Source organism: Zosterops lateralis, assembly GCF_965231275.1.
Source record: "Zosterops lateralis genome assembly, chromosome: 11".
Taxonomy (NCBI): Eukaryota; Metazoa; Chordata; class Aves; order Passeriformes; family Zosteropidae; genus Zosterops; species Zosterops lateralis.
In genome coordinates, this window is record NC_139771.1 from 18,548,144 (window position 1) to 18,620,232 (window position 72,089).

General features: G+C 46.0%; 1 protein-coding gene across 1 annotated transcript; it reads right to left on the reverse strand.

The window, feature by feature from the left end:
• Positions 1 to 11,424: 11,424 nt before the first annotated feature.
• Positions 11,425 to 49,897, reverse strand: RYBP (RING1 and YY1 binding protein). Its single transcript, XM_083869134.1, has 5 exons — positions 49,831 to 49,897; positions 48,857 to 48,982; positions 16,155 to 16,331; positions 15,942 to 16,040; positions 11,425 to 12,019 (listed from the first exon to the last, which is right to left on the reverse strand). The coding sequence occupies exons 1-5, from the start codon at positions 49,860 to 49,862 to the stop codon at positions 11,767 to 11,769; spliced, it is 687 nt and encodes a 228-aa protein (XP_083725260.1). The 5' UTR covers positions 49,863 to 49,897; the 3' UTR covers positions 11,425 to 11,766.
• Between the last annotated feature and the right edge of the window lie 22,192 nt (positions 49,898 to 72,089).

Genomic DNA, 72,089 nt, shown 5'->3' on the forward strand with positions numbered 1-72,089 from the left:
GGCCAGGGTCACAAACTGAAATGGGGACTCACAAATCATTGTCCCTATTTGCCCCCTTGCACAATGCTCAGTCCCAGGCTGTGTTTTCCAGTTAGGATCCATCCTATCTTATCCTCTTCCCAAAGCCCTCCCCTTACCCCACAGCTCCAACAGCAATCCAGGGGTCAGTGGTGGTCAGTCCTGAGCTCTCCAGCCTTTCCATGATGCTGGAAGACTTTGAGTCTTTTACAGCTCAGTGGGGGAGAGCACAAGGTCCAAGGCATCCCCCAGACTCCTCCACTTTGGCCCTGGCAGGCCCTGGATTTCCTCTTTGACCTTATGCCAGCAGGCCTGGCTGCTCTGCGGTGGGTGAGGTAACTGCACCTAATTAAGTCCCTCTGCTCTTCTGCCTCCCATATGGGAAAGGATCAAAGCTCTCCCCACCACACTCCAAAGGAAGGGGGGCCCAGGAGGGGTGAGACAGGAGGGGTGTCCTGGGCTGGGAGGGGGATACAGCCAAGCAGAGACACCCCCTTTTCCCCTGCCAGCATCACCCTTCACCTCTGAGACATGCCCAGGCACCTCTGGCTAGAAGCAGAGTCAGGAGCCTGTGAACCCCATGGGAGTCAGGGCCAGCAGTGACACCCTTCACCCCATGGCCCATCACCCTCAGGGTGCCAGGGGCTGCAAACACCCCCAGGTGCGTCGTTACCACGTTGGTGGTACCAAAAATAGACGCCAGCTATTTCAAACAATTCTCCCTCCTTTTTACAGAAAATTGTTACACGGAGCAGAATTAAGATCTGCTATTCTTTGCTCTGCTTCCCACTTGGAAATACCTTCCAGAAATTAAGGGGGATAAAAATAGCAGCATTCAATGGGAACAGGAGCGATCTCCTCTCTTCAGAAGACGCTGCAATCACGCAGCGCCCGCGCCCGAGCCCGGAGCTGAGTGAATGCTGCTGCCAGCTGATCTCCTTCAAAGCATTGCTGAATGAGGTCTTAGCCTCGTAATTTAAGGGGATGAAGTCCTTCCTAAGGCTGTGAAGGTTTGGGCTTTCCAGATCTATTATTTTATATTAACTCCTCCTGGACAGGCTAATTAGACAAGGGAGAAAGGGCTGTTCCCTCCCTGCTCCATTATCCAGGGCCCTTCCTCCTCCTGTAAGAGATTTTATTTGTGCTGCACAGAAGATTTATCAACTGCCTTTATAGCCCTCCCTGCACTAAATCACACTCCTAATGGATAGCCTGAGGTAAGAGCACCACTGTTTATTTTATTATATTTTTTTAAATCCATGGAATAGCAAGGATATATGCACACAGAGCTGCAGGCTGAGCTCTGCCTCCCCGGACAGCAGTTTTAAGACTCCCAAGTGGAATTACTTGCACTGGCCAAAATCCTGAGAGAGCGTTTGTGAAAGCCTCAGCAGGAGCATCTCAATGTCCAAACACACATGACAAGCCAGGGATGACGGGAGCAGAGAGGCAGCTCTCCCTTCTCACCCTCTGCTTCTGTGTGTCTCCAGATCTGTGACCAGATCCCAAGTCCCTGTCCCTGCAGGAACAGATCAGATCCAGCTTTGCCAGCAACATGGAAATAATCCAGACGGAAAGATACAGTTAAAAAAATCTCTATTTACCCTACTCCAGATGTCTAGAGTATTGTTAATGGTAGATAAAGGTGAGAAAAGAGCAAAGCATCACTGGATTTTAATGCTGTTTGAGATCCACTCCACCATCCCAGCATTTGGGAATCCCAACCTCCTTCTGGCAAACCCAACATGAAGAAGAACCTGTTGAGCACCAGTGAGCCATTAACCCACTACAAATAAACTGTTTGTCTGCTGTAGGAAAAAAACATCTCCCAGTGTCCAGCAGGACAAGGCACAAACTCCCTTCCTGCACAGAGAATCACTCCCAGCCATGTGTAAAATACAGCAGTCAACACATCATCAGGAATAACTCCAGGGACTCAGTGCAGGCTCCTCCCCAAGACAAGGAAGGATGGTGGTCTGCCTTCTGGGTTCAGCCAGGACACCAGGGCTCTGAGAGCTTCACATCCTGCTCCATCCAGGTCCTGCTTCTCAGACAGTGTATGACTGTGAGGAGGAAAGGGACCACTCCAATAAAATCCTTTCAGCTCTCTGGCTGGTAGAAAGGGCAGAGTGAGCCCAGCTCAGGGGAATCACCAGCTCTACAGGAGTGAGTACTGGCTCATCACTGCTCTCAATGGAGTCACCTCCCACTTGTTTTAACTCATTGCCTTTGACCTAATCTTTTGATTGATGAGGATTTTGGATATATAAATCTGTGGGATTTATAACTTGGCACAGAAGGAAAATGATGATTGGCATCTCTAACAGAGGACTTGCAGAGGATATGTGGCTTCATTAGGACCCAAAAGAAGAGCTGGTGCTGCATGGTGCAGGGGATGAGTGTAAGGGTTCACAAAACTTCTGGTGAGGGGTTTCCAGCAGGGCCATGTCCCTAAGCCTGCTCCAGGATTGCTGGAGCAGCACAGCAGCACAGAGAAACAGAATATAGCCTGCTCTCCTGCTGCTCCTGCTGCCTGGCTCCCCCTGCCAAGGCCAGAGGGGAAGGTGGCAGGGGGATGGCAGACCCTGCAGAGGCCAAGGGGATGGGAGGGGGATGGCAACCCTGCAGAGGCCAAGGGGATGGCACAGGGGATGGAAGACCCTGCCAAAATTAGGGGGCTGGCACAGGGGATGGAAGACCCTGCAGTGGTCAGGGGGATGGCACGGGGGATGGCAGACTCTGCCAAAGCCAGGTGGATGGCACAGGGGGTGGCAGACCCTGCAGTGATCAGGAGGTTGGGAGGAGGGATGGCAGCAGGGGACAGCAGACCCTTCCAAAGCCACGGGCATGGCAGACCCTGCAAAGTCCAGGAGGATGACAGACCCTCCTGGGATGAGTGGGAAGCTGGAGGCAGCCAACACAGACAGCAGCCAGGGCTGAGTCAGAGACAGCAGCCTGCACGCAAATCCCCAAACCTGGTGCCCCTGTCAGCCTCCCTCCCGCCCCCCGCCAAGGCTTTCTCCCGCTCTGAGTGTCATCACAATTCGGGAGCTCTGCAGTCAGGGGAGGTTCCCATCACTCATTTTCCCGGTGCCATTGTAGCACAGCGACTCCCAGGTCGATCCCTGTCAGGGGCTGTCACTCAGCCATCACAGCCCGCCACAATCCCGCCCCCCAGGAATCACCGCATTCCTTTTCCAGGGAACACTTCCTCAGCTCCAGTCCGCATCCTCCTGCCTTAAATTCACACCGAAAAAACTTGGGTTGAGTAAGGAGAAAAATAGGAGCAGCTAACTGCATTTCCATCCCGTCTCCGGGCAGCAAGGCGCAGTCCTGGACAGGCAGGGATGCAGTCCCAGGCAGGGATGGAGTCCTAGGCAGGGATGCAGGCCCGGGCAGGGATGCAGTCCTGGGCAGAGATGCTGTCCCGGGCAGGCAGGGATGCAGTCCTGGACAGGCAGGGATGCAGTCCGGGACAGGCAGGGATGCAGTCCCAGGGCAGGCAGGGATGCAGTCCCAGGCAGGGATGCAGTCCGGGACAGGCAGGGATGCAGTCCCAGGGCAGGCAGGGATGCAGTCCGGGACAGGCAGGGATGCAGTCCCAGGGCAGGCAGGGATGCAGTCCCAGGGCAGGCAGGGATGCAGTCCCAGGCAGGGATGCAGTCCCGGGCAGGCAGGGATGCAGTCCGGGACAGGCAGGGATGCAGTCCCGGGCAGAGATGCAGTCCCGGGCAGGAAGGGATGCAGTCCCAGGCAGGGATGCAGTCCCAGGGCAGGCAGGGATGCAGTCCCAGGGCAGGCAGGGATGCAGTCCCGGGCAGGGATGCAGTCCCGGGCAGGAAGGGATGCAGTCCCAGGCAGGGATGCAGTCCCAGGGCAGGCAGGGATGCAGTCCCAGGGCAGGCAGGGATGCAGTCCGGGACAGGCAGAGATGCAGTCCCGGGCAGGAAGGGATGCAGTCCCGGGCAGGGATGCAGTCCCGGGCAGGGATGCAGTCCGGGACAGGCAGGGATGCAGTCCCAGGCAGGGATGCAGTCCCAGGACAGGCAGGGATGCAGTCCCGGGCAGAGATGCAGTCCCAGGGCAGGCAGGGATGCAGTCCCAGGGCAGGCAGGGATGCAGTCCCGAGCAGGGATGCAGTCCCAGGGCAGGCAGGGATGCAGTCCCGAGCAGGGATGCAGTCCCAGGGCAGGCAGGGATGCAGTCCCAGGGCAGGCAGGGATGCTGCCAGGCTTCCACAGGCTCTGCTGTCAAATCTGTTAAAGCCTGGACGCAGCCCTAACCCTCAGCCAAAGCCTCAACCTCTCTCAAAGGCTGAGCAGAGAGATTTTGAGATTTCAGAGGATTCTCCTTGCTGGGAATGAAGAAAAGGGACATGTGCTTGTGAGGAAGGTTGAAAGGCAGGATTCATTTTGCTCCTGGGCAGAGGCACCCACAGGACTTTCCCCTGGCTGCAGGGCAGCTTCTCCATCCAGCCCTGTGAAGCCTCTTCCAAAGCCAGGAGGCTCAAGGCTGATGGACATCTCTTCAAACCTTTGAAACAAATCTGGATGTACAAATAAATCAACCCACCCAGAGAGTAGCATCAGCCTGGAGCCCTGACCAGCTCCTTCTGCCACTCCATGATTTTGTCTTTCTTGGAACAGAAAGAAATGAGTTTAATGGACAGCTGCTTTTTTTCCTGCCCTTTCTTCATCTTATTTTTATAAACCCCATAGGAGAGTAAAGCATATGAACAGAGACAGCCCACTTGCTGTGGATGCCAATTTGCAGAGTAAGACAGTAATAACCACCCAAAAGGGGTGGGAGGGATTGTTGGCCCTATTTACTCTTGGCTTTTGGTGGTGATTCCTCGTGAGAGTCAGAAAAAGAGTAAATCCCTATCAGAGACAACATTCGATGAGTTGTGCTTTTAAACTTCACTGCACCTTTAACCTGCCCCATAGAATATCTCTACAACCTATGTAAAAGTACATAATCTATATTTAAGGTTATAGCTTGTATGTATTAGACAGGTATCAATTCCTGGGTGAAGGCAGAATTAAAATTTCAGTGGTTCTGCTTCTCTACTGTGAGCTTTAAGCCCTCCTAAAATACACACACAAACATGGAAAACTCCTCCTGCCAACTCCACACCAAACCTCCTGGGCAACGTGAATCAGACAGCACAGCATGAGGAGGAACAAAAATCAGCTTTATCCATTCCCATTCTATTTACCTGGGCCACTACATGCTGTTCCTACAGCATTCCAGCCTCCTCCTGCTCACTGGGATATTCTGTACCCAAATTCAGCTCCCAAACTTGTTTTTCTTCCAACACTTGAGAGAAACTTAGAGCAGCTTAAACACTTCAGATCTCCCCCGTCAAACTCTGTTCAGCTCCAGTAGCTGTGGCCAATTAAAAAGCTTCCTAAAAACCTTTTGATGTGCCGTTATCAAGTGTGTATTACACTGGGAATTCCACAGTATTTAAGGGAATATCAGCTTTGGATGCCCCTGCTTCACCTGCTGGCAGGAGGAAGGGAGGATTGCCAAGGCAGGGATGTGGAGCAGCAGGGATTCTCATGCTGGGAGTCTCTAGTTGCCACTGTACCATTTTCAGTCCTTCTCAGAATGGTTTTGGAAAAGGGGGGTGGAACAGCCTTTTAAGGATGTCAGAACACTTTTGACAACTCCTAACGCTGAAGGAAAAAAGTTGGAAAAAAAAGTTGGAAAAAAATAAGAATGTTAGAAAGTAATGAAATTCCAGTATCCTGGGAATAATAAATAGTCGTGGTAGAGAGCAATGCCTCTCTCTTTCCTCTCTTTTTTTTTTTATTTTTTTTTTTATTTTTTTTTTTTTATTGTATAGAGACAGAGGAGAACAAGGGAGTATTTGTTTCTTGATTCCTCATCTAGGAAGCACAACTGGCTCGTGCCTTCTGTGCTTCCTGCATAGCCAGGGCTGCCAGATCAGTTCCTGCTGTGTGAGGAGTGATCCCTGTCTGAGGAGCAACAGGGGACTGCAGGCTGAGCTGAGATGTGCAGCACTGGCTGCAGGGAGACAGCGTTTTTTACCATCAATACTAACTGCAGACCAGAGTTAGGCACAGAGTGCTCTTCACTGTCACAGGCTTCCATGCTCTGCCATGGGGAAGTTTTGCAAGTGGGATAATTGCAGTGGTGTGAAGTGCTTTGATTAGGAAATTCTGAAACAGCTTTTGATGTTATTGGTGATCTCTGCATGCAGGTTTTTCTCTACTGAGAATAAAAAATGAGAAAACACAGCTGAAGTTTCCAGTGTCCTCCTGTTAGATGGGTTCAGCTGGAATCAGCATCAGCTCCAACCCTGTCTGGAAAAAGGCTCCATACAAATATCAAGCAATCCATCATTGTAAGGGAAAACAGCAAACAAGCCTCTGTGTGTCTTCTGACAGCAGGAGAAAAGGCAAGCAAGATTTGGGCATGTAAATATTCAAGGAACAGCCAAGAGAAAGGCAGGCAGAAAGACCTGACATTTCCCCCTCCTTGTTACAACCACAAAAGCCACGAGGGCATCCAGGTGTTACAAAATGCAGCCAGTCTCCATCTTCCTTCCAGATCCTGCTGGTTCTGCAGATCAGTTTGTTCTGGTTTTCTTTTAATCTGATCCGTTTGTGAATCACAAATGAAGTTTCACAGCTCTCCTCTGTTTAAAGCATTATAGACTCAGGTTTACTTTTCAATAACCAAGTGGGGCTCTAGGAATCCATGCAACCTGCTGCCAGGCAAGCCACCAGCATGAATCTGAACATGTGCATCCTGGAGGGATCCACAAATCTGTGTGTGTAGCACTGCATCATCTTCATACAGTGACAGCCAGCAGCAGGGACAACTGCAGCTCCAGCATTGCAGGTGGCCCTTGGCTCACGTGGCTCCAAGGTAAGACATTTCCAGACCAGTCACCCGAAATCCCAGCAAAGAGGTGACTGGGCAGGCTTTGATGGAGGCAACACTCCATGGAAGTCTTTTGCTGGCTCCATTCAAGCATCAGGGTGATGAAGATGTGGCCTCCTCCTCCTCTCCCTGCAGCTCTCAGGCTTTGCCCTCATGGTGGCTCTGACACCTTTGGGTGGTGACAGGTTGAGGACAGGGACTGTACACTCTTCAAGGCAAGGGACTGTTCCTCTACTCAGCCCTCAGCATGCCAAGCAAGTGCTTTTCAGGTCCGTAGAACAACCACTACCTTTCCTGTTTCTTTTCATTCTTGGCACAAAGGCACCTGAATCACTTCCAACTGAGGTTAAAAGCATTCAAGCGTCTGTTTGCACATGGGGTTTCCTAAAGCGACCTCTATTTGTAACACACATTTCCCCCGGCATACCTGAAAGTATCCAAATGCCTTTTTGTTTAGGAACTGCCCTCCTATTCCCAGGGAAAAGATTTTGTCCCCTTGGCATTTTATCTGTTGCTTTGTTTTCAAATTTCAGCTTCGTATTTGAACAGTTACATCACACGTCTCCCATCTCGGGTGGCGGAGGGGAAACACGAGCTAGAAAGAGCACAGTAATTCACATCACCTCGTTTCCTAGGCAGAGGAACAAAACACTGCTTGCAAAATACCAGTATTTTTATGCAACAAAAATACAATTAGACTCTCAATTACATTTTATTAAATTTACTCCTGGGACTTGGTTAACGCAAGACAGGCGAAGGAACTCCCAAGGGCTCTCACTAAATCCTCTGCACTAAGCCTCACCACTCCTGCAGCTACAGAAAGGGGAAAAATTATTATTTCCAGGGACCAGAAACCCAAATTCTGCAGACACATCTGCCACAAAGTCTCCCCAAGTTGTGAGTCCCAGGGAACAAACTGGATTTACTAACTTGGCTGAGGTTTTCCATGGGCACAAATTGTGTTTGCAGAAGTGGGTGCTTGAGCAGTGGCTCAGGAATGAGCCAAGCACACAGAGGAGCTGCTCCAACAACAGGACTCTCCACCTTTTCTGAATACTGGCATCTCCCAAAAAAGAGAGCTTTCAGATATAATTAAATTTTACTATTTTATTTGTGAAAAAACTACAAGCAGAATTCATAAATAGACATTTCTATTTAAAGCAGGAAAATGATAAAGTGGCTTCTAATAACAGTCGTGCACATGCCAGTAACAGGAATATATTAACATCTTTTATTTGCTAGACAAAGAGCAGTGTCCAATATAAATTTCCCAAAAACATTTAAGACCTGTGAATTTCTGACCAGTTCACAAAACCACCATTGACACTTTAGCATGAAGATTAAAACAAACCTAACAGGACTGTCAGCTCTAAAGACTTTACAGAGCGGAAAAACTTTCAGAAGCGTTATACAAGCTGTCTTTCTGGGCAAATGAAAAATAGAGCTCGTATAATACATTAACATAAAAATCCACAAGATAAGATTATGTTTTGACATACTTAAACAAGCATTCTATATTTGTCTCCAACAAACAAAGCTAAGGAAATAATGTAACCATCTTTACACAGTAAATTAAGGTTACAAGTCATACACAAGAACAGAACTGCTTGCGCATTAAAAACTGTTCAGCTCCATTGTCATACTCTAAATGTTGGCTCTTAAAACCATTCGGTTACATACAAGCAAAGGTTATTATATAGTCAGCAATTCATAAATTTTCAATAATTTAAGTTTATGGTAGAGTTTAAAAAAGTAGACTGAGAATGATCTTGGTAAGGCAGGTGAAAACATCTCAGTGGAAATAAACTCACAGAAGCTGCTGCCAAATTTTGATTCTGTCCAATCTGAAGCAAAGTTCCAATTGAAATAAATAGCCTGGTGGTGTAAAAAACGCTGTCACCTTTCCTTTGCAGAACTACGTCAACTGAGCGAGTCAGGCAAGCTGTGTCGGTGTCTGTGTGTGTGTGTGTCTGTGTAAGAGTCGAGACTTTGCCATCGTAACACTGTGCTTCACTTACCTGTGTTCTGTGCCACTGAACACCGTGAATCTGGTCCTTCCCTACACTAGTGTTTGCTCTGTTTGGTTCTGGAGCACCTTCCCCACCAAGGGTGGGCTGGCCCACGGCGTGGAGGGAACTCCGCCCGCAGGAACGCCGACTTCCGAAATCAAGCGTGAAAGCAAACGCTGTCCTTCAAACCCACAACACAACAGCTACGGATGAGGCCGGGGGGGTTTCAATGCTTAGCTAGCACTTCCTAACTGACTGCAGAATTACAGGTCACTCGTTCCAAAGAAATTTTTCCCATCTGTTTATAGCAAGCTACTTCATCGAGGAGGCACGCCAAAGGGACAGATGTTACCGACTTTACCACGAGTAGCTGGGTACGGCGTTAAAGCTTTTTAACTGATCTACAGGTCTAGTTTCTCTTGAAAAAGAAGCAATTTCCTGGTACACACAATGCTATTTTTTTTTTCTTTTTTTGCTTTTTTTTTTGCACAATTTCCCAGATCCAACGAAGAAGGTGAGCACGTGGTTTGACTTGAAGCACCAGAATAAGCCCTGCTGGGGGAAGCGGGACCTGCCACTCGCTCACGCTCTTGGCTGGATCACGGCCGAGATGCACGCAAGCCTAATTCATAATGGATCATTTATAAAGCAGTGCAAAATATACAAGTTCAGGGGCATCTTCAAAAAATCTCTCTTAAAAAATTATTCCAATACATTTCAGTAAAATAAATAAATATGGCTGACCAGTTTACCCTCCCTGAGACCCTTAAAGGAATAGTAAAAACTGGAAAAGGAATGTCTTTGCAATATCCCACTAATGTTAAAATGTGGATTGAGATATTCATAGTATTTAAAACTATGTATAATAAATTGTTGTGATGCTCGTAGGAAGCATCTGTTTTCCTTTGGTTCTTTAATACTTTTAAAAATGCTTACAAAAGACAGCCTATACTGTGAATATAAGCAGAATCAAGTTGGGGTGCCCACGTTTAACATATTCAGAATAAAACCACTGCTGCCAAGGCACTGCCACTGCACATGCCTTCAAGCAGGGGCTCTACCAGATCCCTTACACATTTCTGTCGCCAGTGTGAAAGGAACCTACGTCTGCTACTCAAAACCACACAGATTTTAAAAGAAATCTTAAATCGGTTGCCTCCACAAAGAGAAATTTCTCTTGCCAAGCAAATAATTCACAATATAACAAGCAGGCACAAAGTTGTCAAAATGTGGCCCTCTTTCATCATGCCCAAAAGTTATGCATTTGATGTCAGATGAAGCCACAGCCTCTGAGCCTGAAATTACTGCAGAGCACCCTGGGGCCACTAAATAAAGATGAAAAGCCAAAGAGGATTGGGGTTGTTTTGCCTTTTAAAAAAAAGTTTGTTTCTCCTCTTCGGCTGAGTGTTTTAGCAGGATAATGCATGGAAGGTAAACTGTAAAGCAACACTAACAGGCCAGGAAAAGAAATTATAGTCTGGATAGCTTTAGAGTAAGAATGAAGGAGATGCTGGTCATGAGCATGAGCCACACATTGCTCACTCGCCAGCATGAAAACTTTTCCCTACTTTTGCTCCCACAGCAGGAGACTCGGAAGTGTCCAAACGCTGACAAGCCCATCACTGGACAGGATGCTGTTCAGAAAGCACTCTTGGGATACAGATGGACTACAAGGAAAAGAGCCACTCCAACAGCATGAATGGGACAGATGGAACAGGGCTGACAAGCACCGACCCACACGCGGCTGGAGCGAGCACCAGCTGGGTTCCTGAAATCAGGATTGCTCCCAGGCTCCCTGCTGCCTTCAACCCACAGCAACCACTCCAGTTCTAGTTACCTCGGGCACTGAGGCTGCTGGCTGGAACTCATTAACACCACCAACACACACGTGTGGGAGTGGCTGTGCATGACACAGCAATACTCACGTTACCAAACACACAGATCTGTGGTGTGACTGGTTGGGAATGCTTCTGCTCCAGCTGGGCACAGACCTGCACATCACCAACCCGAGTGACCCTAGGGGAAACACTCTCAATCCTCTCTCATCTCAGATCCCAAGCTGTACCAATCAAAACCGTGTCCAGTACACTTTAGCCATTGCTTAGGGAAGAAACAGGGAAGGAACAATAGAGAGAACAGGTCCCATACAGGTTCAAACCTTCAGGAACACTTTTCACCTAAGACCAGTTCCATTTCAGTTTCAGTATTTTCACAGAAGGGGACTGTCCCAGATCTTGAACTGTTCAATTATTTTGTTTTATCACTTCACAGTGTTTCAAGCACCAGCGTTTCCATGTATTGGTTTCAAATAACCCTTTATATATATTTATTTATATATATATTTATATATAATTTATATCAAAACTGATAGTACACAGTATAACTGGAAGAAGAACTGAACTTAAAAAGGATATGTTGAAAGAGGATGGAGTTTGTGAATGCAATAAATAAAGTCCCCTTCCCACCCCACCCGCTCCCTACCCCAAAACAAAAAGTTGTCATGTTCATGGAAAATTGTGCACAGCAGATATTATAAAAAAGTAGATTCAGGAGCACATCCAATTATAAATGATTGTTAGGAAAATCATATAAAACAATGGAATACATAAAAGTGTCAAGAGTAATCGCTAGGGTGAGAAATTCCTTGGTGGCCAGATGCCCACGGCAAGCAGAAATTATCCTGGTTGCATCAGTAAGAGGTCGATGTCCGAGAAAGTGTGTTCAAGCACAGAAGAGGCTCTCCAGGATTTGAACAGCGTGGGCAGGTGGAGTGTTTGAATTTCATACCCTGATTCATAGTTTCCACAACTCCATGTGCAATTTTTCAGAAAGATTCGTCGTTGACTGCCGACATGTCCCCCTTGGGCGTGGAGGAACGGGACGAGCCCTTGTCTGTGCTCTCAGAGCCCGAGCTGCTCTGATTCTGTTGTTCTGATCCTGCACTGGAGGTCACTGTAGAAGACGACGTGGATGAAGACCGAGTCTTTTCTTTAAAGTCTGTGATAATTACTGTGACATTTCCCACTGTGACTGCCAGCTGCTGTGCGGTACTTCTGTCCACATTTTTCAGTCTGGGTCTAAAACGAACGAGAAGACATTTATTGAAAGGATTTAAAAAAAAAAAAGGAGAAAGGGAAAGTTTATTAGGAAAAGCATTTGCAAACAAACCCAGTGTGACTCACGCTCCCTGGCCTGTGCAGATGGCAGTGGCTGGGAGGAGAACCCCGGCAGGCAGAGTGCTGCAGAGCACAGGATGAAGGTGTGACCTGCTCCCTGTGCCAGCCAGGCTCTCTGTGCCTCTGAGGGCTGCAGAGCACGCTCAGCCCCAGAGAACAACCTGTCTCACAGGGCTCTGCACAGGGAGTCTCTTGCAGGCTTCTCCCTATCCAGCCGTGCCAGAAAGGAGGACACCGCAGCAGAGCCAAGCGGACAGGAGCCAGACAGAGAGAAGGCTCTCCTCCCCAAGGGGCAGATGAAAGAGTTCTCTTATCTAAATTCACCATCTCATCATGTGCCCTGATGTTATGAGACAAGGCTGTGACTCTGCAATACAAAACCACATGAAAGCATTCGGCCACGGCTCTTTCATTCCCATGTTGGAACTCTGCAGCTGCAAACAACACAGGCACTGGGACAACTTGGCTTCTCTCTCAGCTGCTTTGAGCTTATACAAATCAGATGCCCAATCAGCCTATGGATAAAATAGCTCAAAATGTTCCCTCTGGAATCGAGGCTATTGTAAATAAAATCCAGAATGTACAATGGTATTTTTTGCAGCCAGAGCTTTTGGTTAGGGGAAAAAAAGAAGGGGAAAAAGAAATACAAACCACCCGAAAAGAACCCACTGGTATTTATTGCTCAGGATTATCTCAGTAATTTGCATGCTGTGTTATCATTCAATTAGTAATGTAGCTAATAAGGGCTGAAGCTCTAGGAAGCTGACATTCATGCACATTTCATGGGCTGGTCCAAAGCTCTGCTTCAAGAAGCCTTGGACACTCCTCCAACTACCAGCAAATTCCAAGTCAGCTGCAGCGACTGCTGTAATTTACAGCTTTTGCTCCTAATTAAGGGTCAGGCTTAAGCAGCGGAATATTCCCAATAGGGAAATTAAAAAGGAGAGTCTTTATACATCAGTGAAAAGCAGCTTGCTGAGAGCTGCCTTATTGAGAGGGATGGAGGGAAGGTTAGTTTACTTTGGGATCAAGCTCCAGCTTTTAAACCACTCTGCCTTTTCTCCTCCTCACTTGCAGCACACAAGGCTAGTGCAGTAAAACACAAAAAGAGGGAATTAAGCTCATTTTCTACCCGCCATGAATACTCAATGGCTTGCAGTGGTAAGTTAACAAGGAAAAAGTCCTTAAGCAGCAGTTATCCAAGTGGTATTCCAGAATCAGACAGAACAGGAAAATGCACTGAGGACAAATCTACAGCTTCCAAAATAGAACAATTGTATTTCTGCAACCTTCCTCACCAAAAATGAACTTACCACACCAAAAATAGTATTTTCTTATCTAACCTAGGAGGCTGCTGCAATTTTTAACCAGTACCACAGGAAAAGCATTTTTAACAGATACAAAACACAAACAAAAAAAAACAAAAAACCAAACACTGCTGCCCTGGGCTACCCATCAGTGAAACTCCTACTTGCAGCAGCCCCATCGCTCCAGGACTGGCCTTTCCAAACCCGGAGCCGCGCTCTGGATTCCCGGGGCAGGGAGCTGCACCCACGCTGCCCAGACACACTCACAGGGGCTGCCAAGCTGCACACGTAACCACGGGGAGATGAAATGATGCCACCTCATTTGTGGCTTACAAGAAAGGGCAGCTGGCTCAGCAGGTTCTGTCTGAGGTTTCTGCTGGCGCTCCGGTGCCGTCCCGGCAGATCCCCCGCGCGGCCGCCGGCGTTCCCGGAAGCGTAGTACGAAGACGTATTTTCCTCCCCAAGCCCCAAGTTCCTCTAGGAAACCCAGCTCTTCCTGTAATTTGCCTCGGTCATTTGTTTCCTCTTGTACTCAGAAAGAGCCAAAATGCTGGCCCAGATACCGGAACAGAGCCTGCTGCCTCCACCTTCTTACAGAGTTGGACGTGAGCTCCGGCTATTGCTCGTTAAAAGGCAGCTCTGAGTTTTTAAAAAGGGAAAAAATGGAACTGCCCAAGCATCTTTAAATGCCATGACAAAGTAACATGGAAAGCAGGGTTGAGGTACAGGATTTCCCCACAGTCCCACTCACAAACATTCACATTATCACTTTTAAAACTCAGCCTCCCAACCATTTCTCTGGGAGGTTTTCTGGGTTTTCCCTCTACAAAGAGCTGATTAAGCACAGATGGAAACCACCAATCTCTTCAGCACATGCATACAATTTCTGCTTCTTATAGAAGAAAGGGATTGGCTCACTCATTTAATTTTGCAAAATTAAACACCCCGATGCTTCATGTTTATAGCAAAAAAGTTTTATGGCCAAATAAGTGAAGTGTTTCAAAACATTCAATCTGAAAGTACACAGGAAGGCATGGTATAAACCAAGATATTTTGTCAGAAACAGGCACAGTATCCAAGAAATTTAAACAGGATTTCTTAAAAATCCAGAGAGCCCTAAAAGATAATTTACAAAAAAACCCAGAACAACTGTTAAGCAATCTGGGCATGAAAAAAACTTATCCTTCTGTGAAAATCAGAAAAAGACTCTTGACAGTACTCCTGAGAACAGTGAATTGTCAGAAAAGTTCCACTAAACAAAACACTTAAAGACACAGTTTAAGTAGTAAAGGAGATGAAGTCTCCTTTAAGAATACCCAGCTAGACCTGGTACTATTTAGGTTTAATTAGGCCTGGCAAAAGCTTGCCACAAAACATGGCCTAAAAGACTTTGCAGTAGACAGAGTGACTCCTTTAATGAGTAAAAACAATTATTTGATGTAATCTCTCAATTTAATATTATGTCATTAGTCAAGTACATCAAGTCTCCTACATCTTAAGTCTCAAAATAAGTACTATTTAGAGAAGAACAGGACAAGAAAAGAGTCATTGCAATAAAGTTGCCTCTCTGTAATCAAATCAAGAATAGACACTTCACTCTTTGGGGGCTGAGGAAGAGTTAACAGCAGTCCCTGCAAACAGCTCAGTCTTGTAGCACAGATTTCACACTGCCCTCATTACATTCCAGTGGGTTACTGTACAAAGGAATATTCCCTCTTTTTAAAGACTTTCATGCTATTATTTAAAAAACTTCCAAGACAGGAGTTTTCTGCAGTCACACCTTGCCAACTTGAATGCCAACAGCAGTGCCAATCATATTTCCCACGTGCTTGACAAGTGTTTGCAGCTAATACTGCCTCAGCTCATGTGGCTTCACTATAAAACACCTATTACAGCACATTTTAAAGAGAGATGCAACTTTTATACAGCCCACACGGGCAAAGCACCCAGTTGAGTTCTACCTCTTGTAGCTCTCAAGTTCAATAATACAAGAACTGTTCTGTGATGCTGAATTTTTTGATTTAAAAAGTGGAAGAACAGTATAGGCAAGACTAGGAATAAACCTCTCTCCATACGCTCATTTCAAACTTAGACAAATAACAAACCAGCCATTTGTGCTTTTTGCTGATAGCAAGATACCAGCAAATCTGTTCATGTATACTTAGTTCCTGTATACTTGAAAAATTATCTGGACAATTACAGTGACTGAATTACGGATAAGGAAGTAAAAAGTAACCTTTGTTACTGCTATCGAGTGATGATAAGAATTTGATACAATTCTTTGCTGGTTAATGTTTTTCCCCCACTGTGTACAGCCAAAAGCATTACTACTCAACTGACAATACAATTATTTTAGCAGAGAAATGAAAATGAAATGGGCAACAGAATTGGTATTTCCAAAGCCTGAATCTGTCCTCACTAGCAGAGAATTCAAGTGCTTGTGTATCAAAAAAAGAAGTGTTTGCTTTGTAACACAGTTTTCAGATACCACAGGCTCAATTTTAGTCTAGAGTTACCTTGAAGTGTGATTTGAGTCGCTGGTCTTTGTTGTAGTATTCCCAGACTGTATGCTGTTTGCTTCACTAGGAGGATCTTTCACAATATCCGACTTTGGTCTGTGAGAATTGGAGAGAAGAGGGAGATTACAATGTTGGTTTAACTGCACAATTAACCAATGCACAATGCTACTGAAATCACATCACATTTCATACTGCATCCTTCAAACTTACTTAGTCTTCTTGTTAGTGTTCTTCTTTGTAACACTTGGACTAATTTCCTTCTCTTTGTCAGGTTTTTCTTTGTCTTGTTTTTCCACTTTCTCCTTCTTCTCCTTCTTAGGTGGTGGTGGGGTTGCATATTGCTGGGCAACTTGTTGTGCCACCAACTGAGAGTTTATTCTAGGTTTTCTATAATGACAATGAAAAGAGAGATCTATAGTCAGTTTTACACAGTAAAAATAACTACACTGAGAGCAGTATGAAGATTTATTTCAGCAACCAGGGAAGAACGCTCCATTTAAAGAACCAAATGGATGTCCTTATTTGATGTGAAGTACTACTGCTGTAACCAAACAAGACAGAAACGTTAAAAGAAAGAAATACTCTGAACTGCTGCTTCATCAGGTTTTAGAATCTAACATTATTAAATATAATGCTCCCTTTCTTCATCTATATCATGAAATCACAGCCAATTCTGGGGGGGACAATCATGAAAAAGCAGCTTTCAAAAAGCTGCCAGCCATACACTGTGGCTATACTTTAAGAAAAGGAACAGAATGTGACAAAAAAAGTTTCCTGCTAAACATCAGCCTCCTTCATATCCTTCAGTTTAATTTCTCAAATAAGCTTCTGGTTCAGCAGCAGCAAACCTTGCACAAGTAACAAAGAACAAGAGAAGGTAACTGAGATGACTTTGTCCCCAGGGCTGGGCTGGCAGGAGCTCAGGAGACAAGTGGGCATTCACACTGGCACTGGAACAGCCGTGCCAGCCTCCGACACAGCGTCCTCACACCATTGTCCCAGGCCCCAGTGTGCTCACACAAAAAACACAAGCAAACTGCCTTTCAAAGGCTGCTTCCACTGCAAATTATGGCTTACACAGAGAGGAGCTTTGAAAGTAACCAATACCTTGGTTATTGATCCTCACATATTCCACTGGAATTGGTACCTTTGTCTCATTCCTCATCCGAACTCTAATGTCCTCTCTTGACAACTCAAAAACTTTTCCCCCTGGCATATCACAAAGCAATTTATAGTCTAAATACTTTGGCTATTCATGATTGATTCCATCCCTTCAACACTCCAGAAAAATCTATGCTCCTCATCACCAAACAGCTCGTGGGAGAGGAACAAAAACAGGTAATCAACTCCCTCAGTCGTCCATAATAAACCAGATACTAATTTCAACAGTTGTTCAGGCTTGTCCAGAGCTGTTAAATTGTTCATAAATACAATTCAAATTTTGCACATAGATCAGACTACAACAGATTGCCAGTGAAAGCTGCACCCAAGTAACATCAGGTCTACAAGCTGGCACACAGAACCCCAGGGCTTCGTGCTGCAGAGCTCTGTACCTGCACCCAGCTTCTGCTACAAACATCTAGAGAAGTTTCAAGCACCTACTTAGTGATATGGTATGTTAAAAGAAAGTCTAAAACATTAACTGCTCACACATAATATTTGCACTGAGAGATGACACACACAAAGGAACACCCAGAGAATTTCTACTCCCTGTCATGGGAGAATCCAAGCATCTGCTAAGCCCCTCTTGGTAGTGGTTTCCTGTATAATGGTACCAAGATGTTCATACTAAAGATATACCAAGTATTTAATTTCTCTACCATTACTATAAAGTCTATGCAACAGGTTGTAATCAGGCCCCTGACCCATCTCAACACCTGTGGCATTTGGACTTTTCACCCAAGACAGAAACTGTAACTCTGCTGATGCTACAATCTGCACACACATCTGAGTGAACAATGATCTGGTCCTCAGCCTTAAAGAATCGTGATACTGAAATGTTTTGTAGATCAGATCAAGCAGTTACCTGTTCACAGAACAGTGAAAATATTTAGCATCCTTGAAATCCAGTACACAGCAATGTCTGATTGAGAATAAACATGTAAAAAGAAGCAGTTTGGTTACATGGAAAAGATTTTCAGATTGATGCAACCACACTAAAAGCTGACAACAATAACTAGTGTCAAGCAACCTGCTCACTGCCTACTGAAAAGAAGATAAAATGTCAAGAAATCTTCAAAGAGGGCAGATACCATCTCCCTGCATGATTATACATGATTAACCTCACTGCTTGAAGCTGCCACTTCTGCCCAGACTTACAGTCATTTGCTGTTTACATAACCAGCTAAGTCAGAAACCTGAGCCATTCACAAGAAACCCCAATTCATGAATCTGAGAGTTTTTCCCACTTTGCACAACTCTGACGTGCTCCTTGTGATGTGATTTCCAAGCCTTGTGCCCAACCTGTGCAGCTGCCCAGCTGCCTTTCCTGTTGCAGGAGTGCTGCACTGACTGAACAGAGACACAGATTTTAAAATGCAAACTAAAATAAAACCCAAATCCACATAAATACGTCTCACTGTATTTCCCCAGAGAAGGCTGGAATGGCAAAAGGACCAGCCTTAAAGCACTCCTGTGGAGACACTGCCCCATGCTCTTATCTGTGCCTGTGACAGCACACTGCATTTATTAAGTTTTATCATTTTCTGGCCACTTACTGACCCAACCGGCACAACCTCTCCAAAATCCTTATTTATATATTCCCTCTTATCCAACAGGATGGTTTCCTGGTGAGGGCAAAGCCAAAACTGGAAGGGAAGAGAGCAGGAAGCAGCCAGGGACCTGTGGGAAGGAGAACCAGCCCTGCCCATGGGGAGGGAGCACGAAGCTGCTGAGACTTTGGTCAACACTGAGCATCTTTAAAGATCTGCTGCACTTTTAGAACAGATTTTTTTTTTTTTTTAAATAATGCAAATAACCCCACAGCTTTCCAGTTCCTAATCTGACTGTTTCACCCATGCCAGCAACAAGCTTAGGAAAAGGGTAAAACCCAGGTAATTTAAGTAACTGGCATAGAAATAGTAATAATAATAGGAGTAATAAAATCCTTCAAGTAAGGCCCACACTGCCACTACAGCCAGGACACACTGGTTAAAAGTCCTTTACTAAAAAGCCAAGCAAAGCAAGTTGAGCAGCACATTTTTAACCACAGCAAACTATAACCATAGGAACCACAATTGAGTAAAGCAGCTGCAGCATCCAAAACTTACTCCAAGTTTCCCTGCCTACCAAAAATGATTTATTTGGCCACCTCCAAAGCGAATGCTTCAACCCAAATACACCACTATTATATTAAAGTAGTTATCACTTAAGCAGAACAATCTGAACAGAAAGTTGCAACTACTTCCAAACTTTATTTGTAAGAATAAACAGCTACAGAAACAAGTATTAACCATTTTATATCCCAAAATCTCCTCATCAGTTTACTTTCTGCAACATTAAAGTGTTTAGGCACACAGAGACTACATCTAAGTGACAAAAATCAAATCCTAGCTCAGCCTCTTCAGGTTTTCCAACCAGCACTCATGTTTAAGGAACAACTCTGTTGTAACCTATTAGAAGGTTGGAAGTATCAAAACTACTCACAACTCTAAAGCTAAAAAGCCTCAACTTCCCAAAAAATTAGCTGAAGAGATGCAATGCTTAGTGTTAGACTTAGTTCTTGAATTTTCAATGCAAGTATCTGAAATAGATGTTTCCTCCTACTTGAAGTTCTTTATGATAGTAAAGTTATGCTCTGCTTGGGCAATTTTCCCCTAATTTAGGTGACAGCTGGAGTAAAGACGGAGTAAAGATCCAACACTGATGTGACAAACAAATGCACACCATTTTTCTTTTTACAACATGAAGAGGATTGTCTTCTCAAACTAAGAGCAACTAAATGAAATTAAACTGTGCTTTCAAAGTTATGTCCAAACAAATAAATTGTTTCACATTAATTGTAGTGAATGTAGTTTACATCCCAGGAGCAGACATTTGCACAACTCATGACCTCTGCAGCAAGGACACGCTGCTGCATGAAAAAGCTGAAATATATTTGCCTGCTCTAAGAATGGCTGTGGCACCTGGGTCTCCTCACCATCAACTCCCGTAAATGATGCACAAATTATCTTTACCTTTTAGTAACACATTTCACAGAAACACTGTGCCTGCAAATATATACTATATGCAAATATACAAATATATATACACACTCTATGCAAATATTGTACCCTCAGATTGCCATGTGAAGTGACACTGGGATGTTTCACTCACGGGAAGTAGAATAAATGCAGGACTTTTCTGAAGGGCTCACTCTTGCTGTGCTCTTTCAATAAATTAAAAATTAAAAAGCAAAGTGTAACTTTAAGGTTCTGGCAAGTAGTGTTTCACTACTTGCATTTCTGTATCTCAAAGCTTCCCTTTAAAGAATGCCTCAGAACCAAATCCAGAGCACAGACACCCAGGAATTCTTTAGGAGTGCAGCAGCACAAATCACCACGCATCCAACACAGGAGTTTCTCAGGCCTGGATTTCAAGAGGGATATAGGAGGATAAGCTTCACCTCATTTTTCATGTGACTCTAATTTCTGTATGTGTTTGGGATTTCTCTGGCCCTTCTGCCTTGAGAAAAGGGAAGGCACCTGTCTCCTGCAGACACCATAGAGCAGGGAAGTGACTGGGCTTTATCCCTACAGCAACACAGACCTAGAGGGACCCCGGCAATCCCCAGGAACGTGGATCTAATTACAACTGCTCTGACTTCCCTACGACTATGTTATCAGAAGAATGAAAGTGGCATCGAGTGGGATTTCAGAGTCAAAAGCCTCATGTAACGTGAAGTAGGGAGGATTTGGATAATTTCATGCTGTTCTGGCTTTGATGCACGGGGCGATACCGGCCGACCTCCGCGCGGCTCCGCGGTGCTTTGAGAAAACGTGTTTCATGCACTGTGCAGTGTGAAGTACATGATTATTTTAATAACCCCAGTCACACATGAATATATCTCTGTTCTAAGAAAAAACAAGACTGAAAGTATTTACAGTGTTTATAAAACAGTTAGTACCAAAACACTCACACAACAAGCATCCTTCTGAGCATGAAGCGAGATTAGAAACTAACCCATCTCCTCAAAAGAATTTTACATCCAGAAGAACCAAAGCTTTGGAGAAACTAAGCTATAATCATGATGGGGTGAGCCCCCATTCCTACATGAATATTTTCCAGCTCATTTGTGATGACCACATGGTCCCTTTTGGCAACAAGAACAAGGATGAACGGACACATTGTCCTTAGAGTAGAACTGCAAAGCAGTATGGAAGCTGTACACATTTATCTCAACTTCTCCACTTGACTCGGAAAAAAGCAACAATAACATCAGTAAAAGAAGACTAGAAGGACAAACTGCAAGAAATATGTGACTGAGCAATGTTTTGGTGGAAGAACAGATTTTTTTTTTCTTTAACACTAGCACTGTGTTTTTATTTAGAAGACAGATGTTTAAAAATACAGAAGTCCATCTAAGAACACCCACTTGTGGGCCCCAGGTGTTGGGCACAGCAACAAGTCTGAAACACTCAGAGTGCAAGTCTGAATGTTATAGAAAAAAAAAACCAACATGAAAGAAAACAACAACTTCACACAAAGAAAGCAACTATTTGTCACAAAATAAACTAAGTACATTTAGAAGTGTACAGTCACTTCCAAAATCTGTTCAGTTGTTCAATCTTCCTTGACCCTCCAGCCACTGTCTTCTACCTCCTTGGAAGAGTCAAGAACAGAAAACAGAGATAAAGAAGCCTCAGCTTTGCTGATAACTATTCCTGGTCATGACAACAAACCTTGAGCTGTTCCCATTTCAGAAGTGTGTTTTAAACTTTTTCATTTTGTGCACCAGAAGTTTTTAGACTCCAGGTCACTTCTCACAGATTGAGCAATCCTCCCCCGCCCCAACACCATCCCTTACTTATGTTTGTAAACTTTAAAAAGTTCAAAATTATCTTCAGTAGTTAATATTTGCTGCTCTCACACAAAGCTGCCAGTTCTTTTTGGATGAAAACATGCTTTTCTTCAATTTTTCCCACTTTTCTTTTTAATAAAGTAAGAATAAGACTGTTATTAAATGAAATGCAAGCTGTCACCTGCATATACAGAACAGGACAGGCATTCTTGGTTGCTGGGAAGTGTCTGATAAGTGCCACCAGAAGAGAGTTGAGACTTTGAATGATGCCTGTAAAAAGAATATTCCATTCTTGCTTTTTACAGGAGCCTCAGCATTACTTTTATTTTTTTTTATATTTGGCCATGTTTATAACCAAAGTGTATAAATAAGAGATTTATTGCCAGAATTGTCACTGCACAGATTCTGCAGCTCACATTTCTGATTTTTTTTTTAGTGAAAACATGCAAAAAGCAGTTCTAAGAGAGTCCCAGAACTGCTCTATAAACTATTCCACTACAACTGCTCAACAGCACAGTTGTTCAACAGCATAGGTTTTTCAATATGTTTCCAGTTCTTTTTTCAATATACATTGTTCCATATAACCCCAATACAAAAATCTGAAGTCAGGGCTGTAAGATGTTTTTGGAAGCAGTTTGACCAGAATTTTGCCACATCAAAACAGAGTCATCAGAGAATTCCTCAAAACACCCATTCTAATACAGTACAGAATCAGGAACTGCAAATGAAATGCAACCATGAAAGTGATTCTGGACCATTCACTTCCTATCAAATTAAGAAACCTCTTTTATGGTGCTTCTTGCACAGCTGGACTTAGGATTTGGTGGGCTGCCAGCAAGAAAGGAGCCCTGAGCCAGAGAAGGGGGCTATTTGGGATTTTATTGGAAAACTTTCAGCAGAGAAGCACCACTGTTTGCATTTTTGCAAACATTTGGCTTCTCTTTTGGTTTGTTTTGGGGTTGTTTTTCCACAGGGAAATCGACAAATCCCAGAGCAGGTTTTCTGGTTAAAAAGGGCTGAACCTGAGTGACCACAAACTTGGGTCTGTTCTACCAAGTCCCACAGGCTCTGCACCTTTTCTATGCATATCATACAAAACTCTAAAATCATTCAAAAAGAGCTATCTAAGACTGTATGGTGCATGTGTTTTGGACCACAGGTTTATCCTGATGTGTCTCCGTGGAGGATTCCTGATACCAAGCAGTTTCAAGACAGCAGCAAACAGCAGCTTCTGTACACCCTGGAGAACAGAGAGCCAAAAGCAAGAGCTAAACAGAAGTTGTTCTTCTTCAGGCTTCTTTGTTAGCAGAGTGAGGATTGAAAATAGCAGTGGTGATGAGTAACAACGCTGAGTATCAGTTATTGGAACAGAGCCTGACGTTTACTTAAGCGCTAATACCGTGAAATTTAACTTACTGTGTCTGCAGGAGGCAAAACAAAAGTCACAGTGAAGCTCTGGAAGAAGGCTGCTGCTCCTCCTTTCAGAGGAAAAGCCTGCCTGGAAGCACAGTCAGTGCTGGCAGCCTCACCTGCCTGCTCACCTGTAGCACCCATCTAAAGCAGATCATTTCATATCTAATCTGTACTAATGAGTGCCAACAAAGCCCTGAGGCTGCCCACCAGAGGCTCATCCCACAACTGCTGTCTCTGACTAGTCCAAATCCCTGGAAAACACTTGCTTGGATGCTCCCAGCCAGGTCCCAGCTCCATCCTTGGAGCTGCAGCCCCCACAGCTCCCTGTCAGCAGGAGCTCTGGGTGTGTATAAATAAATGTATTCACACACCACACCCAGCAGGACAGTGCTGAAGAGTTGTGTACACTAAATAAGGATTGTTCTGTGTTTATCTGCTGGAATTCACTTCCAATAGGAACATCTTTTAAGGACTAGAGTGGGGAAATGTGTGAAATAGCTTTTTCTGCTTTCATTAAAAAAAAAAATAACATTTCCTTAAATAAGGAGTTCAACACCCTTAATTAACTAAGAGTAAAATTAGTAAAGAATTGGCAAAACACCAAATTTGCCATGTTGTAAGACCATTTTTGTCTCATTTGATGGGGAAGCAGAACTGTCCAAGTGATCACAACTTCATTATGCTTACAAATACTATAAAAATTACTAGTCCTGATTCATGAGTATATAGAAAACATTCTTTCACTGGGAGTGCTCAAGACCAAGCTGGATGAGGCTTTAAGCAACCCTGGCCTGGTGAGACGTGTCCCTGACCATGGCAGGGGGCTGGAACAAGAGGTCCTTTAAGGTACCTTCCCACCCAAACCATTCCAGGATTCTGTGACTCTGTAAGACTAAAGTACATAGCCAGAAATACAGATTTTCAGATGATTTCTTGCTCCATTATTTTACTTAAAAAAAAAAAAAAGTTTTCTATTAAGATTTTTAATGGTTCATTTTAAAAAATCATAAATTAAGAAAATACTGCACAATACATCCCTTCTGCTTAAAACAAAACTCGCAATATGTAATAGATTAAAATGGCAACAACTCCCAGTTGCAACATCACCCTAAATTCCAGCTGAACAAAAACAACTTTACAACTCCCCTTCTTGCCCTCTACCACCAGTGTTAGTTAGGTCCAGGCTAACCAGACCTAACTAACCTAGTTAGGTGCATTCCAGAAAGAGCATTGCCTCCTATTCATTTATTGCATTTATATGGAAGAACTTCTACAGCAATAGAAAAATTGTGTGTGCAGACACAAAAACCACAACTGAAATGAGATGCAACTAGAAATGTAAAGACCATCCCGAGCTCAAACTTGAAAAGATGACCTTGAGATTCCAAAATCATTCTGCTTAGGTATGCCAATTTCCTTGGTCACCGATAATTTTAGTTCTATGTTGCAAGTGCTGCACAAGCTTAATTTCTGGAAAGTTACTGCAACTGCCCTGCTCGTGCTATTGACCCATCACAGATCCACTTGGAGCTTTGGTTTAATCCATCACTGAAAATTCCAATCGCTACTTCGTACTCCCAAAGAGGAAAATTTATCATGCAGCTGCTTCTGGTGTTTTCATCTATGGTCATACCTTACTGCAAAACACCAAATGTTCCATGATTTACAGGGACTTACAAAGTTGTTGTGGAAAATCGCTGATCTCAGCACAAAATTTACTTGTCTACAAGCACCAGAATGATAATAAAACTAAGGCCATTCTACTTGCTTGACAAAAATAAGCTGCTCTCACTAGCAAAAATCTGAAAACAGTTCATAAAGCTGGCAGCAACCAAGATGTGTATAATAAAATACGTGGATTTACAACTAAAACAATTACTTAAAATACTTCTTATTTAACTGTTTATTAAGTTATGTGTAATCCTGAGGAAAGCACACTGGCTCAAAACTTCCTGGTAACAAAGTGCAGTTGGGCAGCAGGAGGATATAAATGAGTCTGATAAAAATTTAACACGTAGATTCCTCAAAGCAACTGCTCATGGTTATTGCATTATAATTTCAAATAACAAAAATATGAGGAAAATAATAGTTTTTAGCATAAAGCTAGAAACTAGGAATATCAGGCTCAATGTTATAAAAGTAGCCAATATATGTGTTTCTGTTTCAGTCACTGAAATCCTGACCAATAATGGAAATTGTCACATATAATCCAGCTTGACATGTCCCATCTGTGAGCATCTGCCTCCAGGTTTTGGGATACTCAAGTCTCACACTTCAAAATCACAGCGGGAGAGAGACCAAACTTGGACAACAAGGAACAAAAAGGAGAGATGAAGAGAAAATATGCTCCCTATCAAAAAAAAAAAAGATATGTCAGTTAAATTCTCAAGCTGATCCCTTATCAGCAGTCCAGAATTTGGAGAGTAGTGCTTAGATACACATAATATTTATTGTTTGAGAAATGCAAGTAATTTGAATATCCAAGCAGTGGAGAGAGAGGCACAATGGCTTTTCTTAAAAACAATGGAAGAATTTCTACAAAGCAACTCCTGGGAAGTGCCCTCAAAATAGGTGGGCTACTTTATCAGAGCAAAATTCTGCTAAACTTGCCTGACACTGGAATACTGTACACTTTAAAATTAAGACTTCTCCATCATTTACCAACCAGAATAAGTCCAGATAGAAGCAAAATTACAAACTACCATTTCTATAACAGGTTCTGAATAGACTTAATAGGCCCTAAATCTCTAGGGATGCCATAAAAAAAAAAAAAAAAAAAAAACTAGCCAATTGAGCAAGGCAGTAATTTCAATTCAGCTACATCAGACACTGCAGGCTTTACCTAAATGAGCAAAACTCGAGCTTTTTCCAGCATGCCAAACCTTCTTTTTATTAAAAGAACATCAATGATAGGATTTCCTTTCATATGAAAGCAGCATTTCAAGAGCCCTTGAAGAGCCAGGAATGCAGCTTCATGACAAAGCCCCAGCCTGCAGCAGCCTTTGAGAGAGACATCAGTGCTGCTCCGAGGTGAAGCAGACACTGCCCAGGAAGCAGCACAGGGAGCTGGCCCCACTGGTACCAGTAAGTGATGCCCCACCTACTCCTTCACACCTCTGTCCCAGCAGCATCAGCAGTGAAAAGGTCACTGCCAGTGGTTTAGAGAAAACCCCACTGCTCAATAACCCAGCTTGCTTTTCCAAACACGCCAAGAAATAAAAGCCTCTCTGAAGGATGGGGCAGGCAGACATGCGTTTTCAAAAGGCCACCATGTGCTCAGAGGAGCTCTTTTTTCTCCATTGTGTGCTCTGAACACAATGTGATAAGTGAACACAGATGTAGCAGTGACATTTGGGGGTGTCCAGCTCCGGCAATCCTGCACACGCTGCCGCTGCCCGGGAAAGCCACAGGGAAAGTCGGGCTGCCGTCGAGAGCTGCTGTGCAGGCACCGTGGGAACAACACAGCCCCACAGCACTGAAACTTTTGCTTTCAGAATTATTACTCCTGGGCTTGAGGAACTGACCCAGATGGTTTCAAAATTTGCCAGGAAACAATATTACAACATGCAGTTTGAAAGTTCTTCCTCCCACTAGCTAGAAAGCCTTAGGAGAAGCTACTTAGTAAACTTTGGCTCCCACTTGGGAGTACCAGTCTGAGTTACCTGTATTTGCCTGGCATAGTAGGACAGGGCAACACAGCTACCTTTGTAAATAAAGTTAGCAAAGAGTGCTCTCCTACACAACAAAAAGCCAAGAATAACTAATTACAACAACAGAAACATTTCCGAGTTCTCCGCAAGCCAACTTCTGATCTGCAGATAACAATGATAACTACTTGTCCAGACAAACTGTCATTTTTCAAGAAAGTTCTCAGATAAGAAAACCTTGAGCTTAAATGCTGATTTCATTGTCCTACCACCATTTTCATCCCAATGACTCTTACTCTGCAGCTTTGCACACACTGGCATGACTTGTGTTTATTTGTACGTTCATGAACACACCCAACCAAAACCCTGAACTGCCATCAGTCTGGTACAAGTCCCAAGGAGGGAAAGCAAGCAAATTCAGCGAAGAGTTCTTTTCCCCCCCTGCTCCTTAATTCTTCAAACAACTCTGGTGTTCCACCCAGGAGAAGCGGTTAGTCTCACTGAAAACTACCGGTTACACTGTGATCCTGCGCCAGCGGCAAATCACTTCAACCGCCCTGGCACCATCATTTAAAGTCATTTTCCATTTAAAGACTCTCACATCAGCGCCAGCACAGCCTTTCATTACCCATCCCACTTAATACCCACAATCTCTCCACAGCTCGCTCGCTCGGTCTCCACTGACCAGGCAGCACACGGAGACTGATGTGCGGATTATTGGGATTCCTAATGCCTCTCTCCCCGCCGGCCGAGCGCGGAGCTCTTGGCAGCCTGCCTGACCCGCAACACGTGTGGGTTTGTCAGCCTAATGCGCTCTGTCATCTGCACAGGCTCGGGGCAGAGCGGGCCCCCACGGCTCCCAACGCTTCCCAGCCACTCCACTTCCCAGCCATGGTGGGAAAGGAGGTACAGAAGTGAGTGTCTGGGTGTTTGATTTCTGAGAGGCAAATACGTGAGGTAAGAACAGCACATCCAGCACCATCTTTTAACCAAAAGCTGGAGAGTCAACACGAGGATTTCTCGTACAAAACATCCGTCCTCGCTTGACTGTTGTCTTGCAATGACTCAAAATCTGCATATCAAGAATAGAGATCTGAGTAATTTCTTTTTATATAACTTACCTTCTGTTAAAATAAATAATGACAGTCAAAAATGCAAAGATATGGACTCAAAAATTATTTGTGACCAAGTCAGTTGTCACCCATAGATTTAAGGGGTTGTTGCTAAACTGTCTCTATGCCTGGCAATTAGTCAGGGGAGAAAGAAATGAGGCTTGGGCATTTTTCTGTATAAAAGATATACTGAAGTATTTTTAAGTGTGAGACAATGCATCAGCCCTGTAAATCCCACTGTAAATTCTGACAGGATGAATATACAACAGGAAATACCACACAACGTGCAAATAGCAAATAAATGCAAATTTACCATCATGTGTAACTAAGAAGTGTCATGAAAGTGAAACTGGTTTGTAGATGAATGAAATACAGAAGCCAGCAGAGATCTTACTTGGAAATTGAAGAAAAGAATACTCAGAACACAGCTGAAGTTTCACTTCCTCTGAACAACAAAAGAGAACAGAAAGCTGAAGAACAGTACATAGCACATCCTCCACAACCTCCTCAGACAACACAGACTGCCCCGACACACCAAGATTTTCTGCTTTACATCTGATGTCATGTTACAGAGATTTTGTGAATTATATGAGCAGGGAAAGATAAAACTATGAACTGTATCACTAAATACAGGGATTTTTAGACAACATATTACAAAATATGTTGGTGCTAGTAAATACATACCAATTATTTTAGATTAGCAAACACAGTAACAAAACAATTTAAGGAGAAACACTACTAAGCTGCATTGGGTTGGATTCTGGTTTAAGTGAATCATCCAGCTCCCAGCATAATGACACCCAGGGCCCTTTAATCTCAGGTGTATTTATTAAGATACCCCTTGGTTAGGGTTTATTTCTATTTAACTACAGGGGAAGTTTTTTTGAGCTCTGGGACTGCACCCCACTGGTGATACACATCTATCAGGTTAGAGAAATTACTCGCTTCTGGAGACTTACAAAAATGACTCAGTGGGATTCTATGTTATGCTGCTTCCTCCTCTAATTTCTTACTGGATTTGTGCAGCTAAATGCTTATCACTAGAATTTCCAAGTTAAAGCAAGCTAAAAACAGAACCTTGTTTTTACTCGAACGCATTGCGGAAAACGGAGTTGAGCAATCACTTCCTAAGGAGCTCCTGCCCCCACTTTGCACCAAAACTGGGGAGTAAAAGAGCACAAGCTTTGGGGTTAGCATAACTTTGTGAGCAATTACACACATACGAACCATCCAGAGGAAAAAAACAAGAAAATATTTTTCATCACCACCTCTTTTCATAATCCCCGGCATCACTCAGAGCAGCAGCAAGTGCCAGGATGCAAACCAAACAAACCTTCCCCCATCTGTCTGCACTGCCTAGATGAGACAGCCCTGCCTGTTCCTGCCATTCCTTCTTCCCAAACCCACCTATTCCCCCTTGATGAACCCACAAAGCCAGAGGGGTTGGCACCAGAGTGCAGTGGCAGCTTTGTCATTGTGAGGAAGGTAATGAGTACTGAAACCCCAGAATGAGTATTTACAGCCTGACCTGGAATCCAAAACTTGCAATAACATCTTTAAAAGCCGAGTAGCAACTTGGAAAAACATGGCGGCTTAAGCTGACTACCTGAAATTTATAATTTCTACTAAAAATACAGGAGTATGTGCGGCAGCAAAGGTTGAAGCAACCCCTTCATCTGCAGTAACACAAATTTTTGCTTTTCCACTAAGTTTCCTCAGAAGAAATTGAAAGCAATTGAATTCCACAGAAAAACACATGGAAATTATCATTATGGCACAAAAACATAAGTAGAAAAGCTTTTATGTGCCTCCTTTTAACAAAAGAAAGTCCGCTTGACTGACTTGAGCCCACGCCCCGAGGCAGGGGCTTGGTTTGGTTTTGTTTCTGTTTGTTTCACAGTTTCCCTGTTTATTCAACTTCTTCCCCCTCCCAGGGCAGCACAGGCAGGAAGCTCCATCCAAAACCAACAAGCAGCTCTTGATCCTGACAGCCACTTCATGCTGCTCTCTGAAACACAGATAGCCGTGTCCTGGTGAACCTGAAAAAAATCTTCAAGTCTTCTCTAAAGGAAAAAGTAGCAAATCACCTCAGAGCTTCCTTGAAAGGAATTCCTATTTCTGACCCCAGGTGTCACATTAAGCTTGAAGAAGGTGGTGGAGGTGAAGAGGGAAAAGCCAACAAGTTACACAGTCAAAGCCTGATGTAGCTTAAATGCTACTTACACAGTGGTTAAAAAACTACCAGCGTGAGTTGGAAGAGAATCCTTTGCTCCTTTGCTGGAGGCTGCAGACATTTCCCAGAGATGCTGGTACAGATACCAAATGCTTGGGAAGCATCTGGCTTCTCTGCTCACAGACAAAATGCACTTTGGTGGTGTTCCAGACAATGCATCCTACAATGAAGTTTAACCTCAGTGACACCAATTCCACCAGGTTCAAGCAAACTTCTTTGCCTTACACAGGCAGTGGACTGACTGAGAGATCAGGGCTGAAGGAAGAGTAACATGAACCTTTTAAACACATTTTTTAGCAGAAAATCTGGATACTAAACACCTTTTGCTCATTTTGACATCCGCAGCAGCACTCTTCTTTGCTTCCTTTGGGAATGGTGTGCTTGCATTAAGGTATAAATTCAGGACCCTCATTCTCCTAATCTCAGGGACACCCAGCCAGCAAAAATACAATGTGCTTTTCCATCACTGTTCTGCCCCAACTGTCCCCTTTTCTTTACAGTAGGAGCTGAAACACAAGTTTCACCAAAGCAGACAGACTCCCATCAGAGTACTTGGCAAAAGAAGTCTCCAAGAAAAGATTTTTCTCAGGGAAGTGGATTTTTAATCTAAATAGATGCTGTCTCAAAGGCTACCATCTCAATGACTGACATGCAGTGACAAAATACCTGAAAGAACCTTTAATGATAAGGTCTAAAGAAGCTGACCTGTTAAAAGGCAGCATCTACAATGCCCACTGCAAAAACAGGACACAAAGCCTTTGACAAGCTATTTTGTCACTGCTTAAAAACCAAAAAACCACCACAACACCTTCACACTCACCTTGTTTTATAACACAGGTTCCAGCAACAAAGTCATCTTCTGTATTTCTTTTCTCATATCAGCAAGATCATCAGGTCATGTATTCCCCTTAGGTCCACTTACTGGAGAGTATCATTCCCAAAATACAGGGTCAAAGTTCTCTGTGCAGATAAACTGTGCTAACCCTATATGCACATACCCTCCACACCACACACAGGTGCACAACAAACCCGCCTGGGTTACAAGTGATGAGAAACCTTTCAGATCCTGCAATACTTTATAAAAAGCATATTAAAGAAAGCAGCAGCAACAGTAGTAGTAAGGTTGTGATGATCTGCTGGTTTAAGTTCAATAATATCTACAGGAAGATATAAGCTTAGTCTAAATCAACTCCATGAAGTTAAAAAACAGGCCCTCAGACCTGCAATCCTCCTTTCATGGGAACCACAGAAAACTGAAAAAGTTATCCTAAGTATTTAATTCATTATTACAATCACAGCATCTCTCAAATTCTTTCAATCTAGATAAGACATTCTGATATCAGTTGGACCGATTTTTGTACTGATCTAAACTTCTGCCTTTTCACAACTGTTAGGAACAGCCCACCCACTACCCAGGTCTTGGCAGATAAGGTTCATCCAGATGCCTCAGGACAGGACAGAGAAGGAAGAAGACTGGAAGGCAAACACTCCTAGAAAAGCAGGAGTGAAAGAGGCTGTGAATAACTAATACCTGCCTACCCACTGAAGCACACTAATTATAGAGAATAATTGAACAACTGCTTTCCTTACTCAGGGAGGTGCAGATAAGAGGCATGGGCCTTCTCATACCTCAGATGGGAGTTTAAAGTGCTCTCAGCTGGCAGCAATGCATAGAAAAAAGTCACCGGCTGTGACAATTAACAGCTTCATTTTAAGTCTCTTTTGTTCAAGTAACTTCCACTCAGACATATTACACTAAACAACCCTTCCTCAACTAAACAGATTTATTCAAGGCACACAGCTACGACCTGAATGTAAAACCCATGAGGCCCCTGAGCTGGGAAGCAGCCACACTGTGTTTTAATGCTGTGGAGTTAAAGGTGTAAAGTGGACAAGGGGTCCTGTGTCCTCTTACAACCCCAGCAATAATTCACTACATCAGCTCATTCTATTTAAAACCAGATTCTCAGGGAAACTCGAAAACAAAGCCATGCACCAGCCTGCAGAGAAAAGGGAGAGATGTCCACAAAATGAGTTATTTCAGGACATGCACAGACATGTGAAAAATGACCTAGAACTCAGGGTAAGCAGCAAATCCTTAAATGAGATGTAAAGTAAGATTGGATGGATAGATTTCATTTAAGAAGTTGTTTACTAGCAACATTCCAGGAAAAATGTATTTCAATTAACAGATCTATGTTGATTTTATCCACAGTCTGTCCACTCAATCACTGTTCCTCAGAACTGGAGATGCATGGTGGGAATTCAATCTCTTTGTGGGAACAGGTGTGAGCATTTGCTGGAGCTGTGTAGAGCTCTGCCCTAACTCTGTTCCAAACACAACACAACCTTCATTAAAACCTCTCTTCATTAAAACATCTCAGTTGTGAGATTTTTGTGTCACTTGCTGCCTGAATTTGAAAAAAACCCCAACACTTTTTTCTATAATACACTTTACATAGAGGCTAAAAAGAGACTGCTTGCATAACAACTCTTATGCAATTTCTCAAATAAATTTCTACCTTTGTACAGGGGGGATGATTATTATAACTTGAATATTTTCAAGGCTGCAGATTTGGCTTTAAAAGCTAAGAGTCCACATGCCATTCAAAACCCTACTGACAATTATTGCCACATCAGCACCCAAAGATCCCACCAGGAACAATCCCCCACTGTGTAATAACAAAAGACAACCTGACAAAATACACAATTTACCACCAGTGTATATTCTCTAAAGAAGAGACTGACATTAGCTAAAGAAAAACAAACCCAAAAAAGATCACTAAAATGCAACTTTAACTTTATGAACCATCTTCAGCCTGGAGTACTTTGCCAGAGCAAATACCGTGATAAGTGTCTGGTGGAAAACCCAGACTAAGAAAAAAGCCCACTAAAATACCACATGCAACTGCATGATCATCATGAAGATGTTTAAAAAACAAACAACCTTCACACTGTAAACAAGCAGGTATTTTCAGTCACAAACAATCCAAGTAACTCAGAGAGCATAAACAGAAGTAAAAAATGAAGCCCAAACAACAGCACGGAGAAAAATAAGAGAGTGAGGGATTTCTCCAACAAAGTTTGACAAGTATTTTCACAGGTTTGAAAAATTTTTTCTTCTCCTTAATTTTTTTGTTGTTTTTGTGATTTGGCCTTTTCTCTCCACTGGTGTTTCTCTGGTCACAGGGCTGGCAGTGACACTGACCCTGCTGTGGAACTGGAACAGCCTCGTGCACCAAGCCCTGCTCCAGCTGCTGCTCCAAGCAGGAATCTCAAATCCCAACCCAGGGTACAACTGCAGCCTTGGAGCTGCACTGGGAATATGCTGGAAGTGTCAGTGATTTGGAAAAGAAAAGAAGCCTTAAATTCACTTTCTTTGGAAATTGAAGAAGTCCACTGCAAGTTTCAGATCTTGTAGGCCCCAGGGGATTTTCAGCAACAGCTTCAGCTGGGTATCAGGGAGCAGAAGAGGGACATCAAGCCTGGCAGAGGCAGCATCCATTCCACCAGAAACTACAGACATTAAATTACACTTTCACCACTGAGCTAATCAGCCTCATTCCAAACAGAAGCTGCATTTATCTTCTCAGAACAGCAGACTTTTTTCTTAATTATCCAAGGTCAGTGGCAGTGAATATTGAGCAAACTGACTTGGGGAAGTAATGTAGATAGAAAACAGGAGGGCAGACAGCCTTACATTTGCTTAGCAGTAGTATTCCATTTTAAAATAAAGTAGCTCTTTTTAGAGATGAGAATTACTTTGTAATTAATCACTAATCACCAACCAATCACCAATTTGATAAGGTACCTTTTTAGAAACAGAAATACCAAGTTCTGCTCCAGCAAAAAATTCTCCTTTTTTCACAGAATGACTTAAGTTGGAACAGACAAAAAACAGAGTTCAACCCTGCACTGCCAGGTCCACCACTAAACCATGTCTCCAAACACTACACCTACACATCAGTTAAGAGAAAAAAACATTTTTAAAAGTTAGAGTGCAAAGGTTTAAGACAACTGAAGTGTTCAGCAGTCAGCTAAAGGAAGAAAATTACATTATTTTTTTATCAAGCTCACCCAGAATTAGAGCAACACCTCAGAATCCTGATCACCATTGTAAGATATTCACAGACATTAATAAAAAAAACTTGAAAGCGTTACACCTCCAATCCAATACCTACAAGACAGGAGGTCTAAGGTGCACAGACCCACCTGCTGCTTTGCTGAAATACACAGCTTTGCCTGACAGGTTTGAGCTTGTCACAAAGCAGAAACTACTCTGGAAGGCTCAATAGCCATTTCAGCTCCCCTTAAAACACAAGTGGTTGAGGGCTGACAGGTACTGCACAGCAGAAAGGTATTGCATAATTGCCCTGAAATATCTATTCAAAAACTCCACAGCAGAAATGCGTATTATTCTCAGGAGCTGAGGAGTTTTTTCATGTGGCATCCATAATTACATAGCAGTAGAAGATTTCTGTAAACACACAAGCAAAGAATAGTTCCAACAAGCCTAACGTGAGCAATGTTCTTGGATTGATCAGGGCCTGATGAGAAGGACATCAGAGAAAAGAAAGAGAAGAGGAAAGATGCAGAAAGATGTCTCTGTAAGTCTTGTGATGGAACCGACACATCAGCAACAAACCTGCCCTGACCATAATGGTCCTGGGACAAAAAGCATCACCCTTTAAATGCACAGTGGTCCTCAAGCAATGCAGGGATTGCACGAGGCTGTGTTTCTTTCCAAGTTACATCCTGGCTTCCTAAGCTTGTTGGGTACATTATATAACTATTAATTACACCGCTGTTCGGCGTGCTTTTAACTGCAATGATTCAAACTGCTTCCAGGAGCTCACTAATCCAAAGTACAATCCTCTTGACAGCAACTGACAGATTCAGAATATTCAGTTCTAGCTGAAAGGAAGACAAATCAAACCCCCTCATCTGTCTGCTGTAAAAAAGAGGCAATATTCCTGCTGACCTGACCCACAGCTCCCTGAGGGGTGGGACATGCTGTCCATGGGACAGCTCTGGGAAGCAGAAGGAGCCAAGCTGTGCTAACACAGCAAAGGAAGATTCTTCCCAATGGCCACCTTCAAATTTATAGGGGAAAAGAGAAAATTTGGTCTGGTTTGCATTTCCTCACAGGCACTGAAAGGTTTCAGCCATCAGCTCCTGGACCCAGCAGACACCCTCCTGAGATGTGCTCTGCCAGCCAGGACCTTCCCTGCAAGCTCCAACACAGTTCTACATGCACCATTCATCCCTCCTGCTAAGTCATGCAGTGGGCTAATTACTTAACTATTGTAATGATATTTTGCAATGGATGTACTCTGTTATACTGGTTTTCATGAGCTTCCTTTTGCTGCATGTTTTGAGAAAAGAGCTTATTTTCCTGGAGTATAAAAAAGCCCAAGTTTGACATGCATTTCAAGCCTAAGAGCTGGATGTCAAGTGATTTTTTTAGAATTATCAATGTGTTCTTAATTAAAATAATGTTAGTATATTATTTGATTTCTGCTGTATCTGCTAACAACCACAAAAGACGTTTTTTCATTAATCTAATGAAATATGAAAATAGCTATTAACAATTTGTACATGTTAATGACAAAGTTTTTCCTTCCAATAGAATGATGTTTTCCTTTTGAAACTCTTCAAGACTTCGGTTAGCATAATTACCAAACATCTGAAAGCTGACAGACTGGCAACATTTTTATTAACAAACTCAAACTCAAGTCAAGACACATTTGCATGTCTTGCTTACCACCACATTAAACTTTACTGGGATAAATGCTCATCTTCAGACTCAGAGAACTGTTACCGTAAAACACTGTTTAGAATCAGTTTTTTTCTGTATGCTCAACATGATGTAAGCTACACAGCAGAGCAATTAAACAATTATTTATGTCTCCCTACCCCCAGGATGCTCTTCAGGCTATGCATGATTCAAGGTGTACTCGCAGCAGTTTTGTGGAGCGATGAACAGCATTTCAAAAAATTCAACAGTCCCAGTAGTTCAGAACTGGTTGGAAAACTTTTTCTGCCTGGAGCCAGCAATTCTTCCAGGAGGAACTTTACTTTAAAAGCTGTTAACAATAATACCCTGAACTGGCACAAGCAGGGAAAGTAGCAAGTCATGATAATCGACCTGTCTTACCTACTAATAATCTGCTGGCTATACAAGCAAAGACATGGATACAACTCCAGGAAGAAGGAATGTAATCTTTTTGATACAAGTGAGCACGCAGATGAGGCTCGTTGAAAACTGTAGCTCTGCAAAATCTGGTGAATCTCTTGGGTTTTTCTGGGTATTTTGTTTCAATTCTGCTTGAAAACAAGAAAATGTTTGGTCACCTAGGTGCTCTCTTAAAAAAAAACAAACCTAAAAACAAATAGAAAAGAACTAGATCCAAAACTGTAGCAGTCTCAGGCTCTGCTCAGACTTTAGAGGCTCCAGGAAAACCAAGAGCAAAGAGCAGTCTGAGTCCTCCTCTGCTTATGTGGACACACACCACGCTATTCCCTGAAGTCTTTGTTTAGGGCTTTATTCAACACATTTCTCAAATCTTTTTTTATCTCTTAAAAACCATCTACTTGAACAAACAGTCCTGGAAAAAAAGCAAGATCACAAAAGACAACCGTGTTAAGTTTCATGTCAACTTATTCCCTTTCTTCTCCGTGCATCGATCCCGGAGGCCTGATCCAGCCCTTGCAGCTGACAGCAAAGTGCTGCACTGATTTCTGCAGCCTCTGGACATGACTCAAAAAATCAATGCAAGGAGCAAAAGGTCACATTCTCCCCAAGCATCAACTACCTGTTGAACCAAGACAGACTTGCAGATGCCGGCACACTCGGAAATAAAGCAACCAACTGTTACTAAACTCATTTCTGAGCACGGTGTCTGTGTTCCCACACTGTGACTAAGTAAACCTGCTCCTCACACTACACCTTTGTGGGAAAAAAAAAAAAAAAAAAAAAAAACAAACCACTCATGCTTGTGACAGCTTTTATAAACAAGTAAGTGCAGTACACAGCTGTACAACTTCAGAGTTTTGAATTCCAAGTGCCAGTGGGAAAGTTAGTCTGGCTAAAACTCAAAAAAAATGGCAAGAGAGGAAAAACTGGAGAGATGGAAATAAAACCAAACTACTGCTCAGTGCTATCCTTCACTGTCCCTGCACATTAGGGAAAACCCTGAGAACTATAACAGGTACATTATTACAGATCTTTTTCCATTACTTGCTTGACATGCTGGGCCATTGGCAGCACAAATGCCTCTTTCAGGCACAAGAAGTGAGGCTGTCCTCAGGTTTTACATCTTTGTAAGTGCACAGGCTGAACATGAAAGTGTGATCTCCCATGCATTCACAGAGCAGGTATGCAGCAGGTGGGCATGATATTCTACCCATGTTCTGTTTGTCATTGATTTTCCTATCAATTTGTTAATTTGTAATTGGAAAAAAAGTCATCCCCTTCATAGAGACAGGACAGCTTTTCCCCACCAGAAAGTTTCACTGTTGCTTTTTTTAATGCTGATTCAGTGTGTCTCACTCAGCCCAGCAGTGTAAATTCCTGGCGTGCACTTGTATATTCCCAGCTGATGCAACCCAGGAGCCTCAAGGAACCCTTCACAGGTCTACAGCTCTGAATGCAAATGCGTGGTCCCAGCTGGCAGAGGTGCTGCCAAACTGTCACTGTCAATAAGTCATCTAATGAAGCTCAAAATTTCAGTTTGAGCTCTGCTATTCCAGCCTGTCCCTGTGGACAGTCCCACAGTCCTGTGGATGCCAACAAAGCATATCTCGGATGCATCAGATCTTCTTGACCTCAGAAGTTAAGCAACTTGCAAGTAACTTGACTCACATCCGGCAGTAAGTACTCCTAATTAATGACTCTTAATTGTTGCCCTAGCCCTGTATTCCCACACCCATGACAAAGCATGTTCCTCACTCTGCTAACCCCTATGTAAAATTGCACAACTCTGACAATCCCATGCCTTTAGCATCACACAGCTGAGCCATTCGTCTCATACTTCAGGACCAAAGGCATTGCTGTACACGAGAGAAAATAACTGTACAAGAAGTACCCACCACACCATTCCAGCAGCTCAACATCACTTGCTTTCTGGCTGCCCTTGCTCTTTTTTTTTTAACCATTATCTATATAGTTCAGAGAAAGAAAGATAAACATTGTTAAGCCTGACTTCTGTCTTGAGAAGACATTTCAGAACCTGAAGTGCTTCCCAAAAATGAACTTTACCTCCTACAAGCTGTATGTGGACTTCACAGTGCATTTATTTTATAGACAGGTAAACATATGCAGGTGAGTTACCTGCATGTCCAGATTCACAGCAAGCTAAAGCTTTCCTTCCCTGCAGGAAGCCATGTCCAAGCTGCCAGCCCCCTGCTCACAGCGCTGGAGGGTACAGAAACACCCACCAGCCACTCTGAACAACCCTTTCCTCCCAACATTTACAGCTTCTGTGTGTGCCCTGTTGGAACTGACCATCTCTGGACACAGATTCTGCTACACAAGGTTTGCAGCCTTGTATCCTGTACCAGGATATCCCCTGCCCACCTTGAGGGAAGTCCATGCTTGCTCCTATGGGATCACTGCTGTGGCTCCCAAGAGCCCAGAAAGGAGGAACAGCAGTTTGCAGGTCAACCCACCCTCCCTGGGCAAAGCTGCACAATGCCCAGCACATCAAGGTACCCTGAATCCAGCTCGGTGCTGCTGCCACACACCAGCACCATCCCTGGGACGAGCCACCCTCCCTCACTGCCTTGTGCTTTGCCTTCTGCTCTGACAGAATCCCAGCGCCTCCAGACTCTGCTGCAGTAACTCCTGCAACCCAAGGGCTTCCCTTTCAACACTTCTCCTCCAATTAAGACCCACCACCCTCCAAATCAGCCAGCCGCCTGTATTTTCTCCACCAGTCAAGCTACTTGTGTGTAAAACCAATACGACACACACAATTCCCCCAGAATAATTCACCATTTTTCTGGGCAGCATTTTTACGTGCTGCAGGTTTATGAATTGCTAATACTATGCTGAATCACAAACACTTCCTAAAGCTTATTAAATATTTCTGTTAAACTGATCCACATCCATAGATAACAAATGAAAACGATTTTATTTCTCTGCAAGGCACCTGTAATAACGGAGCAATGGCAGCAAACAGGCACCAACCAGCTCCCTGGCCCTATTAGCATTACAGAGGAAAGCCTCCCCTTCTGCTGCTAATGATGTGCTCTACCCTGTATCCCCAGGAGACAAATGACTGCACTGGCTGATTGACTCCATCACAGGGCCATCATCCATCAATGTATTGCCTCTCTTATTGAAATCGCATCTCAGGAAGAGAAAGTGCTCTGTGCCACTTCTGAAAAAAAAAAACAGTGAAAGCACTTTCAGAATAAGAGCTCCAAGATATATAATGAGAGCCAAATATTTCAGCAGAGACACACATTTCCAGCAACCTGAACAGAGCAGCATGCTTTGTCCACCCAGCACAAGTAAGATTTACGTCCTTCTGCTAAACTAGATCTTTTTTATTTTTAATTAAACAAAGGAATGAAACACGTACCATAGGCATAAATTTCTTGATCAAATTATAACACAGACAGTGAATATAATCATACAGATTAAAAATGGCATCCCGAGGATATTTAGCTAGCTGACTTGCCAAAGGGTGAATTCCAGCAACTCTTACACAGGCTGAAATCACATTAACATCATACAAGCCCCACTGCCATCTGCAAATAGGAGTGAAAGAAAATATAAATCCTTCCATGTACTTATTTACTACACAGATTTTAAAAAAAGGGGAAAAAAGAGCAATCCTATTCCATTAATAAATACCTCTATAATTTATAAAACTCTGCACATATGGGACTGGGGTGCAAGGAGTAACCCACGCTCACCACTCATCAGGCAGTTTTCTAATCAACTTTACATCACTGAAGCCACCAAAGCCCAGCAGTTCTGCATCCTCTGTCCTGAACTGACCACGTGAAGCTGCACATGAATTATCCAGACACAGCTCCATGTGCACAAAAATAATTTAGTTCAGATAAAATATTTTAGATTAGGATCAGCCTCACTTCTGTCTACTCAAAAATATAAATCTGAAGAAGGCAGCTTTATCTCAGGCAAGATATTTTGTCTCACTTAGCACCTCTGCATGTTACAAACAATTCATTATAACTCTGAAATCCCCATGAACAATCTGCTCGAGAAAACATGTCTAAACATTTATTCCTTGTTTAGCCCTAAACAAAATCCAAAACTGATTTGTTTTGCTTCCATTTTATTTAAAGACAACCAATCTGGTAAGATCCTAAACCTAAAGTTTTTGGAACTTCTGAACAGAGAATCATAGAATGGCCTGGGTTTGAAGGGATTCTAAAGACCACCTTATTCCAACCACTCTGCCATGTGGAAGGGCAGGGACACCTTCCACCATCCCAGGTTGTTCCAAGCCCTGTCCAACCTGGTTTGGAACAGTTCCAGGGATGGGGCAGCCACAGCTTCTCTGGGCACCCTGTGCCAGGGCCTCACCACCCTCACTATGAAGAATTTCTTCCTAATACCTAATTTAACCCTTCCCTCTTGTCCAGTTTGAAGCCATTCCCCTTGTCCTGTCCTTTCATGTCCTTGTAAAAATTCCCTCTGCAAATTTTTAGTACCTTGATCCTTGCAGCATAAAGGTGTGCTCCACAATCCCAGGCCAGTGTCTCAGTGTCTCACATACAGTTCAAATCAGGTCTCCTGGTTTCATGATCTATATTTTACACCTCTACAAGCCCTTTTCCTCAGGAATTTCCAGTATTACTTAACAGAAGATTGGCTGTGGGTGTACTTTGAACTTTCAGAAACACAGAGAGAACTTCAGGAATAAAATATTATCAAAGCAACACCTAGTTTGAAGCAATTAATTTTGGGTTTCGTAGGGAGAACTTGAGATTCACATGATTTGGAATACAAGTTACTGAACAGTCAAAAAAATCCAGTGGGCCAGCAAAGAGAAGTGATGCTTTCCTCTCTCACTTATACTTCAGCCAGTCAGAATTACTATCCTTTCCATGTTTAACAGGCAGTGATTTTGTTGCTGTACCAATTAGCACTCTGCTACAAAGAACATGCTCCTAATTAATAGCTGGTTTATGGGAAGAGCAATGCTAAGGATCTGGTTGTACCTCCAGATGTACCAAAAAAGTGCCAAAGGAGCTCTGCTTGATGCAAAGGAAATCTGTCTGCACAAAGAGACAATCAATGTATTTAGCATATGTCAGCTGTAAAAGGAACTTACATAAAACGTAATGGAGGCATTTCCACATAATTTCTGTTGTATCCTGTAATCCTGGACATCTGCTTAGGGTAGCATGGATGGGCTACTCAGTGTTCCTGGTCTGCTGTTTTTGCTGTGCCCTTAACACAAAGCAGCAATGAGGGAAATCTGCCCTTATCTGTCTGAAACAACTTTAAATAAATACTCATAAACCCTCCTGTAAGACTCTTTCCCTCTGGAAATGGCCAAACTTCTCCCTTTACCTTGTGAAGAAATAGCCCAGTGCAAAGAGACAAAGTACAGCTGCAAGACACAGCCACAGAAAGAGTCTGTATGAATCTTATTTCAGGTCAGAGCTACACATTACGAAACTCCAGCGCACCTTGCGAGTGACCTACATTGCAGGACTGGAACCCACTAACCTACAGAACCACCTGAAATCCCACTAAATAGGTCAGTGGGTTTCCTCCATAGAAGAATTCCCCAGACAAGGAGAGATGCACATGAAATAAAGGACAAGCAGAGCACAAGCTTTGCCTGACACAGGAGCCAAGTGTCTCACTCTGCTCCATATTCCTGCAGAGCAGCAGAACTCCCCAGAAGTGCTGTGAACTTCTGTGCTCCTCACTGAGGGACCCTGGAAGGACCTGTTTGTTCAAGCCCAATGGAGCAGGAAGAAAAGGAGCAGTGCCACAGCAAGGAACAGTAAGCCTACCAATAATGCAAAGCAGCTGGAGTACGAGTGACACCTGATTCGAGATCAGCAGTGAACTCGCCTGGAGTTATGGCAGGGGTGTCCAAATTACACAAAAGCCAGGTGTAAAAACAATCCATCCAGCCCACAGCACATTTCCTGACTCCTTTCACCTCTCATGAGGGTCTTGGGTCTCATGCATTTCCTTCAGGAACTTAAAAATTCAGTAAAAACAGAGTCCCAGGGTGCTGCATGGTGCTGGGGAACACCAACACCGGGCACAGGACATTTAGGCAGGATGCCACAGGAGCAGAGGATGGCCACAGGGAACCACACCTTGCATCCACCACTTCCCTCCTCTCAACTATCACTCTGGGCAACACTGCACACTGTCTTATTTCCAGTTCAACCAATTCCTCTTACCAGAAAAACCCCACAGCAGGGTGCAAACACACCCACCAGCCGTGCAAAGGCAGCAGCCCCTCCACTGCAGCAGCAGCTGATGGGAACATGAAACAATCAGGGCAATTAAGAAAGGCATGCAGAGAGAGTTGCTCTGCATTCCTCTGCCTACCAGTTCCCCACGAGGACCTGTTGGGAGCCAGGGGTCAGCATCCCAGTGGACTCAACGTCTGTTCACAGCAATAAAACAGTTGCATGCCCTCTCCTCCTACATGCACATACATACTTTGATTTAGATTCCCGTCTCCCAGAAAAGCAGCCTATGGAGGAAGGGGAAAAAATGAACAATATCCATGCTGCATATTAGCAGCGATGTATTAACACGCTCAGTGTTGCAGTTTATCCATTAGATCTTCAGAGAGTCTCCACAAGAAATCAGAGATTGACATTAAACCCTACCACCCACAATTAACCCAAATGGGTACTCTATATAAATGTTACCAACACCCCTTATCCATGCTGAAGATTTTATTATTTAACCAAAAGATCTTTTTATCCTAACAAAAAAAACCCAACAGGTATAGCTATTATTCCTTAGTAGGACATTCAGAAAAAAAAAAAGTGGTAGAAGCAAAGTGAGTCACAGGAACCACCATACTCCCTCCTGAATTTGCCACCCACAGCCTCTCAGGTACCCAAATCTGACAGCCAGAGCAAAGGGGTATTGCCTTGGTGCTGCACGTCAACACTGAGGATTCTCCCTGCTGAGAACGATTTCCCAGAGGTGCTGAGATCTAAGAGAAATCCTGGGGTGATGGTAATGAGATCATTAATGCCACAGCCAAACACTGCAAAGAGCAAATCAGGACACAACTCTCACTTCTTTCAAACAGCCAAAGTACAAGACACAGATCTTATGCCAGGGTTATGCTTGCACCAGGCTGACAGATAATAGCTGATCTGAAGCTGAACAGCTTCATCTGCTCAGTTGAAGCCTCACAGACTAAACTTCAGGCCAGTTTAAAAAGTAAGTTCAGCATGAATCTGTACCAGAAGTCAGCTCATAATGGATCAATACTCCAAGCCATGTGGCTGAGACTCATGTGGTTCTGCAATACAAGTCACAGATTCAAACTTGGTGTGCTGTCAAACCACAGCCCCAGAATTCAGGGTTTGCTGTGAACCATCAGCATTGTCTGCTTGTCAGATGGTGTTTGCTCCTGCCCTTGGCTCCTCTGCCCTGGTGGCTTTGCCAGATCTAGCAGCAGCACTTCCCGAATCCACAAAGTAACAGCCACTTACTTTTAGGCAGTGCTGGTGAATAAGGGATGAGACAACAGAGATCCTGAAAACTCCTGGCACGAGGGCAAACATCTTGCACAAAGGTATTGTGCATTCCAGCACTCAGCTGTGCCCAGGCAGAGTTACACTGCACCCTCCACCACCACAACAGCACTCCCTGAGGGGACACATCCTCAGGATGTGGCTGGTCCAGTGGAACACTGCCACAACTCCAGGCTGCTGCAGAACACGCCTCACTCCTCCTAATCCAACGGCCTTTTAAATTCAGCAATCAACAGGAAAAACAGGGATGATTTAACTACAGATTTAAACAGCCAAACAGCAAAACAAATATTCCAGAGTAAAAGCACAACACTGCTTCCACAATAGCTTTTTTTTTTAGACAAGTTACATATTACAGAAATTAAGCCACTTAAAGGCCAGCTATGATGTTAAATAAAACCCACCTTAATGCAAGTGAAAGCCAACTCACTTGAGAGAACCAAATTAAACCACTTGGCTTCCAACCTACACCACAGCCACACATCACTGCGAGTTTCCAGAGCAGTCCTGCAAACACATGGCAAAGAGGCAGGGCACACATTACTTGTATGAAGGTCAGGATCATAAGCCTGAGTCCTCATTCCAGGAATAGCAGGACTATCTGGTGCCTATTCTGGTCAGCCCAGCCTGGATGCAGAAGAGAATACTTGTCCATGGTGACATGGACAGTAGTTTGCATCCTTCAAGTTCAGATCCTGCAAACATGAGTTTTCTGCAGAACTAAAGGGAAACAAAAGCCAGAATCTGAGACATCTGTTCCATACAAGAGAATTCATTTTATATATATAAACAGTTTTAGCTTGGCCTCCCCTCAAAAATAAGAATAGCAAAAAGGTGAAGCACTCCTTGGGCACTCCACAATGAAGTGTACATTCACATCACTTGATGCAAACTCCAAACCCTGGACTTCAGGCATACAGATATTTGCAACAAATGAAACAGAAATGCTTGCCCAACTTATACCTTGCAGAGAACACACATATTTCAACTCAGTTTTGTACTAAAAGCTACCATTGTTTTGTTCATTTGCATATCAGACATCCATTTGTTGCTTTCACAGTTTCCACTGACTTTAAGTGCATTTCTCTGTACTCAAGGCACATTCATGATAAGAGGATGTGGAGTTGGAAAAGAAAAGCATTCATCCCAAATTTAGAGAAAAATTTACATCAGGGAAGCTCCACCACATCCCACCACTTGCCTATTCATCCAAGAAGAAAGTTTCCAAAACCAGTTTCCCTGAAGTCATAAGGAGGGGGGAGCAAATATTCTCCTTCACAATAAAGTCTGAAAACAATCCCACATAGAAACACTTCACAGCCCTGCCTGGGAGGAGAGAGGAAGTTACAAGAGGTGTACAGGAACACAATATATGTAAACTATCAGAGAACCAAAGGAGAAGAGGAGCAAGAATGCCATTAAGAAAAACAAATAGAAACAGAGAACCATCACCTACCCCCAAATAGGAACTCACAGGAAAAACGAGGCCAAATCCTGCCCTCACATTCTTAGGAAATCCAAAGTAAACTTTCCTTCCGTGTTTGAAGAAGTAATGGATATTGGAAAGGAACATGACTCTGTGGAGCAAACTTCCTGGCAGAAGTTTCAATTCCAGTCCTCTCCTGAGTGCAGGAGCTGGTGCTGCTACACCAGAGCAAACCACCACAAGAGCCACAGGACACAAGTGAAAGTGGTGACCAGCAGCAGTTCCCTGTGCTGTGGCATCAATAAAAATCTCCAGGAAAGGAATAAGGAGCTGTAAACCCCAGCAAACAGCTCCCCAAACAGCTGCTCACTCTGCAGCCAGCAAAATCATCATCTCACCCAGCTGAGCTCTGCCTTCAACAGAACTGGAGTCTTTGCCATCATCCTCACAGAAGGAAAACAGTAAAAAAACCCATCATACTTGCCTAAATAGAAAGTAATGAAAGTTTAACCATAAAATAGCAAGAATCCAGGTGAGGAAAGGAAGTTAGTGACATACTGTAACAAATCCAGCACTCAAGAGCTACAGGTTTAATATAATCTTTGCACAACAATTCTTCAGAGACGGATTTGACCTAATTTTTATTTAAAAGTGCACCTGAAATATTTATAAACAGCTCCTTGAAAAAACAGTCGAATGCAATTTAACTGTTTAGCCTCTACAACGATTTTGACTTGGCAGGTCAAAACTCTGAAGCTCACTGTTTGAAGCTCTTTTTATGAGATCCTGGGGAAAGGGGATAGTTGGACCAGAGAAGATAAAACTTGTAACTGCTGCCAGCCACCCCTCCCACACTCCAACAGACTATATTGAGTCTGAAAAAATATACACACGGTGAGAATTAGCTAAGGGCCTCACCACCTCTTAAATAAGAGAATATTTATCAGCCAAAGTAAATTCCACAACAAATAACTGGCTTCGCAGTGGAGGGAGGGGGGAAGTAGGTCATACCAGATCTTAAAAAAATCCCTGGGCATGCTGTGATTGCACACAATAATTTGATGAAAAACAGTTGCCTCACCATGTCTTTCACTACTTGGTTGAAATTTCTTTTAAAGTGAGTTTGATAAATTTCCGTAAGTGTTACTGGAGTAAGTCACAATGAAGCCAGGCAGTTTTAACTGCAGAAAAGTGTCATCAACTTGTCAAATTGCAACTTAAAAGTCAAGCTCATCAGACACCTTATTTTTCAAGTAATAAATTATCAATCATAACTCATTAAGTATCTTCACATCAGTCATTTATTTTAAAAATTCTGAATAATTTCCCAGCACTGACTCGTACATCACATACTACAAAATTCAAAGTAACACCACAAATAGCTCTGACCTCCCAGAACTTCCCAACACACAGTGCTCTCTCACAACACTCAATCAACTCCTGCTTTCTGTTATATTTATTCATAAATTATACAAATATGCAAGAAGACATGATGGGCCATTGAATATTTTAAATACTTTCTCAAATCCTACAAACAAAAGCAATTTTAAAAGCAGCAAAAATGAATAGAAAGCTGATGAATTAAACGAATTAAAATTAGAAGCCATTCATAAGGGTCCATTAAAAGCTAAACAGAATTACAATGTTCTAGACCCGAGGATCACATCTGCAAGTAAGGCTACAGCTCTTAACCTGAAATCATCGACTGCTATCGCTCTTAATGGCCCTTTAAAAGGCAAACCATCCTACTACTGCAACAAACAGTTTGAAAATTATCTTTAAAAAAAAAATAAAAACGTTAAGGACATGTGAGAGCAGGCTGCTGCTCTCCAAATGAACAGCAGCATGGTGGCCAATGAAAATAAGAGTGTCTGATACAGGATAGATCCCATCTGGGCTCCTACATCTCCTCAGGGCTCTGCTCCCGCTGACACCCGGGCACTGGTGTGACACTGGGAGTGTGTGGGGACTGCACAGCTCCGGAGGAGCAGCTCAGGGCCAGGCCACTGCAGGAGCAACACCTTCCACCTGAGCCAAAGGATCAGAAACCCACAGGAATAAAACGTGCTGGGAAGGTTCAGCTGCCTGACTAAATAAGACTGAACGAGTTCAAGAATCAGCTCCAGGTGCACACAAACACCGCTGTCCCAAAGCTCGGCCTCACTCAATGCTCTAACCACGCTATTTACAACTGGTTTAAGTTCAACACCTCTGTAGGTTTTGTAAAAAGCGCAGATACTTGTAGCTGACGTGCATCACAAAACACAAGAGTGAAGCACTTCAGCGCTCTGTTACTGTAACTCAGAGAGTTTCAATGGCCCGAAAACATGCTCCCCATTAAAAATGTAGGCACTTCACATTGTCTAAAGCACAGTGAGAACAATAACAATCCAACACGCTTTCACCTCCTTTGTCAATCAAGCCAAGACAGCCAAGTCATGCAAACAGCCTGCTGATGAGAGCACCTCAATACACAGCTGCACTCAAGGAAAACGCAGCCTTTCACAATGGAAACCTCACAGACTGTTTCTCTGGCAGAGCACCGCGATGGGAGCTCAAATTTGGAAGGTGCATTATGAACAAAATCAGAAATCAACATGGTAGAACAAACCACAAAAAGAAAGGAAAAGCAGAGCACCACACGCCTGTTTTAGCGCCAACTGATATCGCCAGGAAAAACTTTCCGAACCCTCTAACTGAGAAACACCAACTCCGGGGGCTTTTTTGAGATTAAATTAACTACCGCACGTCAGACTCAGCACCTCACAAAGACCTCCACAGTTTCTCAGAGCAAGGCAATCAGAGAGACCTGACAGCTAAAGCTTTCAAAATCCCGCACCATTCCCACACTGAGCACAAAGCCGATTCCTTTCTGATGACAACAGTCACCGAGAGATCAACATCTCAGGGAGGGAGTTGTTCTCACGGCATCTTTAGTTTCAGCCGTTTCCTTTCTCGCTCCCTAATCCTAAATCATTTCTACTCCTGTAGAGAGCACAGGTAAAAACCTTCACCCAAACCACAGAAAACCATCTGCCCCAAACCACAGTCAGAGCGTTGCTGGCTGTGCATCTCCAAAACGTTCTCTGTACACCAACAACAACAAAAAAGCACAGAACAACAAAAAGATTCAGGTTGCTGCCACATCCACGAAACATGTCTTCCAGCTCCAATTAAACGCTTGAAAGAGAATCTTTAAAATCCACAAGGTTTTGAAGGGGGACAGAAGGGACGGCATGGGGGAGAGAGGAGGGATGCGACCAGCCGATATCCAAGCAACAGCAGAAAAAAAATCAACAAGTCGGCGCAGCCCAGCGCGGAGCAGGAGCCGCGCTGGAAGGTGCGGACGTACCTTGTGGAGGTGCCTTTCCTGACATCGCAGATGCTGCATTTGAAGGCTTCGGCGCTGTTCCTGAAGGTGCACACGCTACAATCCCAAAAGCCTTCGTCGGCTGCAGGTTTGGCTTGCCTTTTCGGCCTTGAGGAGGGGGAGGGAGAGGGGAAGCGTGTGTGTGTACGTGTGTGTTTGGGGAGGAGGAGAGAGGCGGCGGGAGGAGGAGAGAGAGAGAGAGAGAGAGAGAGAGGAGGAGGAGGAGAGAAAGAAAACACACACATGAGAAACCATGTTACAGAGCCCCGAAACCCAGCGCCTGCTCGCACCGCCGCTCTCCCGCGGGGCCGGGAGCAGCCGGCAAACCCCGAGCGGGGCCGGGCCCGGAGAGGTGCGGGGGGCGCCGAGCTCCGCCCCGGCCCCTCCGGGCCGGACCCGCCGGGCCGGGCCGCCCGCGTCCCCCCGCCCGCGGCGGGAGGGTGGGAGGGAGGGTGGGTGGGTGGGCGAGTTTGCGGGCTGGGAGGCGCGTTCCCTCCTCCACCTTGTTAAACCTCCCTTTGTCTGGGAGCGGCGAGTGCGCGGAGCGGGGAGTGCGAGCCAGCGGAGCCGCCATGGCTGCGCTCGCACCGCACCAGCCCTGGCACCGGCGGCAGGCTGGGAGAGACACCGGCACTCCTCCTCCTCCTCCTCCTGCTGCTGCTGCCCTTCCACGCTCCCTCCATCTTAGGAGCCTCCCTCGCTCCCTCCCCGCCCGCGGGCCCCCCCCGCCCCGGCCCCCCGCGTACCTGGCGGGCTCGCCGCCCCCTCCCCGTTCGCTCCCTCCATCTTAGGCGCCCCTCGCCGCCTCCCCCCGCCGGGGCCGAGCGCACGCCGGCGGCCGCCAGCCGGGGCCTACCCGCCGCCATCCCCTGGGCCGGGGCCGGGGCAGAGGCGGCCGCGCCGCGCTCCCTCCATCTTACCGCCTCTCCCCGCCCGCCCCCGCGCCCCCGGCTCACCTGGTCGGGCTCTTCTTGTCGCCCATGACCATGGATCGGGGCCGCCCCTGCCCTGCGCACAAAGAAAGAGGCGAGGGGAGGGAGGGCGGGGGGACGGGGCTGCCTCCGTCCAGCAGGCTCCGGCCGCTGCGCACCCCGCGCCGCCGCTCCTGCCGCTGCCAGGCTCCGCTCCGGACTAGCAGCGCAGCGCAGCCCGGCGCCCTCCCTCCTCCTCCTCCCTCCTCTCTCCCTCCCTCCCCGCGCCGCGCCGCTCCGGCGGGCGGAGCTGCTGCCGCGCCGCGGCCAATGGGGGCGGCCCCGCCGCCGGCCCTGCCGGGGAGGGAGCGAGGGGAGCCCGGAGCGCCCCGGGAGCGCCCCCTGCGCCGGGTCCCGCCCCCGCCCTCACCGAGCCCTCAGTGAGCCCTCACGGAGCCCCCGCGGGCCGCCCCTCCGCGCCCGGAGCCCGCGGGTGGCCCCTTCCCTTTCCCGTCCCTGCCCTCTCGGAGGGTTTGTCTCCCCGCCTGTCCCCCGGGGAGCGGGGCTGCTCCCGGGGCAGGCCCAGCTCCGTGAGGGGAAGGGCGGCCACAGCCGGCTCGCCCGCCCGGGGGCTGCGCTGGGAGGAGCGGAGGGGCTGGGCAGAGGGGGCAGCTCCCGATGAGTGCCCTGACCTCGGGGGTGCCCTCAGGGATACCTCGGCTGCCCGTCTGTGGGCTGCCTTCGGGCTCGGGGTCAGGCAGCGGCCCGCCCGGAGGCTGAGGTGTTCCGGCAGCGCTGCTCTAGTGCTGCTCCCAGGAGTGTTCCATCAGTCCCTCAGGGATCTGTCGGCTCCACCAAGCACGAGCTGAGGTTCTGCAAAACTCCTGAGGTGGCAAAACGTGGCGTTTCAGAAAAGTGGCGTTTTCAAAAAGCAGCGTTTCCCAAAAAGCAGCGGCCGTGCCCTGAGATTCCCCACGGGGCCTGTGGAAAGGTTGGCGGGGCGGGCTGGGCTGGGCTGGGGACAGGCCAGGCATGAGCTGTCACTGTCCCTGCTGAGCCCCTTTCACACGGGGCTGTCTCCTCTGCAGCAGCCACAGGGGATGGGGCCATGAGCAGCTGAGGAAGGATGGCACAAGGGGCGATGAGTGGAGGCAAAAAAGTTGGTACAGCCACATGTCTTGCAGTGCTGACGTTCTCCCACTGTGCTCTTCCACTGTGCTCTTCCACTTTCTCAGCGGTGACTAAGCCAAGCAAACATCTCCCATCAGTGAACGGCAAACTTCATCCCCAGGGCAGACAGGAGGGATGTGGGCTGAGCAGGGCTGTACCTGAGAGAGTGGTGAGTGGGGCTGCAGGGAGAGTGGAGACAGTCTGAGCAAAGTTAATCTGTGGCTGAGTACGAGGGGAAAGAAAAGAAAATTATTGCTTGAAAGCAAACCCATGTAAGTGGCTTAAAGCAGGATAGGCACCTACGTGGCAGGAGGTAACATAACCATGTCCTGTGCATTAAAGCTTTAGGACTCACAAGCCACAGAGGGTTTTTCCCTCCACCAGTGCCCATTTTAACAGTCAAATCATGCTGACAGAGTTACCTCCTGTATTTGAGAGTGTGTAATCCACTTACCCTACCCAGCCCCCCCTATCCCCACCCAGGTAATTTAACCCTTGCTGGCACCTCCACCAACCACTTTCATTTCCAGGCAGACTTCCAATGACTTTTTTTCTTCACCACACAAGTTCCTGAACAATACAGCAAAATGCAGACATACTCCAAGGGCAGAGTTAAGGTTGCACAATTATCACATGTAGGAAGTGTCATTTTCCCATTGCATCTGCTGTTTTCCAAACATTTTTGCTCTTTTACATTATAGCTGTAACGTTTGCTTTGGGAATCTGTGTGGGAACAGGAACTCAGCAGTGCTTGTGGGGTCTGGTAAGCAGAGACCTGATATGCAATTGCTGCCAGACCTACATGACAATGGAGAGTGTGAGGAATACACTATTCTTGGGGATAAGGTCAGTGGAGAACCTGAGAACAACAGAAAGGCAGAAAACACTGAAATTTTGACAGTGCAAGAGACTTAGACATGGTCCAACTCCCATTTTCTGCCACAGGTGTTTCCCTTAGCTCCACAGTGTTGTGTTAAGCAGAGTGACAGCTGCCACAGGCATGCAGTAAGTTTTTCTGGAAACAGCAGGGAGCTGTGACCCATTTTTAGAAAGCAGTTTATCTCCTCAAAAAAAGTTTCAGGGTTGCTGTTTCCACAGCATAAGTTGTTTTCTTTCAAAAACCTGCTACATCCTTCGTTATCAATTCCCCTGGAAACCTTCCTTCCTCGACAAATAACGTTTTCAACGTCACATGTTAAAAACTTGGCAAGCTGAGCACAGCATGACTTCATTCAGTCCCATCCATCCATCAGGAGGGGATCATTCCCAGTTTGTTAAACACCCTTCGAGCCACAGTTTGGGGTCTCTTCCTGCATGGAGGGTTCTGGAGGAGTATCATGGCCACGGTTGGGCTGGCCCAGCCAGAGTTTTTGGGACGCTGTGTCCTGCAGGCAGCACTTCCCTGTTGACCTCTCCAGACACCAACACACCAAGACAGGAACCACTGGCAGAAGTCAGGGCTGAAAAAAGAGTCAAACTAAAGGGCAAGTGCCTTGCTGGAGATATTTCTTTCACATTCTGGTATTAGCACAGTGAGTTATCCTGCCAGCCTCAAAATTCACTGAGGTGGCACAGGTAGTGCACCCCTCTGAGCATTTGAGGATTTTTAGTGGAGTTTGGGCTCTCATGTCCTCATAAGGCAGCCTTGGACAAGTTATTTAACACTTGTCCTTAACTCCAATAGTCTGGATTTCAAAACTGTAAGGAGTGAGTTTTCCAGGCTCCCACATGGCACAAGTTTTCAAACCAAACTCATTCCAGCTAAATGGTTTGAACTTCACAGTGATGTTCAGCAGGTGCTAAATCCACCTGATGGAATTCCCACCCTTGCCTCCGGAAGATGCCACTTTGTCATTGATGCCAAATGTGTTTGAGAGTACTCTCATCTGTGAGAGTAGATGAGAACCAACTTCTTTCCACCCTTCCCTCACCACTTGGATTATTAATGACAAAACCCTTGTAAAGAGACACTGTTGGCAGGTGTTTCCAGGGCACAAGAGACACGGCAGTGGGGAAGGAAGGTTCACAGCACAGGTCACAAACCTCTTGGGCCAACCTGGCAGCCACAGCCTATGCTGGGAGGTCCAGAGAAAACTACTTCAGTACATCCTTCATATCAGTATGGAGATGTTGGGATGAGATGGATGGAGCTTCACTCCCCTTCTGCAGCTCGGCATTCCCCTTCTGCACCCCAATGGCAGCACAGCTACTCCTACTTCCCTGCTTTGACCCTGAAAATAGGCACCAGTCCAAACCTACAGTGTGACAGTCCATACCCCTCCCCAGAGCAGTTGTCCAGAGATGCCCTGAGATGTGCTCCCGAGATAAACACCCTGTTAGCAGCTTCTTCTGCACAGTGAGACCTCCAGAACCCGGGGTGCCAAGAGCGCAGGGGTAATCCCCTGCACCTGGAGCATCAGTATAAAAGGATTTTAAAATAAATGGGGATGCTGCACCCAGCCAAAGTCACTATTTGTGCATAGGGTTCGATGCCAAACATAAATATTAACTTGAGCTTCTCAGTCCCCTTGGTCACTGTGGTTAATACACGTTTTTGTAATTTTGCATCAGACATGCGTAACTTCTCAGAAGTGACTGCTGCCCTGAACAGCCCAAAGTCTAACCACTAGTAAATGACTTTTCTGTGGATTTAAAGGGAATTTGTTATATAGGAGTTAGAATCAGGCTCAGGACACAGATCTCTGTTAGTTTAGCCAGACCTAAAAGATCAGAAGTAATGCTGCCGCTCTCCGGGGCAGGGAAGTTGTGTATCACCACACAATTAGCACCTTTTAGTAGAAGTGGGTAGAAAGGGAAATTAGCAATTGAGGGTAGAAATGGGGAACCAGGTACACAAGAGCGCCTTAACAGCCAGCATTCATTTCACTGTGTCCTCCTGAAGAGGGTTAAATGTGTTTAGCCTCCACAGGTTTCCAGCATGAGGAGAAACTGTCCAGGGGTGGAAGAAAAAGAGGCTGTGTGAAGACTTCACACAAAGCAGCATAATGTTTGCCATACATAAGAGCATCCTTGGCAAGGCAAACGGGAGCCTATGCTCAGAAGCCTGGAAGTCTTCACCACAAAATAAAATACCAAACCAGAAAACAAGCACTGCCCAGAGGCACTGGTGGCCAACAAACTGCACCCTCTCTTGCTTTCAAAGCACAGCATTAACTGCCATCGGCTTTGGGTGCCAATGCCAGAGAGAAATCAGGAGGAAACTACTCTTGGAAATCTCACTTAGCACTTGACCACATCTTTGAATATGTGGCCTAGGCTGAGTTCATAAGCTTTTTGGGGAAAACGTTGTGCTAGGGATTGTGTAAACACAGAGCTGGCTGATGGATGGCCCTCCTGCAACACAGAGATGTATGCACACTCCAGCAAAACTTAACTATTTTAAGTTAATACAGAGACACTCAGAGACTTCACTGATAACTGGGGGGAAAATGATAAGCAGAAAATACCACACAGTGTTCCATTTTCCAGACTTCAGGAATGAGTTGGATGCAAGGTCAGATGGGATATTTTTAGTTGTGCTGGGAGCACAAGCATAGCAAAGTGGGCAAGGGATGAAGCAAGAAGGAACTGGAGAGATAATTGGTAGAGGTCCTCATAAAACTGCCTGGGGGATGAACATTACTTGATATTTCCTTTAATGACTCCATTAGGAAAAGGAGGGATTGTGCTTATAACCTGAAGATGAGAAGCAGAATGCCACACTGGAAAAAGAGAGCAACTTCGAGAGAGCAAAATAGAAACAGGGTGAAATATGCTGTTACTGAATTTGACAGCTGGCTGCTTGTAATCAGCCTTTCTCACCTGGAGCAGAAGCTCATTGGTGTGGCAGCAGGGAGAAGATCTGTCTCAGGTGTTTGAGTGCCACTGGTGTGACTTAGCTCCTGGAAAGGCCAATGTCAAGCAGGGCTGTCAGAAGTACCAAAGAATAGAGAGTGGGAAGCATTTAACACCACTGAACAGTGCAAGGCAAGATCTTGTTGGAATTCTTCACACAATTCTCCAGTTGAAGACAAAAATGCAATCAAGCAAGGACAAGCATGGAGAAGAGTTTCTAGGATGGTCGGGGGAATGGAAAACCTATTTTATAAAAGGAGCCTCTACAAACTCAAGTTTCTCAGCCTGGAGAAACAAAGGAGGAGATATGACCACCAGTAAAATCCACTGGGGAAGGAGGCAGCATATTGTGGCAATGAAAGAGCTCTTAGACAAGAAAGAAGAGCACAACTGATCCATGCTGGACACGTGGGATGGAAACTAGACATCTGTTTCTAACCTTCAGAGGAACACGGAACAGAAACAGCTTTGCAGTGGGAGGAGCAGAGGCACTCAATGTAAAGATGAACCTTGATCACTCACAGAAGGAACTACCCCATGGAGCAGCTCAGAGTCCCTCTGCCCCCGTGATCCTGCTGAGGTCAGACCCTGATGCTGTCACCAGAGTCCTGTCTCTCCCTTCTCACCCACCCACACCAAAGAATCTCATCTGGCTTGTTTCCAGCCAGCAGATTTCAGTAGATGTTCTCTCAAGGGAAGGGAAGACATACAGGGAGAAGAAAACCCTTCATCCAGCTTTTGTGCCTAGAAATGGATTTCTCAAACATCCTGGGATCTCTGATTTGCTTCTAAATTTGGTATGTGGGGTTTTTTTCCCCTCCCAGAAAACTTAAAACTTCCTGTATTCAGCAAAATAAGGGTTTTAAAAAAAGTTTTCTTTCTATTTTAAAATCTATTTTTAGATAGTCTTTCATGGTTTCTTTGGAAAAAAAGTTGTAGAACTGAATTAGCAAGTGATCAAATGCCGACTATCAGGAACTTCAAACAGCAAGCCAAAAACTTTCTATCAGAAACAGCCTGCCAGAGAGCAACATAGGAGAGAAAAAGGATCTGAAAGATGAGGAGCAATATGCAAGCAACAGCCAGTGCCAGGAATCTCCAGGGTCTGTAAACCCTTAAAATGCCAGTCAGACTGGAGTGAAAAACAGCCTGAAAGGTAGAGAGGCATAAAACACTCTGCATGCAACAGCGTTAAATATAAAACTTGGCTGAGTAGTAAAGAAAGCCAACAAAAACTAGAGGCTCTAGCTAAGCATCCTGCATTGCTGTACTCTACAGATAGCAAAGGCTGTGCAATTTAAATCTGTAATCCCTTCCCAAGCAAAGAGGCTTTTGCAACAGCACAATCTGGATGTCACCAGCATATGAATTGGCATCTTGGGACTGATCTGGAGAGCAGAGGTCAAAGTTTAGTGATGTATGTACTTGTCTCCCTAATGGGTCTTATTGATTATTATCCATAGAAACAAGCAACATCTCCAAATCTGCCTCACCCTTTGGGCTAGATGCTGGCGACCAGGAAAAAGCACCTTGATCTCCTAGGTCCATGGTGTTTGCAGAACACTGAAGCCCGTGATAAGGAAACACACAAAGTTGCAGGACAGACTGGTGAAATCCAGCAAGTGGAAAATGGTCAGTAGATCTGTGTAACATCTGCATAGCCATGGTACGTGGCAGCACAGTGTCAAAAAAACCCAAACTGATAAAATATATTAAGATAACATATGTGAAGGAAGAGAAAGTCAACATTGTAATTCAATCACCTAAGTGAATTATGCATTTTGGAAGGAGCTGAAAAGCCCCAGTACAGGTAAAGTCAAATTCACACTTGTCCAACCACAGGTGTTCCAGCCAGGCATCTTAAACACCACAGTGAACTTGACCTATCTGTGATACAAAGTGGTGGCAGTCCATTGCTATCTCCACAAGCAGCATTTTGTTGAAGCATCTTCAACAGGAGAGCAACAATGGGAAAAGCACAGGAGGATGGAACCAAAAATACCCACGGTGTGTGTTCCTACCTCAGTGAGCGCTGTGGTGGCAGCCAGCCAAGAGGTGGTGTGAGCAAAGCCAGCTCAGGTAGGGCACCGGGAACGCCCTCGGGTGGAGACTAAGCTGATAAATAAGCAAGGTAAGGGTGATTATCAAACCTCCTCAAACTTCCTGAGTTTGCAAGGCAGAGCCAGAGAAAGCAGGCTCGTTCTGGAGACTTTGGTACTCCTGCTTCTAGCTGCTGCCAGAAACTGTAAGTGGGGAAAAACCCAAATCAGCTCTGTCCACAGTATTTCAGAATCTCAAAAGCCATCTCATTTGGGTTCAAGTTCAAGAACCAGCTCAGGCAGCAGAGAGGTCCTGGCTCTCTATGGAGATATTTGTCCACCTCCATAAGCAAACATAAGGTCACTAAGGCTGGTCCTGCTGATGTGCAGCCTGAGATCTGGCTGTCTGCTGTGGCCATCCTCATCTTCCTCCTTCTCCCAGCTTGCAGGCTGGAAAGGGTCAGAGGAGTTTGGCTGGGCTCCCCTGGACAGTAACAGCCTTTTCCCACCAGTAACTCCTGCTCCTGGCTCTGTGGAATGTGCAGTTTGCTAGCAGGGGTTGCATAAAGCTGATTGTCTACCTGCACAGCCTCACTTTGGAAACAATGGGTCTGCACACCTGAAAAAGCAGAGAAGCTGGGGAGTATAAAGCAAACTATGGACTGTCATTGACACTGAGACCATAGCACAAACCAGAGCAGCAGTAGCTGAGTGTTACTCCGGTGGAACTGTAACAACATGATCCCAGCCCCTGTCAGGAATGTTGTTGTTCAATACACATCTAAGTCACACAACAGCAACAAGCCTGCTGCATGCTCAGTTTTCTCCCAGGTACAGCAGATCTGGCTTGCTCTGGGGCATGTAAAGGCACCAGCTCCAGGCAGCCAGAGATGCTGTGCTCTGTGCAGCTGGTGTTGGGATCACCAGCACCCAGGGGAGTGCAGCTACTCAGAACTCACCAAAATAACAACAGCCTCTTTTCTCATAGAGTACAGCTGATTTTCCTTCCTCTCATTCTCTTAACAGATGTCAGAAAAAAGCATGAATGGCTGCGGCTCTGTGCTCAACTCATGGCTTTCACACTTGCTGCAGAGCTGGCCTTCTGCTTCTGAACCCACTTCTGGAAGGTGCTGCTTTTTCAAAAGAAAAATAAAGAGAAAAGGGGGAAAAAACCCCTTAAGCACTTAATAGTAAACTCCTTCAAAAGAAAACTTGCTTCAAGCCAAAAAACATTTGCCAAGTTTCAACTAAATGTGGATTTTCACGACTCTGTAATAAACACCTCAATATGGGGGTTTCAGAATGAGAATGCTGAGACAAATTTGCTCCAAGCAGCTCGAAAAACAAATATATAATACATAACTTGTTTTTGTTTTTTTGAAAGAAAAATCCAACTACCCCAAGGAGACATTTTATGGTGTTTCCGTTACATATACATATAGAAAAAAAAACCCAACCAAACACGGGAAAAACAAAATGAAAAGCTGTGGATTTGTGAGTTGCCCATCATTCCAGTCAGGCAGGAGCAGGACTCTCACCAGAACTAGATCATAGATCTCAATGCTATTGCAGCAGATTAATCTGAGAGCACTACAGGAAGGAAGCATTTCCAGGTGAGAGAAGAGGCTCACTGCAGAAATGCTCTTGCAGAACCTACCTGGCCCTTTTACCTCATCCAGACTCCAGCCAGGGTTCCCATGGTCCCTGTGACTCTGAGCCCAAGCGGAGCAGTGCTCCAGGTTGTACCCACTAAGGCTGTAGGTGTCAGAGGGGATCCAGCAGTGCTCTTCAGTGACAAGTAGGGATGGAGTGAACCATTAAACATTCCTGGGGCTGGAAGAGTCTCAGTTCCTGACCACTCAGAGGTTGAATGGCTTTTCCTGGTGCGTAAGGTGGGATCCCAGGGAAGAAGAGATCTGTGTGCAAGGGGTGAGCACGTGCATCTCTTCTCAGGGACCAAGCCTGGCTGTTTTGCAGACAGACGTTGATTTGTTTTGGAATGTACAAAAATGCCCTTAAATCCAATTTAGGCATTAAAGGGAAAAAACCCCACAAGAGCCGTATGGCAGCTTTGCAGCCCCAAAGGCACCTACAGCTCGTGAAGGGACAGAGGTGATCCAAACCAAGCATTGTGGGACTGCCAACCACAGCATCCCTGCAGAGATGAGCAGTGGGACTCTGCTGCCAGGGGACCAAATGGCCTTAGGCTGGTTTTAATTCTTGCCAGCTCCCTCGTGCTGTCACACAGAGGATGGATTGGGAAAGCTGCAGTGGGAGCACAATCCACATTTCCACAGGGAAGAGACTCTAGTTAGGACTGCAGCCATGAGTTAGCTAAACTTGTCCAAAAAAAGGGGGGGAAAGAGCTACTTATGTTATTTCCCCAGCCTCAGAGAAATATACTTCCCTAGGATCAATTCATAACAGGTTGTTGTGTTCAGAGCTAAAATTAATCTTACATCAGGAGAATGAATTAAAACAATGAAGAGCTTCCTGCATTCATTGCTAAAAAAATTAATCTTCTGAGAGCTTCCTTTTCTACTTTCCAACTGGCCACCTTGCTTTCATTCAAGGAAAGCCTGAGTAAAAAAATGTAAAACTGCTTCCAGGTGGTTTTGGTTAAAGCAAACAAAGAGCTGTGAATTGTGTCAGAGCCTGGTTTCAAGGCATGGCAGAAGGTGGAGGGTTAGCCAGAAAGAGAGAACCACCACTGCTGAGATACAGCCACTGGCCTAATTAGGTGGAATAGCTATTAGTGATTCCACCTAATTAGATAATTAGATTAATTATCTAATTAACTGAGATTGTTGTTAGACAAAGGCAGGTAGAGCTTCAGAGGTGATAAGGAAGACATCAGGGCAAGGTTACTCTGATTTATATTGATTTCTTTAACAGTTCAAGAACTCCCCTGGTTCCCGCATTTATTTACCCAAGTCTTGCTCCTCTAGGGTTGTTTTAAAGTGATTAAAGCAAGGAAGGGGGGAGGATGTTCTTTTTAAAACAGAGAGAGAAAAAAAAAAGGGCTATTTCACCGCAAGTTTCCCCCATCCTACTGTGATTTGGCAGAGCCAAGAAACCAAGTGGGGCAGAGGAATGGAAACTACCTGCACTCCCCCCTACTCCTTGTGCCTGCATCTTGCCGTGCATCCTCCCCACAGACCTTTTTTTGGCTACACAGCGTGTTTGTCTTCGGGGAGAGAGACAACATGCGAGCTAATGATGCACCAACACCGAGCGGGGAGCTGTGGCTGGCAGCTTCTCCTGCACCGCTCTCTCCGTGCTGGCAGTGCTGGTGGGAACCACAAGCCAATTAAGGAGGCCTCGCTGCGGTAGACGTGGCGTAAAAGGAGCATTAGAACTCGCTGCCCCAGAGACAAGGCAGTCCTGGATACCCAAGGGTGAGAGCAAGGCAGGTCTGCAAGTTTAATAAGCCAAGTCCTCCTCACTCAGGCGTGAAGATAACATTATGCCAGGCAGGCCCGGGTGGAGGAGGCAGAGCTGGAGCCTCTGGCTTCCACAATTTCAGCCACCTGCTTTGAATTTCACCACTGCGGGCTCAGGCCCACGGTGCAGCCCAAATTTTAGGAGGCACGGGAGGGCAGGCAACTGAATCCACCCTGTCCTTCCCATCCTACAGCTATTGTTAGATGCATCAAGGAATTTGACCCACTTTGGGAGTTTCTGGTGGTTTTTCACATTCCATTTGTCCTTTCTGACTAACATTTTGCACTTGTGTGTCACAGCCCTGGCTCTGCTCCCTGCGGTGGATGCTCAGATTGCTGGAAAAAGATCCAGCTGCTGTATCCCACTGTGTTTACAGCTTCTAAGCTCTGAGTGGATCCAGCACACTACCCACACTGGGTTTTGAGGCATCCTCCTTTCTCACTGAGCTTCCCTCCTCCAGCTGGCTGCTTGAATTCAGACCTTACAGGCTTTGCACACTTGCTCACACAAAAACCACAAGTTTTGCACACTATGACATAATCCTTGCAGAGGCCTATAACAGATGCAATCCCAGGTGGGCTTTCCCTTGGGTTTTGGAGCTTGGGTGGTCCCTGCTCGTGCTGCAGAGCACAGCAGCATTTAGTGATCTGGTAAGTAGCATGTCCTCAGCACAAGGGCTCTTTGGCTCAGCTCTGTGCAGGAATCCTCACAAATCAGCCATATGGCAGGAGAAAATGGTTTGCACACCTTGTCAGGAGCTCAGAGGTGACTTACAGTTTCTCTTCTCTGTCTCTGGTTGATCCTGCAGATACAGCAGCCCCTTCCCACAACAAATGCCTCCCCATCCCTTTCCCTGACTTCTGCTGCACACCTCTGAGGTGTCTCTTTTGTATGCCCTCCTATGGCTTGACTTCTTCATTCAGCCTTAATACCTGTGTATAATAATAGCTTAATAACTTTATAATAGCTTCAGCCTATCTCCTGGGAGGTACAGAAATAAGCCTGTCTTTCCTAGTTGCAGGCACTGTGTTAATAGATCTGTCATTGGTTCCACCAGGACCATTAGAACTCTCATTGCCCCTGCTCCAGTGCATGTGCCTTTGCAGCCTTTTTGGCAAGATGCTCTTCCAGGCCACAGCAGCAGCATCCTATGGAAAGGCTGCAGGGTGTCACTGCCACAGCAGTGCCTTGGGTATGTCATGGAGCTGGGCAGGCTGTGCCCTGCCAGGTGTGGTATCTGGGGTTCCCACTCTCTCTTCCTGCACCCCGAAAAGCCACAGAAGCCTCAGCCACGATCTCAGGCAGAACCTGCTGTTTCCTGACAAAACAGCCACGTCTCCACGGGAGTTAAAGGGTTGCAAACACAGGCCAGCCACATCCCTGTGAGCCGTCAGCCATCTGGTAAGAGTATTGGAGCAGGGGACTTTCAAAGCCAACAGACACTTATTTTGCAGAGTTTTTCCACTGTAGAGAAAATCACAAAAATTTTCTATTTTGTTCTGTCATAATCCTGGTAGCTAAGAGAGATTTTTATCAGTTTCAACAGACTCTGAAACCCATTACAGACCTTGGGGAAGGAGCACTCTTCAGCCAGACATGGGATGTGCTGCTCAGGGAAAAAACAGGTCCCCAGGAATCCTGGAGAGTCATATCCCCTCTGGAAAAACTTTCCCCAATGGTTTGAGTCTCCTTGGAAATCTGTCACCAACGTGCCAAGGCTGTCCCCATTATCCAGCAGGACAGAGGGAGACCACAGGCTGAGAGAAATGAATTTAAAGCAGATTTTCAATCCCTATCGCAAGATCTGGCTGTTCTGCTACTGTTTTCACCCAGTTCAACAAGTTGCAGGAACCAGGCTGCAAGAAATCAGGCAATAAAGCTGGAGGCTGATCATTCACAGAACCCAGCAGCATTAATGGGCTGATCACATTTAGTGTTGAAGGGCTCAGGTGGGCAGTTATTTCATTTCTGGGGGTTTGGAAATAGAGCAGCACATCTCACTGGCATCCCCAGAGCTCCCACCCCCAGAGGACAGTAAATCAGGGAATGGTGCACAGGCAGTGCATTGACACTCCTCAGCATAAATATCAATTTTCACACTGTGGTCAGGTTCTGTGAGTGTAGGGAATTGGTGTGGCAACGGGATTTTAACGAGGTCTGGCTGCGATTAATTCCCTTCTAGGCAGTTCCTCTCAAGGCTCTATTCCTTGCTCAGGAATTACGAGGCCAAAGTGAATTGTAAGGGACCACAGTGAACACACAGATGAAACCATCCAAAGGATAGAAAACAAAGGCACTCGCTGGAAATTATTAAAACAGCACAAAAACATGGAACTTACCCAAAATGGAAGGTGCATTGGAATGAGTAAGAAATATCATATTGCAATTAATGAGAGCAAGACAGAGCCTACCTATGAGAGAGCACTCCAGTACTGGAGCAAAACCTGTGGCCAAGCCTGGCAACTGTGCTGGGGGACACCCATCCCGGGCTGGGGCAGACAGGAAGCAGCAGCAACCCCGACAGGGTGAGATAAAGCAGTACTCCGCAAATAAACTGAAATCAGTCACTTAGGTTCCGGCTCTTACATCATCCACCCTCCTGCTTTTACCCCCGCGGCAGAGAAGATTCCCTGCCCAGAAGGCAGCCTGGCTGCTGCCGGAGCGCGCTGGGAAAAGGGAGAGCGAGTTTGCCTTCCTCCAGCCGATCTCCATCGCTCTTTATCTGCCCGCAGCTGCTCGCAATCTGGCCCGGCAGATAAGGAAGGCAACGCTCCCCATCCTTCCCGTTCCCCCAGCCAGTGAGGCCTGGCAGCCCCGCGTTCTCTGGAGCTGGGGATGGCAGCGCCACGTGGCAGGAGAGAGCGTGGCCAAGTCCCGGGGCTTTGGCTGGCAGGTGACACAGAGTGGCAGCTGTCCATGGGCATGGCAGGCACGGCAGAGCAGGATCCACACACATCTGCTCCAACCCACAGCCCTCCTGTGCTTCTGGAGGGTGCTGAGGGCAGGGGCTGGGCTGGATCCCTTCCAGACATCCCTCCTCTCCATCCTTTTTGCCATCCTGCTTCCCAGCTGTAGTAGTAACTCGGTGCCCTTCTTTCTTCCAGCTCTGTCAAGTGCATCCACTGTAAAAGGGCCAAATTCATCCCAGGTGTCCACACAGAGGCTTAACTGGAGGGACACTGGAGATGGATTTAGCCCATTACACAGCGTGTTAATCATATTACTGCAGAAATCTGACGCAGTTCCCAAAGCACAAGCTGATGAATCCTCCTGGAGCCCAACAGGCCTCAGAGCCTCGTTCCAGCATGCCAGAGGTTCTTTTATTCATTAATCATATTTGCTTAATAACCTTGTATCTCTCCAGCGGAGGGAACTGCCAGGCTCGCATAAGGTAATTGTGGGATGGCTCTTCTGGAGAGCTGGAAGTACTGGCATTTTCAGCTGGTTGTGTGTGGCACAGCCCTGCGGTAATTTCCCTCCTCATCCTCAACCACAAGGGCATGGGGAGGGATGTGAATGAAGCCCTGCAGATGCTTCATACCCTTCTTTCTGTCAGTGCTTCTCCCTCAGACTGGCAGCGAAGTTTACGACAGCAAATTTATGATGTTCTGGATCTGAGCTGCCTCTTGATTGACAAGCCCCCGCCAAGCAGCAGCAGCACGTTTAGTGCAGGTAATTACTGATGATGTCAAGGAAAAAATTGCGGAGAAGATCCTGTTCGCAGCCTGTTAATTGTAACTGTTCCTCTCGCTAAAAGTTTTGATAGGTGTAATCCATCAAATGTGCTTTATGCAACTTTGCAGTGCTTGACTAAAGGCCAATTTTATTGCTTTAGCAATCAACAGGGGCCGCACTCTTGGAAGCAGAAGATCCCATTGGTGTTTCCCCATCTTCTGTATCAGCACCCAGTGGAAGAGAGGAAGGTGCTGATTCCAGAGCCTGTTCCTCTCTGCTGCTCACTCACTCATGAGGTGTCTGCTGCTCCTGTCATCCCAGGAGCATTTTTTAGCTCTTGTAGTCTATTAAAGCCTGAGATTAGTGCTCGTGTTGTTCCAGCATGTGGTCTCGCTTTGTAGCTGAGGTTCAGGAACTGCCCTTTTATTAGGCTTGCTGAGAATCAAGCTTTTTAAATATCCTGTGATTATATCACTGGAAATCTTTAACTGGCACATTTTCCAAAGCCTGTGCTGTTTGTATGTGGTTTGTTTATCAATTATCCCAGGGTTCTCCATCCCTCAATGCACTAGTTTTCAAACAACATTTCCTGGATGTTAGTCCCAGAGCAAGCCAGAGTAACACCCCACTACAGTCCCCAGTCCCTGACTCTTGCTTTCCCTACTGTTGTTCAGGGAAAGGATTCCCAGCTGGCACATTCTGGGGCTGGAGCATGGAAGGAGTGGTAAATCTGATTGCTCATTCCCATTCAGTGTTGCACACCTCACCCACAACCAGCTGCACCCCAGCAGATGATGCACCATCCCTCGAAGGACCAGGGGCTTGTAGGGGACAGGCAAAGCCCATCTGGCAGCTGCTGCTTCCTCGTCTTCCTCCTCCCAGATGAGCTGCAGTTTCACATCAGCAGTGCCATGGATGCAGTTAAACTACAGCCTGGCCAGTTTTAAATCAAGCCCAGGTGAGCCCTTTCCTTCTTCCAAGGGGTGGTAAATCCCCTTCAAATCCCCAGGTGCTGGGGAAGGCCCTCAGCCTGGCAAGGTGCAGCTTTTACCTGGCGCTCCCTGTGCTGCCAGTTGATCCCTCTCGTGAAGGACTGCCTTCATTCCCAGTTTCCAGCTGGAAAAATGCAAGAGGACAGGCACCCAGGGACACCCAGGCAGCACACATGAGGGGTGCTGCTTGGGGCACAGCAAAACCCTCCTCTGCTCCTCCTCCTTGGCTCATCCCACCGGAGCAGCACATCCTGCTCCAACGCAAAGCAGAAGTGACGCTGACGGAGTACGACGGGAATGTCAATGCTCTTCCCATCAACAGCACGGGGAAAACAGGGAGAGCATATGTGTGTGGAGCTGTGTTACTCTTCTTCCTGAAATGCACCACCCCGGTCCCCATTCTGCAAACAGAAAATCAGGGACCTGCTGGCACACACGTATGGTGGGAAAGAACTTGGAAAAATCAATTTAAATGCTTTTAAGGAGTGAAAGGAAAGCCAACACCCTCCCAAGACAAGGAGACTAAAAAGCGCTTCAGCTCCTGGGAACAGCCACAAATACAGGCTGGTTCTGGCAGAGTCGTGTTATTGTTTAATAACATTGCTGGAAAGCTGATTGCATGATTTAAAAGCAACCTTAATAAGAAGTAACTAGGAAAATGTTAGTTTTGAAGTTACAGCATTAGGAGAAAGCAGACTAGTCTGTGCTGTATGTTAATGGCTGAATCAATGTATTAGAGCAGGAATCTGCTCTTGGTCTCACTGTATAAACCTGCTCGATATTTCAGCAGCGAGATATTTTTGCCTTGGTTCTCACAGAGAAAAAATACACTCATTTATTTCCCCGAAATACCATATTATGATGGATGCAACTGCCAAGTTATAGCTAATGGATGTTACATGATGGAAAACATCATTATTTAGGTGTGGGAAATTGTTCTTTAGGAATCTGGTGTCTGTAGCAAACCTGTACTCCTTGAACCTCAATTCCACAATGCATTTCAGATGTGGATTTTAAGTGACTGTTTCTAATTAGTGTATCACAGAGCCCTGTCAAAATACCTTTTGGTGAATGGCAATAACGTGTGCACAGGATTTTAAATCACATCTAGAGAGCAGCTGGGGAAGTCGATGCTTGGCTGAGCAGCAAGAGCACAAACGTGGTGACCATCCCCAGCACTCCTGGGTGATGCTGCTCCTGTGGCACTCGTCCCCCCACATCCTCTTGCAGGGAAGGTGCCTGGGGACACGACAGCTGGCACTGCAGATCAGACTGGTATCATGACATCTGCAAGATGCTTCTTCCAAGAGCCCTGCAGCTCCCAAGGGCCCTGCAGCTTCTGTCTCCCACAGCACGGGTACCCAAGGGCCACGCTGTGGGGGTGAGATGCCTGCTAAGAGACATTCCCAGCTGCACAGGGAAATTGGGAGCTCCCCAGTGGCACATGGCACAGGAGGAAGGCGTTTTCTACAATTTCCCACAGGAAAATGAAAAGGAGCAATCGAGGAATGTGAGCGCAAGCATTCCAGCTGCTGCGGTGAAAATTCATCCCTGGTTTGGGATTTCCCCTTGCTGCCTGTGGTGATAGAGTCAGCCTGGTGTAACACCTGAGGAGAGCTGCTCTCTGCCCTGTGGGGCTCCAGAACCAGCCTGTGCTGAGCTTTCTTTGGCCATTTATTCACAGTCCAGCACTGACTCACTGTAATGTCCCCTCACACTGCTCAGCCCAAGGGTCACAGATCACAGATCTGTGGGCCCAGCAGCCCCAGCCCAAACACACTCACTCACAGTTTTGACAGCATTTCTCTTGCAGCAGAAGTGAAACCCCTCTCTGCTCCCTGGCAAGGGCACACATATAAACATTTGCAGCTGGTGAATGCTTCAGGTGCTTGATAAATGCTCCTTGCTTCCTATTAATGCTTCTGCTGTGTGTCAAAAGAGGCACTAAAGCTGCCTCTGCATCCCTAGCAGGGGCACTCCTGATGGTTTCTGCTCTGCTGGAATAACATGCTTTGCTACTTCACTGCTCGTTTGTGCTGCGAGGGCAACTCCCAGTGAATCCGGGCTGTTCAAGGGATGAGCTTCTGAGCACCCTTGTGGGTGCCAGCATCCAAAGGCTGGGTGCTTTGGGATGCTGCCAGATCATCCCTGTGCTCAAACAGGAGGGAGACTCCAGCTAATGTGGGCTGAGCTTTTCTGGCCACTCAGGTTTGGCTGGCATCAGAGGAATCACTAACTCTGGCTCTTAGCAGCTCTGCTACCATTGAAAAGGCACTGGTAACACTGTCTCTCGTTAGCTGGTTGAGAAATTAATGCTAATCACCTTGCACCAAGCCCCCATCTCCAGCAGTTTTGTGACTGTCTTGTGTAGAGTTCTCTTCTGCTTCTCCAAATTGCCCCAAAAATCCTGGTCCACATGGAACCTCAATGACCACAGCACAAAAGAATGAAACAGCAATTTTTAATTTTTTTTTATCCCAATCTTACATCATTTCTAGCACCCACTGTATAGTTTTAAGCAGTTGGCAAAGTCCTGACTGCCAGAGGAAAATTCACCATGCTGGATCCAACAGCCTGAGAGAGGAGGCTGCTGCTGCTCTGTGCCCTCAGCACACACACAGGATAGAGCACAAATATGGAGAGATAAACTGATGTACACTGCTGGCCACACACAGCACAGACAGCACTCACACCAATGGCCTCATCCTGCTCCCCTTTCTGGCTGGACAGGGTGGAATTCCATGGTAACAAGGTGGCCCCTGGACCCCTTCCCCTCCACAAACCCTGCCAGGGAAGCTGTCATGCTGGGAGCCAGCAGAACCACAGACTCACAGGATGGTTTGGATTAGAAAGGACCTTAAAAATCCTCCAGTTCCACCCCGTGCCGTGGGCAGGGACATCTCCCAGTCGCCCAGCAATGAGAAGGCTCAGTCGGCTCACGAGCCATCAGGCAGCCCCTCGAGTTATCCTCATTAGAGCTGGTACCTGTTGCAGAGGCAGGCTGGAGGGAATTGCATTAGGCTGTTTATGGATGAGAGCAGAGCTGCAGGGAGGAGGAGGAGGGGGAGAAGGAGGAGGAGAGCTGTGCCGCAGCCACCGCTGCTTGCAGAGCAGGGAAAGCCATCCCAAGGGACAGCTGAGGAGCCAGAGCCACCTCCCAGGGGTGCAGCACCCACATGGAGCCAGTCCCTGCCAACAGCCCTCATGGAAGGGTGTCCCTGCCCCAAAAGAATGGGGACACCCTCTCCAGCAGCCCCAGCACACGGGTCAGGGCATTGTTCCGGCCACGCTTCTCTCCAGCCGGCACAGAGGGTTTGCAGCTGCTGGGGGTTTTGTTTGGCTTTTTCTTCTTTCTCTTTCATGGCTGGGAGCTTATTGTGCATTTCCAACAGCAACCGAGTGACCCAGGTGATAATTCAGCTGCCACTCGGCCTGGCACCTGCACAACTTGGACACGTTTCAGACACCTGGCATCACGCAAGGAGGGAGGGAGACAAAGGGATCGATACCCTCTGCCCCAAAGGCAAACAAATGGCATCGATTAACTCCAGCGGCCACAGAGACTTGCAGGAATTATCTGGGATTCACCAGGTCTCACGGAGACAAACTCCTCTGCATGTTTCTTTCCGTAGGGAAATGGTTTCATCCCCCAGTGCTGTGGGGTGAGTCCCCATCTGCTCCCTCTCTCAGAGGTCCCAAACCCTCCAGGAGCACACACAGGCCCCACAAACCTGCCAGCCCCCCTGGGATCACTCTTCAGAGACAAATATTAAGTAGAAAACAGGGAGGGTTTGCTGCAAATAGCACCAATGCAGTTTAGATGGTTTGGAGACAGATGTGCAGGGAGAGAAGCAATCCTCGCCTGTAGCTGCCAACCCTCCTTTCAGCTCCAAGGCATCTCTGTGTGAAGCAGCTGAGAGGCTCTTGGGACACACACAGCTCCCAGCAGCATGGCCCAGGAGCACAGGCTGGATTCTGCTTCCCTGGAAAAGGGTCCTGGCCCGGGGTCTTTACACCACATTCTCTTCCTGGGGTTCAGCTCAGCCTCAGGCTCCCCCTCAGTCCTCCCCTTCCCCACGGTCCCTCCCAGCATTTCCTGCAATTCATGACTGCAGACTCCATGGAGGTCAGGAGTTAACGCTTTTCTCTAAGCTAGTCCCTCTGAACTGAATGCCCCTATAAATTTTGGAGGTGCTGATGTTCCCCTGGCAGGGCGTGGTGGGACCTCCCAGCCAGGCATTGAGCAAACCCCCCCAAATCCTGTCTCAGCACCAGCCTGTAAACAGTCCCAGCCCCCTGAGAGGGGAACACTGCTTGGTGGCACAAAACCCCACCCTCACTGGCAGCCTGCTGCTGCTCTTGGTTTGTCCCAGGGGCTTTCCCCCAGAGCTGCTGCGCTCCTGCTGCCTTTTCCTCTCCTCTCCCTTCACCCTTGCACTGCTCTTCTCGCTGCCCAGCTTGATACTCAGCCAGAGAGGACATAAGCCACTGATAAAAGGCTTTTATTTATTATTCAGCCATCTCCAGGGTTTCAGTGCCACAATGCATTACCCTACTTCCCATATCCATTATTTATTTCCTGGTTCAACACAGGTAAAGCTAAAGTGAATGTGAAAGATGTTTGAAGCTTATACACGAAAGATTAATCCAGCCCAGCTTCCCCAAGCTGAAATCCCTTCTCTGCTCAAAACTCGGACTAAAGATGAAATCCTGCTCCTGCTGAAGTCAAAGAGAGTTTTTAATAATGGATTTTAAGAGCTCAAAGCTTTCACAGATATCTGAAGGAGGAGTGGTCCTGGGTGCAGGTTTTTTCCTCTCAGGCAGCTCAAGTGGGTCTGCCCCACCACCCCTATTTTGGGGCAGGGCTGCCCTCACCATCTCCTACAAAATAGTTCTGAGCTCCCAGTGTTGTGAGACCAAAACATCTTGGGATCTTGCTACTTCTTTTTTTTTTTTTTTTTTTTTTTTTTTTTTTTTTTTTGGTTTTGGCATTGAGAATTAGAAGGGAAGCAAATTCAGGAACCGGAGATGTTCCCGAGCCGGAGATGTTCCCGAGCCCTTGGGTCACAGCCTTACTGCCATGGGCAAAGGAAGCAATCGAATTTCACCTCAACCCCCGGGAACCCCAGGCTGGCTCCGGGGCCATCCCTGCAGGATCCTGCCCTGCTCCCACCTCCCCGGGCTGGAACCTGCTCTGGGCACCAGTGCTGAGCTCCCCTGGACAGCATTTCTTCAGGGAACAACAGGATTTCTTCGGATAAACTCTGTCTCCAGGAAGGAGGCGGTGGAATTTTATCTTCCACACCTCAGTCCCAAGAGGAGAGTGAAGAAAGATCAGCTGAGATTATTCAGGCATTTATATTCTGAAGAAAGCCAGCACTCCAAGGAAAGAAAAAAAAAAATCCTTAAAAAGGCAGGGGAAAAATAAAAAAAAAAAAGGATTTTTTTTTTTTTTTTTTTAATTAACTCTCATGGGTTAATGGGGGCATGGAAGGGGAACTCCTCAGCACAGGGACACTCTGCTTTCCCTCCCTGCCTTCTCCCAGCCCTTCCCACCCGCTGTCCCAGGCAGGAGCTCCCCGGGCAATGTCCCTGCCAGGCTGGGCTCCAGGGACCCCACATCTCCCTGTCAACTCCATGCCTACCCCATCCTTGCTCCAGGACCTGCTTTAAATTCGGATTTCATCTTTCTAGCCCGGCTTTCAGCCGTGCCCAGCAGCAGCAGGGTGTGGATATCCCACAGCTCCTTGCACTGGGAATCCTGAGCATCCCTGGACCCTCCAGTTCCCTCCAGCTCGGAGGAGCGATGCCCCTCGCAGGGCAAGGACACGGTGCTTAGCTGGGTCAGGACCCAGCCTCTAGCTCCCAAAATCTGTGTCCCCCTCGATTCCCCTGCCCTGCTCATCCAGGACCTTCCAGGGATCCTGTTCCCACCTCTCCTCTCTCTGCCGGGTCAGCAGAGGATGCTCCCCCCTGTCCCCGCACTGTGACAAAACCACCCCCAAGGGGCTGCAGCCCTCCTCAGATATGCAAGATCTCGCAGCCGGCGGTGTTGATCCAATGATTAGCGTGTTTGTTATGTTAAATAGCACTACTTAAACACGCCGTGCCCTTCAGCCGTGTCAATATTGGCTTGGGAGCAGCAGATAACGGGGAGAGGTGAGGAGTCCTCTCTCCCCTGTGCACAGACAATGCCTCCGCCGTGGCTTTCCAGCCTCCTTTGATCACTCCCCACAATTGTCTTGTCATCAGAAGAGGACTGCAGGAGCTCTTTTATAAATAACACGAGCTTTGATGTAATATCGCTGCGTTTTCTCCTAATAAAATGGCCTCGATTCAGCCCAGCCCCGAGCAAAGCCCGTAAATATTGCTTTTCCCTTCTTAAGAGCACACTTAAGTCCCTCGGAGAGCAGGGGAAGGTGCACACAGGCCCAGTGTGGGGAGGATTCATCACACGCTGCAATTTAACCCTGCACTTAAGTGATTTGCTGAACTGGAGCATTAAATGGGAAGCAGCAATTTCTTTTAACTGCCTATAAATACCATAAGTTCTTCTCATAGCTGGAGCTACTTTTAATGACTGGTGCTTAGCTACATCGAAGTTTTAAACCCCGTGGAGGGGAAAAAAAAACTAAGCCCTACTTCAGCACATGGCTAACACAAAAGCAACATTTCTTGTCCATATGGAGAACATATTGGCTGAACTCAGCTACGAGTTCAGCTACGACCTTTATCTTCACTCGTGAGATGAGACCAATTAAGGCGGTGGTGGCAGCGCTGCCGGTGAGTTATCACTGCCCTTCCTCGGGCAGATAAAGGTCAGCCCTGAGGCCATGGGATGCTCCTCCACCGATGTCTCTGCTACCTGTTGCCCTGAGGCAGCTGTGGATGCCCACAGGCTGCTGCTCCCTGCTTGGCCTCCTGGCTGATTTTCAGCTAATTTGGAGACTTTAGACCCCCACCCCAACCTGAGGAGAGGGTCTTTAGATTCACAGAATTCACAGAATCACCAGGTTGGAAGAGACCTACAAGATCATTGAGTCCAACCCAGCCCTAACATCTCAACTAAACCCTGGCACTGAGTGCCACATCCAGTCTGTCCTTAAACACATCCAGGGATGGTGACTGC

Excerpts from the sequence above, each read along its gene's own strand:
- RYBP (XM_083869134.1), bottom strand. The coding sequence starts at position 49,862 with ATGGTCATGGGCGACAAGAAGAGCCCGACCAG. Across the intron at positions 48,983-49,830 it reads GACAAGAAGAGCCCGACCAG|GCCGAAAAGGCAAGCCAAAC; the intron begins GTGAGCCGGGGG and ends CCCCTCCTCAAG. Across the intron at positions 16,332-48,856 it reads AGGAAAGGCACCTCCACAAG|AAAACCTAGAATAAACTCTC; the intron begins GTACGTCCGCAC and ends TTGTCATTATAG.